Below are 72089 nucleotides of genomic sequence, written 5' to 3' on the forward strand. Positions count from 1 at the left end.
CTCATCATATACAAAAATCAACTAAAAATAAATTAAATATTTAAATGTAAGACCTCAAACTATGAAACTAGTAGAAGAAAACATATGTGAAATACTATATGTCATTAGTTTGGGCAAGGACTTTATAGAAAAGACATCGAAAGACATGCACAACAAAAGCAAAAATAAACAAATGGGATTACACCAAATAAAAATTTCTGCACTGCATAGGAAACAATCACTAGAGTGAACAGACAACCTAGAAAATGGGAGAAAATATCTGCAAATTATTCACTTGATAAGGGGTTAATATCCCAAATTTATAGAAAACTCAAACAAATCAACAGCAAAAATACAAATAATTGGATTAGAAAATAGTCAACAGAGCTGAATAGACATTTCTCCAAATAAGACATAAAAATCACCAACAGGTATATGAAAAAAATGCTCACCATCACTAATCATCAGAGACATGCAAGTCAAACCTGTCAGGCCTCTGGGCCCAAGCTAAGCCATCATATTCCCTGTGACCTGTATGTATGCATCCAGATGGCTGGTTCCTGCCTTAACTGATGACATTTCACCACAAAAGAAGTGAAAATGGCCTGTTCCTACCTTAACTGATGACATTATCTTGTGAAATTCCTTCCCCTGGCTCAAAAGCTCCCCTACTGAGCACCTTGTGACCCCCACTCCTGCACACCAGAGAACAACTCCCCTTTTTCCTTTACCTACCCAAATCCTATAAAATGGCCCCACCCCTATATTCCTTCACTGACTGTTTTCAGACTCAGCCCACCTGCACCCAGGTGAAATAAACAGCTTTATTGCTCACACAAATCCTGTTTGGTGGTCTCTTCACACGGATGCGAGTGAAATTTGCTACCATGACTCGGATCGGGGTACATCCCTTAGGAGATCAATCCCCTGTCCTCCTGCTCTTTGCTCCATGAGAAAGATCCACCTATAACCTCAGGTCCTCAGACCAAACGGCCCAAGAGACATCTCACCAATTTCAAATCCAGTAAGTGGCCACTTTTTACTCTCTTCTCCAACCTCCCTCACTATCCCTCAACCTCTTTCTCCTTTCAATCTTGGCGCCACACTTCAATCTCTCTCTTCTGTTAATTTCAATTCATTTCATTTTCTGGTAGAGACAAAGGAGACACGTTTTATCCGTGGACCCAAAACTCTGGTGCCGATCACAGACTAGGGAAGCCAGCCTTCCCTTGGTGTTTAATCATTGCAGGGACACCTCTCTGATTATTAACCCAGGTTTCAGGGGTGTCAGACCACACAGTGATGCCTGCCTTGGTCCTTCACCCTTAGCGGCAAGTCCCGCTTTTCTGGGGGAGGTGCAAGAACCCCAATCCCTTCTCTCCGTGTCTCTACCCCTTTTCCACTTTTCTGGGGGAGAGGAAAGAACCCCTCAACCCCTTCTCCTTCACCCTTAGTGGCAAGTCCTGCCTTTCTAGAGGAGAGGCAGGAACCCCAACCTTTTATCTCTGCACCCCGATCCCTTATTTCCACACCCCGACCTCTTATCTCTGTGCCCCAGCCCCTTATTTCCATGCCCCAACCCCTTCTCTGCTTTTCTGGAGGGCAAGAACCCCCCACCCCTTCTCCGTGTCTCTACTCTCTTTTCTCTAGGCTTGCCTCCTTCACTATGGGCAAGCTTCCACCTTCCATTTCTCCTTCTTCTCCCTTAGCCTGTGTTCTTAAGAATTTAAAACCTCTTCAACTCTCACCTGACCTAAAATCTAAGCATCTTGCATCTTATTTTCTTCTGCAATGCCGCTTGACCCCAATACAAACTCAACAGTAGTTCCAAATAGCTGGAAAACAGCACTTTCAATTTTTCCATCCTACAAGATCTAAAGAATTCTTGTCGTAAAATAGGCAAATGGTCTGGGGTGCCTGATGTCCAGGCATTCTTTTACACATCAGTCCCTTTCTAGTCTCTGTTCCCAATGCAACTCATCCCAAATCTTCCTTCTTTCCCTCCCACCTGTCCCCTCAGTCCCAACCCCAAGCGTTGCTGAGTCTTTCTAATCTTCCTTTTCTACAGACCCATCTGACCTGTCCCCTCCTCGCCAGGCTGAGCTAGGTCCCAATTCTTCCTCAGCCTCTGCTCCTCCACCCTATAATCCTTTTATCACCTCCCCTCCTCACACCTGGTCTGGCTTTCAGTTTCGTTCTGTGACTAGCCCTCCCCCACCTGCCCGGCAATTTACTCTTAAAAAGGTGGCTGGAGCTAAAGGCATAGTCAAGGTTAATGCTCCTTTTTCTTTATCCCAAATCTGATAGTGTTTAGGCTCTTTTTCATCAAATATAAAACTCCAGCCCAGTTCATGGCTCATTTGGCAGCAACCCTGAGATATTTACAGCCCTAGACCCTAAAAGTTCTAAAGGCCGTCTTATTCTCAATATACATTTTATTACCCAATCTGCTCCCAACATTAAATAAAACTCCAAAAATTAAATTCCGGCCCTGAAACCCCACAACAGGACTTGATTAACCTCCCCTTCAAGGTGTACAATAATAGAGTAGAGGCAGCCAAGTAGCAACATATTTCTGAGTTGCAATTCCTTGCCTCCACTGTGAGACAAACCCCAGCCACATCTCCAGCACACAAGATCTTCCAAACGCCTAAACTGCAGTGGCCATGCATTCCTCCAGAACCGCCTCCCCTAGGAGCTTGCTGTAAGTGCCAGAAATCTGGCCACCAGGCCAAGGAATGCCCGCAGCCCAGGATTCCTCCTAAGCCATGTCCCGTCTGTGCAGGACCCCACTGGAAATCGGACTGTCCAACTCACCTGGCAGCCACTCCCAGAGCCCCTGGAACTCTGGCTCAAGGCTCTGACTCCTTCCCAGATCTTCTTGGCTTAGCAGCTGAAGACACGCTGCCCGATCACCTCGGAAGCCCCATAGACCATCACAGACGCCGAGATTTAGGTAACTCTCACAGTGGAAGGTAAGTCCATCCTCTTCTTAATATGGAGGCTACCCACTCCGCATTACCTTCTTTTCAAGGGCCTGTTTCCCTTGCCTCCATAACTGCTGTGGGTATTGACAGCCAGGCTTCTAAACCTCTTAAAACTCCCCAACTATGGTGCCAACTTAGACAATAGTCTTTTAAACACTCCTTTTTAGTTATCCCCATCTGCCCAGTTCCCTTATTAGGCTGAGACACTTTAACTAAATTATCTGCTTCCCTGACTATTCCTGGACTACAGCTACATCTCATTGCCGCCCTTCTTCCCAATCCAAAGCCTCCTTTGCATCCTCCTCTTGTATCCCCCCACCTTAACCCACAATTATAAGATACCTGTACTCCCGGCCGGGCGCGGTGGCTCACGCTTGTAATCCCAGCACTTTGGGAGGCCGAGGCGGGCGGATCACGAGGTCAGGAGATCGAGACCGCGGTGAAACCCCGTCTCTACTAAAAATACAAAAAATTAGCCGGGCGTGGTGGCGGGCGCCTGTAGTCCCAGCTACTCGGAGAGGCTGAGGCAGGAGAATGGCGTGAACCCGGGAGGCGGAGCTTGCAGTGAGCCGAGACTGCGCCACTGCACTCCAGCCTGGGCGACAGAGCGAGACTCTGTCTCAAAAAAAAAAAAAAAAAAAAAGATACCTCTACTCCCTCCTTGGCAACCGATCATGCACCCCTTACCATCTCATTAAAACCTTATCACCCCTACCCTGCTCAATGCCAGTATCCCATCCCACAGCATGCTTTTAAAGGATTAAAGCCTGTTATCACTCGCCTGCTACAGCATGGCCTTTTAAAGCCTATAAACTCTCCTTACAATTCCCCCATTTCACCTGTCCTAAAACCAGACAAGCCTTACACGTTAGTTCAGGATCTATGCCTTATCAACCAAATTGTTTTGCCTATCCATCCCATGGTGCCAAACCCATATACCCTCCTATCCTCAATACCTCCCTCCCAACCCATTATTCTGTTTTCGATCTCAAACATGCTTTCTATACTATTCCTTTTCACCCTTCATCCCAGCCTCTCTTCACTTTCACTTGGACTGACCCTGATACCCATCAGGCTCAGCAAATTACCCAGGCTGTACTGCCGCAAAGCTTCACAGACAGCCTCCATTACTTCAGTCAAGCCCAAATTTCTTCCTTATCCATTACCCGTCTCAGCATAATTCTCATAAAAACACATGTGCTCTCCCTGCCAATCATGTCTGACCAATCTCTCAAACCCCAAACCCTTTTACAAGACAACAACTCCTTTCCTTCCTAGGCATGGTTAGATATTTCGCCTTTAGATACCTAGTTTTGCCATCCTAACAAAACCATTACATAAACTCACAAAAGGAAACCTAGCTGACCCCATAAATCCTAAATCCTTTCCCCACTCCTCTTTCCATTCCTTGAAGACAGCTTTAGAGACTGCCCCCACCCTAGCTCTCCCTGAGTCATCCTAACGCTTTTCATTACACATAGCTGAAGTGCAGGGCTGTGCAGTCAGAATTCTTTCACAAGGACCAGGATCACGTCCTGTAGCCTTTTTGTCCAAACAACTTGACCTTACTGTTTTAGGCTGGCCATCATGTCTCCGTGCAGCGGCTGCTGCCACACTAATACTTTTAGAGGCCCTTAAAATCACAAACTATGCTCAACTCACTCTCTACAGCTCTCATAATTTCCAAAATCTATTTTCTTTCTCACATCTGATGCATATACGTTCTGCTTCCCAGCTACTTCAGCTGTACTCACTCTTTGTTGAGTCTCCCACAATTACCATTGCTCCTGGCCTGACTTCAATCCGGCCACCCGCATTACTCCTGATACCACACCTGACCCTCATGACTGCATCTCTCTGATCCACCTGACGTTCATCCCATTTCCCCAATTTCCTTCTTCCCTGTTTCTCACCCTGATCACACTTGGTTTATTGATGGCAGTTCCACCAGACCTAATCGCTACACACCAGCAAAGGCAGGCTATGCTATAGTACAAGCCACTAACCCGCCTCTTAGAACCTCTCATTTCCTTTCCATTGTGGAAATCTATCCTCAAGGAAATAACTTCTCAGTGTTCCATCTGCTATTCTTCTCCTCAAGGATTATTCAGGCCCCCTCCCTTCCCTACACATCAAGCTCAAGGATTTGTTCCTGCCCAGGACTGGCAAATTTGCTATTCTACTACTTCTCAGGGATTATTCAGGCCCCCTCCCTTCCCTACACATCAAGTTCAAGGATTTGCTCCCCGCCCAGGACTGGCAAATTAGCTTTACTCAACATGCCCGAGTCAGGAAACTAAAATAACTCTTGGTCTAGGTAGACACTTTCACTAGATAGGTAGAGGCCTTTCCCATTGGGTCTAAGAAGGCCACCACGGTCATTTCTTCCCTTCTGTCAGACATAATTCCTGTTTGGCCTTCCCACCTCTATACAGTCCCATAGCAGACCGGCCTTTATTAGTCAAATCAGCCAAGCATTTTTTCAGGCTCTTGGTATTCAGTGAAAGCTTTATATCCCTTACAGTCCTCAGTCTTCAGGAAAAGTAGAACAGACTAATAGTCTTTTAAAAACACACCTCACCAAGCTCAGCCACCAACTTAAAAAGGACTGGACAATACTTTTACCACTTCCCCTTCTCAGAATTCAGGCCTGTGCTCAGAATGCTACAGGGTACAGCCCATTTGACCTCCTGCGTGGACGCTCTTTTTTATTAAGCCCCAGTCACATTCCAGACACCAGACCAACTTAGACTGTGCCCCAAAAACTTGTCATCCCTAATATCTTCTGTCTATTCATACTCCTATTCACCATTCTCAACTACTAACACATGCCCTGCTCTTGTTTACACTGCCAGTTTACACTGTTTCTCCAAGCCAGCACAGCTGATATCTCCTGGTGCTATCCTCAAACCGCCACTCTTAACTCTTAAAGTAAATAAGTAATCTTTGCAGGCAAGGCTATGCTGAACCTCCTTAGACACTCTGTAATTAAATGTCCTAGGTCCTCCAAATTCTTAGTCCTTTAATACCTGTTTTTCACCTTCTCTTATTCCATTTAGTTTTTCAATTCATACAAAACTGTATCCAGGCCGTCGCCAATAATTCTAAATGACAAATGTTTCTTCTAACAGTCCCACAATATCACCCCTTACCACAAAATCTTCCTTCAGCTTAATCTCTCCCACTCTAGGTTCCCACACCACCCCTAATCCCGCTTGAAGCAGCCCTGAGAAACATCGTCCATTATCTCTCCATACCAGCCCCCCAAAATTTTCACTGTCCCAACACTTTACCACTAATTCGTTTTAATTTTCTTATTAGTATTATAAAAAGACAGGAATGTCAGGCCTCTGAGCCCAAGCTAAGCCATCATATCCCCTGTGACCTGCACGTACACATCCAGATGGCTTGTTCCTGCCTTAACTGATAACATTCCACCATAAAAGAAGTGAAAATGGCCTGTTCCTACCTTAACTGATGACATTATCTTGTGAAATTCCTTCTCCTGGCTCATCCTGGCTCAAAAGCTCCCCTACTGAGCACCTTGTGACCCCCACGCCTGCCTGCCAGAGAACAGCCCCCCTTTTTCCTTTACCTACCCAAATCCTATAAAATGGCTCCACCCCATCTCCCTTCACTGACTCTCTTCTCAGACTCAGCCCGCCTGCACCCAGGTGAAATAAACAGCTTTATTGCTCACACAAAGCCTGTTTAGTGGTCTCTTCACACAGATGCAAGTGAAAAAACCCACAGTGAGATATCATCTCACCGTGCTTAGAATGCCTTTTATGAAAAAGTCAAAAAATAACAAACGCTGGCAAGGATGTGAAGAAAGGGGAATGTTCATACACTGTTGGTGGAAATGTAAATTAGAGCAATTGTTATGGAAAACAATGTAACTTCCAACAACATTAAAAAGAGACTTACCACATAATCCAGCAATCCCACTACTGGGTGTATATTCAAAGAAAATTTAATCAGTATCTCAAAGAGATTTCTGCACTCTCATGTTTATTACAGCACTATTCACAATAGCCTAGAATCAACCTAAGTGTCCATCAATGAATGAATGGATAAAGAAAATGTGGCATATATGCTGTATTTGGCCATTCTTGCATTGCTATAAAGAAATACCTGAGATTGGATAATTTATAAGAAAAGAGACTTAATTGGCTCCTGGTTCTGTGGTCTGTACAGGAAGCATAGTGCCAACATCTGCTTTTGGGGCCTAAGGAAGCTTGAGAACTTGTTCACTATCATGAGGATAGCACCAAGCCATGAGGGATCCACCTCCATGACCCAAACACCTCCTACCAGGCCCCATCTCTAACAGTGGGGATTACAATATAGCATGAGATATGGGTCAGGACAAATATCCAAACTATATCATATGCACATTTGGCCATAAAAAAGGATAAAATCATGTCATTTGTGACAACATGAATGAGCATAGAGGACATTGTGGTAAGTGAAATCAGCCAACCACAGAAAGACAAATATCACATGATCTCATTCATATGTGAAATCTAAAAACACTGATCTAATAGAAAGTAGAAGAGTTGTTACCAGACTGGGAAAGATAGGGAGGAGAGGTTTTAACAATGTGTCATGTATCAAAATACCACATTTTACCCCATGAACATGTGAAATTATCATGTATCCACTTAATAAAAAAAAGAAAATGGAAGAGTCAAGGTACTGGGGCACTCGAAGAGATAGAAGAGAAGATGAATTGGCAGTAAAGAGAGAGTCTGAAAGAGCAGGTCACAGAGTGGAACATTAAAGTTTATAACATTAGAAATCAATTTTTAAGTTATTGAAAAGTTAAATTTATAGCCATGAAAGTGAGTAGCTCAATTGAAGTGAAAGTAAAAGTCAATGAAAGATTAAATTCGAAAATATATTGCTTGGCATTTAGTAGTTACTTCAGAAATATTAATAAATCTTAAGAAAATTAAGAACACCAAAGAATTCATAGTGGGTTATTATCATAATATGAATTTATGTGGTAATCTTTTATTCTTTCTAGTGAAGGGAGTAATTCAACAGTCTTGATTATAGGTTAGAAAATGATTTCTCCAGGTGTGACCTACTGACCACATTCATTGTATTTGAATTGCTTGAGCAACTTGTTTCAGGAGAAAATGGAAAGATTTTAAGATGAACCAAGGAAATTACCACTGAGTGTCTTCAAGAAATCTCAGCCTTGTCTAGAATAACCTGGGTTATCTGTTTCTATGGGGTCTCTTTCCCTTTAGTTTTCTTTGTTATTTGCAGTCCTGTTAGTCCTAGATTACTGAGAGTAATGCAAATATTCTTGTCTATAGACATGCAAACGATTGATTTTGGTGGAAGTATAATTAATTTTCCTTTTTCCACCTTCCATCAAGAAGTCAGTTTTGAACCTATCAAGCAAATTTATTTCAGAGTTCCTTAGTGCCTAGATATGTGTGGCTCTTTTAATTTTCCATAAAACTCATTGTAGCATCTTACTGACTCCCTCATTAAATAAATGAGTTAAACAAAAATCTTAGACAAATGTTCATTTTATATTTGTAAGTCATAATTTACCCTACTTGAAGCAATTTTCCTTTAACATTCCTAAAAATACAGATTCCTATGCCCCATGCTAGACCTATTGAATCAAAATCTCAGGCCTAAGGCACAAGAATTTGCATTGTTCGTGAGATTTTCAAGTGATATTTAGGCATACTACATTGTATTAACCATTACCATTCTAATTCTTTAAACTTGAATCATTGTGTTTATAATTCCATCTGCATCAAAGTAAACTTTTGGTTAGCACAAACGGTAGAAACCCCCTTATTCAATAAGATTGGGACCAGTAATAAGATTAATAACAAATTTAAGTTAGATGGAGGAATCATAAGAAGTATTAGATGTAAGTCCTTAAAACAACTTTAATTTAAAAGACATGTGTAAATAAATTTGCCAGTATTTTGATGACAAGGTCAAAGCCTTGCACGTATTCACTGAGCGGAGTTTCTTGTGGAAACTGTGCCGATGATATGTTGTCATTCATTTCTTGTTCACTTTCTGTGCAGACAACTGGAGTAAAGCAATCTGAAATCCTAGATTACACAATTTTTCCCATTTGTTTCTAGTTGTCTTGCCAACAGTTAAGCTGGCAGCAACAGTTTGAGTGTCTCATTTTCCCAAGACATTTAGTTTATTTCTCAGAGAAACAACAACACTACTCTTGTTATACTCATTTTCTCAGTTTACATAATATTTATTTAGTTTTTATTTTATTTTATTTTATTTCTGAGACGGAGTCTCGCTCTGCCACCCAGGCTGGAGTGCAGTGGTATGATCTCTGCTCACTGCAAGCTCCACTTCCTGGGTTCACCTCATTCTCCTGCCTCAGCCTCCAAAGTAGGTGGGAGTACAGGGGCCCACCACCACGTCCTGCTAATTTTTTTGTATTTTCAGTAGAGACGGGGTTTCACCATGTTAGCCAGGATGGTCTCGATCTCTTGACCTAGTTATCCGCCCGCCTCGGCCTACCAATATAATATTTAATTAAGTTGCATAACTACAAGAGCAAGAACAAATGGTGTGAACATATTTAGGAATGAACACAGCTTCCTCTTAGAAACTATACAATTTCTGTGATGGAAGGAGAAATGTACAGGCATTAAAAGTAGCTCAAAGGCTTTCAGTTTGCAGTGGACATCAGTCAATAAGTTGTACAGGGGTACCAGAAAGTGCTGATTGCAAATCAGTTAAGTGGAGGTCCGTTAAGGCAGCATCCACTGTATCTTAATTTGTAAAGTGAATGTTTTAAAACTGGGTTCACTTTTGCTATAAAGGACCACATGATAAATATTTTAGGCTTTGCAAACCATACGGTCTCTATAGCAACCATTCAACTCTACCATTGTAGCAGGAAAGAACCACAGATCCATGGATGTGCTCCAATAAAACTTTATTTATTAAAACAGGCAGCTGGTCTGAGTGCCATGTATATATCTTGCTGTTTCCATACAATTTCCTAACTTAGTAGGTCCCTGCCTTTTTAACAATCAAGGATTACTTTTAATCCTCACCTCTGATTTTATGTTTCAAAAGCCTTAAGAAAAACCCACAAAATATATTTATTTTGTAATTTTGGGGGTTCTTATTTTATTAATAATTAATCAATGATATATAAAGGCTACCCATTAGGTCAGTATGAAATAATCAGCATTACTAACTCTAATGACTTAGGTCTGGATAGAAATAAAAAGTATTCAACTATATATATAACTTAAAACCTGTATAGCTTTTTCTGGTGTAAATATATAACTTTTCAAGATTTTTCAAGTATTAAATACAACTTTTGGGAATCCCCACACCTGGCTCCCTATGATGACATTCAAGAATTCTTTAGGATTCTGGGAATCTTAGAATGAAAGTCATTGTTCTCTAGGAATGAATGAATGAATGAATGAATGAAAAAGAAAAAGAAGAAAAAAGAGCCTGTCTACTAATTGTAAATTAATCATCAATGAACGTTTATTTTATTAATAAATTTGCCAACTTTGGGTTGCCAAATCTAACAAGATACCAACATGGCGTTCATGGTGATCACACCTCTAGTCAAATTTTATTTTAGTTTATTGATTATACTATTAATATCACCCTGAAATACTCAAAACTTCTGTCTTAATTCTGTGAATAATTCACTTATTAATCACCCGCTACACTACTTAATGAATGGAATGGTGCTTGGAATAAAGATAATTACAGGGCTAAAAGGTTTTTCTCTGAAGGCAGGGCATAGGATTTTGTTGTATGACTGGAATAAAACAATATTAATCAATATTTTCTGCAACCAGTGGCTTTTGACTTAGTCGTCTATTAATATCTATCAATCACTAACCTCAGTCCTATTTCCTCCATTCTTTTTCTATCATAAAACTTGTCCATTTTTTTCCATTAGATCTATGTTTTTCTTCTTTTCTTTTCATCCAAAACGGACATCAACTTAGTACAGATAGTGCAATTGATCCGAACCCTACAGAACTCACTGTTTCCATTTACATAACTTACATAACTGTCAAGCTGAAATCACTGTCAAATTTTTTAATTCAAAATTTTAATTTAATTTAATCACATTTATTTATTCATTTATTAATTTATTTTGAAAATAATTTTAACTTGTATTTTATATGCAGGGGTACATGTGCCAGTTTGTTACATGGGTATATCTCATAATGCTGTGTTTTGGGGTATGAATGATCCCATCATCCAGATGCTGATTTGATATGGTTTGACTCTGTGTCCCCAACCAAATTGTAATTCCCAATGTAGGGGGAATGACCTGGTGGGTGGTGATTAGCTCATGAGGGCAGATTTCCACCTTGCTGTTCTTAGATGTTGAGTTCTCATGAGATCTGATGGTTTAAACATATGGCACATCCCCCTTGTCTCACCTGCTCTCCTTCCACCATGGTAGAATGTGCCTTGCTTCCTCCTTCAACTTCTGCCATGATTGTAAGTTTCCTGAAGCCTCCCAGCCATGCTTCCTGTACAGCCTGTGGAGCTGTGAGTCAGTTAAACCTCTTTTCTTTATAAATTACCCAGTCTCAGGTAGTTCTATATAGCAGTGTGAGAACAGATTAATACATGAACATAGTACCCAATAGTTCATCAAACCTTGCCTTCCTGCTTCTCCCCTCTAGTAGTCCCAGTGTCTATTCTTTCCATCTTTATGTCCATGAGTACCCAGTGTTTAGCTTCCACTTATAAGTCAGATCATGTGGTATTTCGTTTTATGTTCCTGCATTAATTCACTTAGGATAATGGCCTCCAGCTGCATCCACGTTGCTTCAAAGGACATGATTTTGTTATTTTTATGGCTGCGTAGTATTCAACGGTGTATGAAATGGCTTGGAAGGTGGCCCCCATAAATCTCATGGTGAAATGTAATCCTCAGTGTTGGAGGTGGGGCCTGGTAGGAGGTGTTTGGGTCATGGGGGTGGATCTCTCATGGCCTGATGCCACCATTGTGACGGTGAATTCTTTCAAGATCCTGTTGTGTTAAGGGTGTGTGGTACTTACCGCCACTCCCATTTTCTCTTGCTCCTGCTCTGACCATGTGATGTGCCTACTCCATCTTTGCCTTCCATCATGAGTAAAAACTCCCTGGAGCCTCCACAGGCGCCATGCAGATGCCACCACCATGCTTCCTGTACAGCCTGCAGAGCTGTGAGCCAATTAAATCTCTTTTCCTTATAAATTACCCAGCCTCAGGTATTTCTTCATAGCAATGCAAGAATAGCCTAATAATACAGTGTAGGGGTACCACATCTTATTGATCCAATCCACTGTTGATGGGCACCTAGGCTGACTCCATATCTTTGCTATTGTGAATAGTGCTGTGATGAACATGGAACTGCATGTGTCTTTTTGGTAGAATAATTGATTTTCTTTGGGTTATATACCAGTAATGGAATTGTTGGCTTGAATGGTAATTCTATTTTTCAATTCTTTGAGAAATTTCCAAACTACTTTCAACAGTGGCTGAGCTAATTTACATTTGCACCAATTATGTGTAAATGTTCCTTTTTCTCCACAGCCTCCCAAGATTTGTAGTTTTTTAATTTTTTAATAGTAGCTATTCTGACTGGTGTAAGATGGTATCTCGTTTTGGTTTTGATTTGCATTTCTCTGATGATTAGTGATGTTAAGCCTCATCTTTGCCACAATAAAACTGGGAAAATACAGTGTTACCTGTCAAAACAAATTGTTTTACTTTGCTTTAAAAATAATCGAGAAGTATATTTCTTCCAGCACAATTAAGAAGTAAACATTTAGAAATGTACAGAACCTTGCTGTTAAGTCTTCACACAAATATACCAGTCGAACCCAAAGGCCACCTTAAAGTTTCATGTGAAATGAAAGACAATTTTTAAGAGGTTAAGGGCTAGTAAATTGTTAGTCCTGAAGTTAAATTAGCTCAAATAAATGCAAAGACTTTCCTTTAATTAAAGCCTTTTAAATGAACACTTAAAATCATAGTTGGTTTCTCCCTCAAATCTTGTCCAAAGCCACTGTTTACAACTCAGTGTATCAAACAAGCTTTCAGACATGATTATGAAGCTCCCTCAACTTACAGTGTGCTATTTGCAACCTTAGATGGCTATCATTCTGGCTTTTCTACCTTTTAGCAACAATAAGCACACCCCTCCCATTTCTCCCCCACCCTGACTTACCCCTCTTTTCATTTAATATATAATTTTTCTCAGAGTGTTCTTACACATCTGTAACTGTAAATATGACAAAAGCACACAGTATAGTACATGTGTCACATGTATAAATGCTGTATCTAGTCATACAATTTTGCCTTTAAAAAAGAAATATTTTATTTTCAAAAAGCAAAGACTCTAGGAACCTTTTCTAGCTGCCAGTCAAAAAAACATAAATTCCTGGTTAGTTTCCCAAATTTGACTGACCATAGAACCACTTGTGATATTTGTCAAACACATGTATTCTGAGTCCCATACATGATCTCCTGAATCAGAATCTCCAGGTGAGAGGCCCGGGAATACACATTTTAAACAAACGTCTGCAGTTATTATTATGATTAGTAAAACTTGAAAAAAATTTCACTAGGAAGTTTATGACTGAATAACCCCACAAACATAGGAAAGTTACTGGAAAAAAATATGAGCAGAATTTCAGAATTCTGCCTTCGCTGAAAGCGTTTGTTCCCTCCTCTTCTTTTTTATTTTTATTTTTGCTGTTGGGGAGAGCCACAAGTTTATTATTAATGTAAGTTTTGGTTAAGACAAGTCAAAAAGAAAAATCTTGGTCAGAGTTACTCAGGTAAGCTGCTCTCATGGTAAAAAGATGGTGCAAAGGCAATCGGCAACTTGGTAATGGCATCTCTCAATATGCTTAGCGCTTGAGTCTCCTGCTCCAATCTGGACTGGCTGCACATGTCCGGTTCACTGCTGTCATCTCAAGATATCCCTTTACCAGCTACCTGGGAACTCCCTTAACCTGTTTACTACATCGAATCTCCTGTTCCCTGTGTCTTATATCTTCGTATGTCTTGATTTACTCTACATATTTTGGCGAGCACCTCCTCCAGTAACTTCTTGGGAAACTGTGCTTGGGGATTCATCAAGACATGACTACTTATGTAACTCCCCAAAACCACAAACACCTGGGAGGGGTTGAAAATGATTTTAATGAAGAAGAAAAGCTGATGTTTAATTTCAAAACTGACAGTGAGAATAGAAGGGAGAGGCATGAATTTATCTTGATTCTAACACAAAGCATTGTATTTGAGTCTACAAACGAAATTGGTTTCTTTTTTATTTTTTGTAAGTTTTTGCCAAACTCTGTGCATATACAGAGGTTGGGCAAGAAAGAAAGAAATCCAGAAATATGGCATATGCCATCCCTTATTTATTTCCCCATGTGACTGGCCAACAGCTTCTTCACCTAGTCCCTGCTTCAAGCTGACTTTCTACTTCTCTATCAGAAATGGAGCTTCCCCAAAGACTGCCTCAATGTCAGTTACCACAAGGCCTTTTTTCTATCTTTTGCTCCTAAACTTCTACAATATTAAATGATATTATCCTTTCTGGAAACTCTCCTTCGCTTTGATTTCTATAACGTCACTCTAACTGTTTCATTTCTTCTTTTATAGACTCTCTTTCTCTTCTCTATCCCTTTACTGTAGACATGTTGTACGGCTTTGTTCTTAACCTTCTGATCTCTCCACATTCATTCCTTCAGAGCATGTATCCATTTTCTTGGTGTCGACCTTCCTATCTGATTATTACCATCAAGTAACGATGTTGGTGATGAGCATAGCTAACATCTCCTAGACATTTTCCATTTAGGTTATAATAAGCACCCTATATAATTTGTACCATTTAATTCTTCAACCCTAAATGATACTATTACTAACCACATTGTAAGAGATGAGGAAACAGATTTTCATCACAACCCTGGAAAGCCAACGTGAGAAGCCTCTGTGTGTCTCCTTTGTTAATGACTTCGGGCATCATGGCATGTGGATTGCCATGGAATGGGGATTAGGAAGCACAGCACTGTGAAAACACCGGAAAATACTTTATGATAGTGGGTAAGGACGCTCATCTCCGCACATTGTGACGGTTTTGTTTCTGAGTCAGGTTTGAGATCGGCCAATCCTAAGTCGATGATGCCACCAGGGATCAGGAATTTAATATCTTCGTGGATGCTTGGAACCCAACTGGTCTCTGTTTTCTACTTTAGGGAAAGAGCCACATCTTGAGTGTGGTGGTTTTGGTGTCACATACGCGATTAATAATACCCACCGCTGCAGAGGAATCACCGTGGACTACTCCTCGTTTCATCCCATGCTCTTGCAATTGATGCCTCTCAACTGTTTACTGATTTTATTCAAATTCCTCAGCAACCACAGGACCCCGACTTGCCTTCTCTATCCTGGTTCCCTCACTCTGCTTTACAGGCCTTGCCTGCTTGCTGCTCCTCACACCAGCGCTGCACGGCTCCCTCCATGCCTCCGCCCTGTTTCCTTCATCAGACAGGACTAGCTTCCTCTATCTCTGTCTGGCAAAATGCTGCCCAGCGTTCAAGACCCTCCTCAGATTCCGCCTCCACCATTAGGCTTCTCCTGACCCCTGAGCCTGTAACACGCGCCACCATAACTCTCCACCTCAGCCCACATTCCCACAGCACTCGCGATGTCCGCGGCCCTCAACATGGCGCTTCATTCTATTTTAGGGTATTTCCTGCTTGCTTCCTGCACACACAGTCGCACGAGGCACAGCCCCGAGTGACCCGCGCACGAGTGGCGCGCGCTTCCAGCCGCGCCGCCGCAGGCCAGCGAGGGCAGCCGGAGCCGCTTCCCGCCCCCGCGGGGACCGTCGCCAGCCCGCAGCCCTAGCGGGAGGCGGTTCCACAGCGCGCCCGGAAGCCCCGCCACCGGCAGCACTGACGCCTCCGGAGGGCTTTCCTCCCCTCCGGGAGGTGCGAATCCTTAGGGGCTCCTCGAGAGGGCTCCAGGGAGCCGCTGCGCGCGGACACCTTTCGGCCCTCTGTGGCCGCCGTAGCTCCGTGGCAGAAACCCGGAAGTGGAACTCTCAGCCATTCAGCCTTTGGGTGAAGACGGAGGCGGGTTCTGGAGAGAAGTACGCTGTCAGGGAGTGTTTGCTTCGCCTCCACTTCTGTTCCTTCCCGCCCTGATGCTGCTCCGGGTAACATACTCGGCCTAAACCGGCTTCAGCCTCTCCACGCAGAAGTATCCCGGAGCCATGGCCGAGTACTCCTATGTGAAGTCTACCAAGCTCGTGCTCAAGGGAACCAAGGCGAAGAGGTGGGTCCTGCAGCTCGGGCGGGAGCCTCCTCCGTTCTTTTCGGACGCACTCCACCCCTGCGAGTCTGGTGGAAGCTGTGGCGCGGAGAGCCGGCTTCGTGGCCTCCCAGGCTTCGCCCTGGCCTCTGTCCGGGCTGAACGGAGGCCGGACCGCGGTTCCTGGCGCCTGTGCAGAGAGGGGCAGCCTCCCGCGTGGACGACCCTGGAAACAGGGTAGACGGGCGGGTGACCGGTGACCCCGTACCCACGAGTTTGGGTCCCCTGAGGCATCTCTCCAGGCCTCTGCCTGGTGGGTCTGCGTTAGTCTGATCTCGTAGTTCATGATAATAACTTCCTTTATTAGAGATTATTCTTTTCTGCATTGTCTCTTCCTAGAAAATTTATTGATTAATTTTTTCTAACCTCATATGTAGAGTGAAACCAGGATGAATCACACAGTGGTTGAGGTGTATATGGACTTTGATAGGGATATGGACTCGAACCTGCACTCTGTCACTTACTGATTTTGTAATTTGTGGCAAGTTGGTTAATATGTCTGAACTTCCATTTACTCATTAAGAGATCAAATATCTTTGAATCTCCGTTTACACATTTATACTTTCAGACGATTTTTTATACTTTTAGAAGACTGTGAGAATTAAATGAGAGACCATATATGCAGTAAATAAATTGAGCCAAATGTGAGGAGGAGGTCGTAGTGGTAATTTATTAGTTCTTTAGGAAAAAAATACCTGTGCATTCACATCCCCGCTTTTTTAACTGGCAGATTTGCCCGAGGGTGACCGTACATACAGATGTTGAGCATTTCCTCCTGGTCTCCATGATAAATAGAGGTTTTGGTATTTTTAGGCGAGATGGAAAGAAAGTATCAAGGAGTGAGCTGAAGCCACTGGCCTTGAGAACCCTGTCTAGGAGTCTAGCCTCATGAAGATGCCAGAATAAATGACAGGTTTATCCTGAATAAATGTGAGATTTTTACTCTGTGAATTTCCTGTGAGGAGAGGAGAGTTATCTTCTGAAAACTTTATGATGAAAATGCAGACAAGAGTGTCTTAAGATTATCGTACTAGTCATAATTAATGCTTATATAGCACTTTCAATGTACCAAGAAATTGTTGTAGGCGCTTCGCACGTTAACTTTTTTCAAATCGCTCTTGTTTTTTTCCTTTTTTTATTGAGCTGTAATTCATAATTATAAAATTCACCCTTTTGTACAGTCAGTGGCTTTTAGTATACGTTCAAGAGATTCACCACTGTCTAGTTGCTCAGCATTTTCATAATCTCAGAAGGAAACGTCCCCCTACCCATTAAGGCAGTCACATCCCATCCTCCCCCTCTGCTAGTCCTTGGCAACCACTAATCCGCTGTCTATGTGAAATCACCTATTCTGAATATTTCTTAAGAAAGAAATCATGCAACATGTGGCCTTTTGTATCTGGCTTCTTTCTCTTATAACATTCTTGAGGTTCATCATTGTTGTAGCACTTGTTCCTTTTATGGCTGCGTAGTATTCCATTGTATGGATGTAACATTTTTTTCATCCATTCATCAGTTGATGAACATTTGGGTTGTTTCCCCTTTTTGGCTATTGTGACTAATGCTAGTGTGAATATTCTTATGTAAGTATTTTTGTGGGCGTATGTTTTCATTTCCCTTGGGTATACATACTTAGGAGTAAAATTGCTGGGTCATGTGGTAACTCTTTAACTTTTTGAGGAACCCCATACTGTTTCCTGTAGATGCTGCACCATTTTACGTTTCCACCAGCAATGTGCGAAGGTACACATTACCTCTTAAACCTCACAATAGCCTTAAGAGTTAGGTTAAGTTATTATCCTAATTTTTTAAGTGGGGAAACTGACTCACAGAGAGATTAAGTACATTTTCCAAAAATCACAGAGCTAAGAAGCAAAAGAATCAGGATTTAAATTCTGGCAGTGTGGCTCTACAATCTGCTTTGAACTCTAACATAATATGTACAAAGCCTGAAGCAACTTCTCAGTACTGTATTTAAGAGGGCATAGCAATGTAAGTCTTCCTAAATCAGTAATTTATAAACGAAACAGCTTAAAAGACTTCCAAGCTTCAATCTTACGATATTTATCATACAAATTAATATACCTAAACTCATCTATATAAATTATGTGCTGTAGTAAGAAGAAAAAGAGCAAAGAGAAGAAGAGAAAAAGAGAAGAAGACAAAGCAACCCAGCTTGATATTGTTGGTGAGTCACTTTTCAGTGCTCTCTTCTGAAAAAAGTTAACGTTTCTTGAGATCTCATTGAAAATATTTTCCTAGTTAGAAATTTATGATATATTCATATTCATCTTAAAGTGCTTAAATATTACCTACAGTTATAAATTCCATTTATTCTTTAGCACAGTCGATGCTACTGATGCCTTTACTTCATTATCAGGAGAGAAAAATTATAACTCTGACTTAGTAGGCACCATTAGACTGCTTAATAGCAGGAGATTCTGATACATAATTTTAAAGTCTTAATGTAAATGTTATTCAACCAAATATATTTTACAAGTTATTTTGTTTGCACATGTATGCATTTTAATCGTAGAAGTCAGTTTTCTCTTTCTTTTTTTATTTATTTTATTTTTTTATTTTTTATTAATTTTTTTGCACACAAAGCAATAAACATTTTCTAAAAATACATATAAACAAAAAGATGCATATCAAACATATTAGGAAGATTGCACATGGGAAGATGGGGAATAGAAATGGAGGGTGGGAATTAAAGAAAATAAATGAGAGAGGGACTTTGTATGGATCAATGATAATAACTCAATCCTCTATTTGACAAAGAAGAAGGAGAAGGAAGAGGAAGAAAAAGCCAGTGGGATAAAGGATCAGAAAGCGAGGAAAATAGAAAAAATTAGAGTATGACTCCAGGGTAGACCTGTTTTGTTGTTGCTGGGTTGGTTGTTTGGTTTGTCTGTTGTATTTTTCATATGTTTCGCCATGTTGGCCAGGCTGGTCTCGAACTCCTAGCCTTAAGTGATTAACCTGCCTCGGCCTCCCAGAGTGCTGGGACTACAGGTGTGAGCCAGTACATCCAGCCCCCACATTGCGTCTGGCCTCCGTGGTAGACCTCCCAGACAGGGCGGCTGGGCAGAGGTGCTCCCCACATCCCAGATGGGGCGGCTGGGCAGAGGCGCTCCTCACTTCCCAAACGGGGTGGCCAGGCAGAGGCGCTCCTCACATCCCAGATGATGGGCAGCCAGGCAGAGGTGCTCCTCACTTCCCAGACAGGGCAGCCGGGCAGAGGGGCTCCTCACTTCCCAGACGGGGCGGCTGGGCAGAGGCGCTCCTCACTTCCCAGATGGGGTGGCCAGGCAGAAGCGCTCCTCACTTCCCAGACGGGACGGCCGGGCAGAGGCACTCCTCACATCCCAGATGATGGGCGGCCCGGCAGAGACGCTCCCCACCTCCCAGATGGGGTAGCGGCATGACAGAGGCTGCAATCCCAGCACCCTGGGAGGCCAAGGCAGGCGGCTAAGGCAGGTGGCTGGAAGGCGGAGGCTGCAGCGAGGCAAGACCACACCCCACACCACCGCACACCAGTCCAGGCAACACCGAGCACCGAGTGAGCAAGACTCCATCTGCAGTCCCAGCACCTCGGGAGGCTGAGGCGGGCAGACCACTCGAGGTCAGGAGCTGGAGACCAGCCTGGCCAACATGGCGAAACCGCGCCTCCAGTCAAAGAAGAAAAACCAGGCAGGGGTGGTGGTGCGCGCCTGCAATCCCAGGCATCCCGCAGGGCGAGGCAGGAGAATGATGGGAGCCAGAGGCAGGGAGTCTGCAGCGCGTGGACTATACTCCACCAGCCTGGGCAATAGAGGGAAGAAAGAGACAGAGAGAGAGAGAGAAAGAAAGAAAAAGGAAGGAAGGAAAAGAAAGAAAGAAAGAGAGAGAAAGAAAGAAAGGTCGGTTGTCTCTTAAAGGAAGTATCTTCACAGGAAAAATCATTATTTTGTGAACTCTGAAATGAATGAAAATCTTAAATACAACATCAGGGTAGCCTGTAAATGATACTAGAAATAAACTGACCTAAACACACTTAACCAGCCTATTTTCCGTTTTGTTCTTTCCATACATTTTTTTTTCTCTTTTAAAACTTGGCAAGTTGCATTTCAAATCTTCATAAATTATTGTAACTTAAAAAATATATAAAATATGGAATGCTATAAAGCTAATGTTCTGGAAGAATCATTGCTTTCAAAATGGCAAATGAACAATTCTAAAGTTAGGGTAGATATCTAGGGTAGATATGTAGATGTGGAATTGCTGTGTCAAAGGATAGGTGAATGTTTAACCATATAAGAAACTGCCAAAAATTTTCTAAAGTGGTTGTGCCATTTTACCCTCCCACCAAGAATGAATTAGTGCTCCAGTTACATCCTTGCCAAGAGTTGATGGTGTTATCAGTCTTTTCTCCCAGTCTGAGTTTTACCTTTTCAGTTTCTTAATGGTGGTTTTTGGATGAGCAGCTTTTTTTTTTTTTTTTTTTTTTGAGGCAGAGTCTCACTCTGTCTCCCAGGCTAGAGTGCAGTGGCGCGATCTCGGTTCACTGCAAGCTCCACCTCCCAGGTTCACGCCATTCTCCTGCCTCAGCCTCCCGAGTAGCTGGGATTGCAGGTGCCTGCCACCACGCCTGGCTAATTTTTTGTGTTTTTAGTAGCAACGGGGTTTCACCGTGTCAGCCAGGATGGTCAGAAGCTTTTAATTTTTATAAAGCTTAGTTTATTTTTTGTTCTTTTATGGTTACTGCCTTATCTCTTTGATCTAAGAGATCTTTGCTTACCCCAAAGTCAGGAAAATATTCTACATTGTCTTTTAGAGGCATCATAGTTTTAGTTTTTACATTAAATCTGTCATTCATCTCAAATTTTGGCATGATGTTGTGAGTTCGGTTTCAAGATTTACTTTTTTTTTTTTGACATCTTGATAGCCAGTTGTGCCAGCACCACTGGTGTTTCCTTTTTCCATTAATCCACTTTGGTATCTTCATAATAAATCAATTAACTGTCTATATATGGGTCTATTTCTGGACTCTGTCTGTTTTTCTGTTGGTATATTTCTCTTGATTGCTATAATTTCATGAAGTCTTGAGATCAGGTAGTGTGAGTCCTCCAACTTTGTACTTATTAACTATTTATTAATTTCTACAGTGAAGCTTGTTGGATTTTCTCAAGAACTGTATTGGGTCCAGATCATTTGAGAGAGAATCAACATCTTAATCTCGGGCCTCAATATTTCGTAATTTTCAATGTAGCAGTCTTGCATGCCTGTTTAAACATTTATTCTTAAGTATTTTATAATTTTACACTACTGTCAATAGAACCTTTGAATTTGATTTTCCAGTTGTTTGCTGTCAGTACGTAGATATGCAATTGATTTTTGTGTAGTGACTTTGTAGTCTGATGAGTCTGTTTCACTTATTCCTTCTAGTGGTTTGCTTATATAGAAAACTAAGAAATTTGCAATTGTGTTTCCTGCGACTATCATTTTACTTCTTTCTTTCTAATCCTTGTGTCTTGTCTTTCTTTTTATTGGTTTATTATACTGTCCAGGACTTCCATAGTGTTGAACAGAAGTCGTGAGAATGGGCATAATTGCATTGTTCCCAAGCTTAGACAGAAAGCTTTCAGTAGTCCACCAATATGGTATGATGTCTATAGGATCTGCAGAGAAAACATTTATCAAAATGAGGACATTCCTTTTAAACTTTGTTTCTTGGGAGTTTTTATTTTAGTGGTGTTTAATGCTGTCAGATGCCTCTTTCTGTATCTGTTGAGATGATTATACAGCTTTCTTCATTCTGCCAATGAATTACATTGGTTTCATTTTCAACTTTTAAAGTAACTTTATATCCCTGAGATAAAGCCCACTTAGTTGTGGTGCATTGTCCTTTGGGATATTGCTAGATTTGACTTCTAGGTGTTTGTGTTTCTTTTTTTTTAAGATTTCTATATTGATGTTGATGGGAGATATTGGACTTTTGTATCCTTTTCTTGTGATGTCTTTATTTGATTTTGGTGTCAAGGTGATATTGCGTGTCATAAAATTAGATGGAAAGTGCTGTCTCCTTTCCTATTTTTGGAAATAGCTGTGTGAGATGGGTATGATTTGTTCTTTATATATTTGATAGAATTCACCAGTGAAGTCACCTGAACCTAGAGGGTTTTGTTTGGTTTGGTTTTAGATTTTTTGTGGGAAAATTAAAAATTTTTAAGAGATATTTTCAGATTTTTTTGTTGTGTCAGTTTTGGTAACTTGTGTCGTTTAAGAAAATTTCATTTCATCTAAGTTGTTGGATTTATTGGAATAAAATTGTTCAGAATATTCCTTTCTTTAATATGCTTTTAATGTCCATAGAATCTAATCTGTATTGCAGTCTCTTCATATCGGTAATTTGTGTTTTTGCTATTATTTCCTGGATCAGTCAGTCTAGCTGGAGGTTTCTCAATTCTTTATAAGACCCAGAATCTAATCTGTATTGCAGTCTCTTCATATTGGTAATTTGTGTTTTTGCTGTTTTTTTCCTGGATCAGTCAGTCTAGCTGGAGGTTTCTCAATTCTTTATAAGATCATTTATTTTAGATCATTAATGATCTTTTAGTACAGGTGTATTCAATCTTTTAGCTTCCCTGGGCCACGATGGAAGGAGAAGAATTGTCTTGGGCCACACAGAAAATACACTAACGATAAGCTGATGAGCCAAAAAAAAAAAAAAAAGCAAAAAAATCTCATAATGTTTCAAGAAAGTTTATGAATTTGTGTTGGGCTGTATTCACAGCTGGCCTGGACCACATGCAGCTCTCAGGTTGGACAAGCCTGTTTCAGTATTACTGATTTTCTCTTTTTTTTATTTTCTATTTTATTTATTTTCAGTCTTTTTTTTTTTCCTCCCTTTAACTTATTTTAAGTTCACTTTGCTCTTGTTTTATAGCTTCGTAAGAAGGGAGTTAGACCTCTTCATTCCACTTTAGTTTCAGTTATAGTCAACACATTTTGTTTTCATTTTCATTCCATTCAAAATATTATCTAGTTTTTCTTGTGATTTTTCTTTTTGTGGACGCATGAGTTATTTAGAAGTGTATTGTTTTTAATTTCTACTAAATAGAGATATTATAGGTATGTTATTGTTGCTGATTTCTAATTCATTTATAGTATAGTTGGAGAACATACTTTCTTAGTGAATTTCCATGTACACTTGAAAAGAATGTGTATTCTGCGGATGTTGGTTCAGGTTTTTTTTTTTTTTTTTTGGAGATGGAGTCTCGCTGTTGCCCAACAGGCTGGAGTGCAGTGGTGTGATCTCAGCTCACTGCAACCTCCGCCTCCCAGGTTCAACTGAATCTCCTGCCTCAGCCTCTGCAGTAACTGGAATTACAGGCACCTGCCAACACACCTGGCTAATTTTTTAAATATTTTTAGTAGAGACAAGGTTTCACCATGTTGGCCAAGCTGGTCTCAAACTCCTGACCTCAAGTAATCCGACCGCCTCAGTCTCCCAAATTGGTGGGATTCCAGGGGTGAGCCGTGGTGCCCAGCCAGTTCAGTGTTCCTTAGATGTCTGTTAGGTCAACTGGTAGAACTTGTGACTGTGCATATCTTCTGTGTCCTTACTGATTTTTTACTAATCCTACAGTGTATTGAGAGTTATGTTAAAATCTCCAGCTGTAATTCTAGATCTGTCTACTGGAGCAGTTTTTGCTTAAAGTATTTTGAAGCTCTCATAAGATGTGTAGACATTTAGGATTGTTAAGTCTTCCTTATAAGTTCAGTCTTTCATTTTCATAATATTTTAACCTTATTTCTGTTAAATGTCTTGATGCCTAGTTAAATTATTTGACCACCCTTTTGCTCCTGTCAAGCCTGGGCCTTTGTTCGTTTGTGCTTATTTGTTAGGGTTTTGCCCGTAGACTTAGACAGTGACTCTTACTCTAGGAAAGGTTCATCGTCATGGGCCTCAGCCACATGTTCTAGGCATACTTGGTGAGTTCTCTCCACTCTGCTGTGTCCCAAATTTGTGTGATCACTGGCATCTCCAGTCAGCCCTCAGCAGTGCCAGCCACTCTGCAGAGGCCTTGTGGAGCCTGCCTACTGCTTGCACTCCCCCCAGCCCTTGGCCACAGACCTGCAGAGAACTTTTGCATACTCTTTTGAGGCCTCACCTGTGTGTAGTTCCCTCTTCTCCAGTACTTATTCTCTAAACTCCCAACATAGTAGCACTGCAAGACTCTCAGCTTAGTGTCATTGCCTCATTTCTGGAGGTCTCTGCCTCTCTCCGTGTGGTCAAGAAACTGCCATTGGGCAGAAAACAGAAGTGTGTGTGAGATCTGCCTTCTGTATTTTCCTTTTCTCAAATATCACAGTCCTGTTCTGCCCGTGTTCCAATCCCCAAAAACAGTTTTCTCAAATACTGTATCCAGTTTCAGTTTTCTGGCTGGTCATTGTGGGAGGGCAAGTCCATCTTGGCTGGAAGAGGAAGTCCTTCTGCGTCTTTTTCTCTTTGTCCTTCCACCTTCTTTTGCATTGTGGATTTTCTAAACTTGCCGTATAAGTAAGCATGTGCCTATTTGTGAAGGGAAAGGAAAAAAACCTTTTAATTTTTTAAAGCTGTTCTGTTAGGATCTGAAGGGATTGGTAAATAGGATGAAAGAAATTCTGTCTTTCACATGGAGAAAACCAAGTGTGACATTAATAAACACGAGCATGTCTGTAAGCAAAGAGTTTCACTGAGCTCTGCTAGATTAAGAAGCAGTTGGACTTATAACATCGTAGTTTGCAAAACACATATATTTTATTTACCCAGGAACTAAAGCTAAGTAAGCTATGGGTTAATAGAAGGTCTGTGAAGGGTACTTAGACTACAGTAAGATTGGGGAAGAAAATTCCATTTCCAAATCTAAGATATATCATTCCTTTGTGCCAAGTACATAATGAAGGTAGAGATATAAGGGGGCCCTTAGCACGGAAGCACTGGGTTAGTCAGAAGGTGAGGTGAGCTGTCACACAGCCTTGATGCTAGAATGAGGGTGCCCTGGTAGTATCTTATCAGCACGACACTGGTGCATCGGGCTTTTTTTTTTTGAGACAGGCTCTTGCTTTGTTGCTCAGGCTGGAGTGCAGTGAGGTGATCATGGCTCAGTGCACCCTCGACCTCGTAGGCTCAAGCAATCCTCTCACCTCAGACTCCCGAGTAGCTGGGACCACAGGTTCCTACCACCATACCCAGGTAATTTCTTAATTTTTTTGTAGAGATAGGTGTCTCCTTTTGTTGCCTAGGCTGATTTTGAACTCCTGGGCTTAATTGATTCTCCTGCTTCCGCCTCTCAAAGTGCTGGGATTACAGGCATGCCAGACATATGTAAACATTCTAAACTGTGTGAAAATATGTGAAAATCTTTGTCATGCATTGTGAAACAACACAGCAGGAATATTTGACCATCTGCCTAAGGTTTAAAAGGAAATAACTTTAAGCATGTGTCTAAATAGCAAGTAATATTTTGGAGCGGATTCTCTTAAATTCAGCTTCGGCATCTGCAGCATATACACAGCTTGAGCTGTAACCTGACGTAGAAACAGGCAACTTCGGTGCCCGTGTTCTTAGGATCCACTGCTTTTTCACAGCTAAAACCCCAGAGTGGCACCGTTAAGTATTAGTCGTTAAACATATAAGCATACCTCCAAAGGCTGAATGGAGGCCACTTGCAGAAAATAGGCAGAATGCTCACATTTAATTCTTGATGATACTATATTTAGCTTTCTTGTTCTTTGAAATCTCATTGAGAAAAAATACTGGCATCTGCCCAAAGTAATTTCTTTTTCAGTTGACAATATTATAAGTAATGTTATTGTATCATTTCCCTACTTGGACAGAGTGTGAAAATTTTGAGGAGCTTGTCTGCCAGAAATTTCTTCTTCATTTGCAAAACATTAATGAGATATTATATTTAAATGATTTTATTTAATATTAAGTGTACTTGGTCAATGTGTCATAGAACATACAAAATAAATCTAATTTAAAATCATTAACTATTACATTTATAAGAAAGACTTGCTAATCATAACTGTTGATAATGATTCTGAATAAAGCATTATTTATTTTCCTGAAAACGATTGTAGCTATAACTCAAGCATCTAAATTGCCATTAATTTTATTGCTTTTTAATTGTCTTTAGCTGAAATTTTAATTTTGATTTCCTATTTCTCCATTGTTTTTGTTTGTGTGTGGAAGTAAAATATACAGAATATAGAATTTGCCAGTTTTTCTATTTTTAAGTGTAAACTTCAGTGGTATTTAAATACATGCACCATTTTACTTTCCCACCAGCATTGCACAGGGTTTCAGTTTCTCCACATCCTGCCCAACATTTGTTTTTCTGGTTTTCTTGGTTTCTGTTTTTTGTTTGTTTGTTTGTTTTGATAATAGCTATTCAAATGGGTGTGAAGTGGTATTGCATTTTGGTTTGGATTTACATTTCCCTAGTGACTAGTGGTGTTGAGTGTCTTTTCAAGTGCTTATTGGCCATTTGTATATCATCTTTGGAGCAATGTTCATGTACGTCCTTTGCCCAGTTTTGAATTGTGGTATTTGTCTTTTTGGAGTTCTCTATATAGTCTGGATATTAATTCCTTATAATGTATGTAGTTTACAAATATTTTCTCCATTCTCTGGTTGCCTTTTACTCTGTTGACGGCAGTCCTTGATGCACAAAAGTTTTTAATTCTGATGAAGTCCGCTTTGTCTATGTTTTCTTTTGTTGCCTGTGCCTTTGATGTTCTATACAAGAAATCATTGCCAAATTCATTGTCATGAAGCTTTTCCCATTTTCTTCTAAAGGTTTTCTAACTTTAGCTCTTACATTTAGATCTTTGGTCTATTTTAAGTTACTTTTTTGTATTTGGTGTTAGGTAAGGGTCCAACCTCATTTTAGCTAAAATTTTATGTATTTTAAAATTTATTATGGAAATCATGAAATGTTTAGTTGAATAGAAAATTTTGTGCAGTGGAATTAACTGAATCCTTAAAACCTTTTTATTATGGAAATATCCAAACTATTCCATACATAGAAGAATATAATGAGTCCCCCATGTGCCCAGGCCCCAGCATTAATTATCAATATTTTGCCAATCTCGTTTGATTTACACACACACCCACACACACATTTTTTCCTCGAAAATTTTAAGTAAAATCACAGATACTATGTCATTTTACCCATAAGCACATAAATGTACATTTCTTAATGTGGTATGTCTTTTTGTCATCACCTGTTTTCTTCTTTATTTTTATACATTATACTATGTCATTATCAGACCTTTTAAAATTAACAAGAATTCCTTAATATGTCGTATCCAGTTAATGATTGACTCATTTCTACTCTAGCTAAAGTACAATTTAGGAGGAGGTTTGAGGACATTTTTTAACATTAAGATATAAACTTTTATAACAACTGCTTAAATAATTGTTCCTAGCGTCTAACATTTCTATTGGCAAATTGGAAATTAGTATACATAGACACAGATTCTGCTCATTTTACTTTCAATCTAAAATCATAGTTAAGATTACTGGCCAGGCGTGGTAGCTCACACCTGTAATCCCAGCACTTAGGGAGGCAGAGGCGGGTGGATCACGAGGTCAAGAGTTTGAGACCAGCCTGGCCAATGTGGTGAAACCCCGTCTCTACTAAAAATACAAAAAAAATTATTCAGGCATGGTGGCAGGCTCCTGTAACCCCAGCTACTTGGGAAGCTGAGGCAGAGAATTGTTTGAACCCGGGAGGCAGAGGTCGCAGTGAGCCGAGATCGCATCACTGCACTCCAGCCTGGGTGACAGAGCGACTCTCTGTCTCAAAAAAGAAAAGATTGCTAGGCTAGAAAGTCTTCCTGTAGGGGCATTTTTAAGAAACATTATAGGCATTGCCTCTGGAAAGCAGGCATGAATAGATGGCTAGGGTCCATCATGAGAGAGACCGTTCTCTATATATCACTTTGTACCTTCACATGTTGCCTTTTTTTTTGTTTTGGTCCTTTTTTGAGACAGGACCTTGCTGTGTCACTCAAGCTAGAGTGCGGTGGCATGATCATAGCTCACTATAACCTTGAACTCCTGGGCTCAAGTGATCCTCTTTCCCCAGCTCCCCGAGTAGCTGGGATTACAGGCATGCACCCCCATGCGTGGATGTACGTTGCTATTTTGTGTTTTAAAAACCTAATCCTGACTGTGCTGGTAGTCGCATGAATCTGTGCACATACATGCAACAAGTACATGTAAAACTGGTGAAATCTGAATAAGGTCCATGGATTATATCAATGTCAGTTTCCTGCTTCTGACAGTGTATGATACTTATGCAAGATGTCATCATTGAGACAAAGTGAGTAAAGGATATGTGAGATCTTTGTATTATTTCTTACAACTGCAAAATAAAAAGTTTTTTAAACTATATTATAATAACAAAAAAGAACTGTTTCAAATCTAAAATATAAAGTTGAAATATTGATTTTATTTTTTTGGAATCTGGTGGACAGTAAAAAACTTTGGTGAAATTTCAGGAGCCATAGCCATTGAAATAGATGAGGAAACCTATATACATGCACTCGACAATGGTCTTTTTACCCTGGGAGCTCCACACAAAGAAGGTTTGTGTCTGGAAGGGAAGAGGCTGCCACAGGTGTAGATTTTAGGACATTCATTCACTTAGGCCAAACTCTAACTAGTCTCAAACATTTTCCAAAGGAATGGAACCATTGCATTTGACTCTTCCTTTTTTTTTAATTCCTTAATATTTACCAGACATTGGCAAGTCCCTCTTCCTAATATAAGCATTTGAAAACATTCCGTATAGTTCCAGAAGAGTATCTTCGGAAATCAAAACAAGATGAATAATTAAAATAGTAAGTGGAAAGAAAAAAGAAAACCTATTTGAGTCAAAATGTTTGAATTTCTTTTTTATTCAGACCTATTGCCAAAACTAACCTGGGTGCGTTTAACAATTTGAAGTTTCCTCATTTTCTTTAGCCCATTAGAGGAAGCACTAATGAGATATGAAGTAATTAGAAGATAAAAAGCAGTATCGTTTGGTCAGCAAAGCCATCCCTTGAATAAATGAAAGCATTTAGCTTTTTAAATAAGTGCTTATTTATGACTATATTTTAAAACATAAAGAGAAGCTATCTCGAAAGTTATTAAATAAGCATTATATCACCCTGTCTTACTCAGTATATAAAGTTAGCACTGTAGTTAAAAGAAGATAAAATAGACCTTGATTCCAAAGATACAGTATTACAGTGACATCAGTATATCTGAATATTCTTATATTTAATTGCAGAAGAAAATAGCCACATTTTTTAAAGCAAAATAATGTCTTTATATTTATAGCGAATGTCAAATTTATTTTCAAATGTTTTTTCTCCAATAGTTGATGAGGGCCCTAGTCCTCCAGAGCAGTTTGCGGCTATCAAATGATCTGATTCCAGGTGAGCTTATGTTGTAATATAATTAGTAACCAGTTATTTTAAAAATTTAATTATATACATTAAAAATTTTAGTATCTGTCTTAAGCCCACAGGGTAATTTTGATATAAAAAACAAAATAGCTTTTTTGAAAAATAGATTTTGTGATCTACTTTTAGTGGGTTTCCTATCAATATATAATGCTAGGCTGGAAAAAAATTATGTAAGTTAAAAAGTGAAGATTAATAATTTCACACACCGAATAAGATAGATTAAAAAATAAATCAAATAGTACAAAACCTGGTTCACTGTTGCTATGATATTTAAACTCACTGTTTGGAAGTCCAAAGGCAAACAGGAAGACTAAAAAAAGGAATATTGTTGAAACCAGCAGAGAATGTTACAGAATCATAACGACCAAAAGAATATTTTTACTCACTATCTTTACAGTCATTTTATAAAGTAACCTTTTTTATTCTCACCTTGTGCAAAAGTATAGAATGATTATTTGGGTAGAAGGCACTAAAGTGAATTTACATGTTTTAGTAATTGGTTACATCAATATGATAATGATTTCTGTTATATAATCATTAATGTCTAAAGGAGTAAAAGTCAATTCTGGCATCCCAGGAGATTCTCGGTAAGGTAAAAGATTAGAAATCATAATTTTAAAAAATCACATTTAGATGATTATTGCTGTACTTTCTTTGAAAGTCTGACAAGTATGGTGAAAGACAAAGAATAAAAGCAGAGGAAGAAAAAATTCAATAGTTTTAAACTGCTTTACAATTATAAACAAAAAAGGATTATAAAGATAATTAACTGACAAATGAGGAAAATATTTGCAACAATCTTAATAGGCAGTGAGTTCTTACTCTTCATATGTATCTTATATAGAATTCATAGCACTGAAGACCCCAGTAGAAAAATTGCGATCAGATCTCAATAGAAAAATGGACAAGGGACATTACCAGATAATCTAAAAACTAAAAAGGAAGGGAAAAGAAAAACAATTGTTATTCTAGTTGACTACTAAAATGCAAATTTATAGGATACTGTTTTTTCCATATCAGGTTTTCAAGTATTTTTTTTAAAGTCATAATATTTAAAAAATCCGTGATACAAAACATAATCTGTTAATTTGAGGTAAGAATGTAAATGGAAGCAGCATTTTCTGGAAAACAGTTTGATGACATAAGAATTTTATACCCTTCGATCTAATTATTTCTAGGAATATTTTCTAAGGATAAAGCAGTTTTATGTCAGAATAGATGTACATAGAACTATTTATAATAAGAGAAAAAGTTTTAGTAATTTATTATTGAAGTTTATAACTAAAGAGGTATAATTGAAGAATGATGAATTTTAAAAATATTTGTTATGTAATATATAAGGTACAATGTTTATATTAAAAAAGCACAATACAAAACTAAATTTAAAACTGCACTGTCCAACATGGCAGCAACTAGTGACATGTAGCATTTTTTTTTTTAAAGGCACAGAGTCTCACTCTGTCACCCAGGCTGGAGTGCAGTGGTGTGACTGTATCTCACTATAACCTCAAATTTCTAGGCTCAAGCAATCCTCCTGCGTCAGCCTCCCAAGTAGCTGGTATTACATGTGCACGCCACCATGCCCAGCTAATTTTTTAGATTTTTTGTTGAGATGGGGTCTCACTGTGTTGTCCAGGCTGATCTTGAACTTTTTGCCTCAAGCAATTATCCCATTGCCTTCCCAAAGCACAGAGATTAGAGGAGTGAATCACCACTGAGTCACATGCAGCTTTTGAACACTTGGAATATGTCCAGTCTGAAATTTTAGATATGTACACACCCACACACATACACGTGTCCTGTTTTGATGTTCTATAATTAATTTTCTCTCAGTTTTTAACTTTTATCTATCTTATTAATGTACAGAATTGCCCTGAAATCTGGCTATGGAAAATATCTTGGTATAAATTCAGATGGATTTGTTGTTGGGCGTTCAGATGCAATTGGACCAAGAGAACAATGGGAACCAGTCTTTCAAAATGTAAGTGCTGTTATTGTTCATAAAAACTTCCTGTCAGTTTAACAGAAAGTCTGTAACAATCATAATATATTTAAAAAGAAAAAGTAGTATGCAATACTGTAATACATTAAATTGGAATAAATCAATAAGAACATAGAGCCTTAAAGAGATCTCAAAATAGAGTGCAACAAAAATAGCATTAGTACTTTTGCCCACAATTATTTCTGTATACCCTTAGTGCCTAGATATGGATCTCATTTCCATTAAAGAGCCAGTCAATTTTAGGTTTCAGAGTAGGAAAACAGAATAGTCCCTAAGTATCTTCTTTGTAGCAGAAATCATGGATGCTTTCAGAAACATTCGATACTGTCAGCGAACAGTAGAGCTTGCTAAGACCAAGTTGTGACAATTTGTGCATAAAATAAATAATAATAGTTCATTGAAGTAAATTCTCTCTAAAAGACTTTCAGTTCATAAGCCTAAAATAGTGTACGAAAAGATAGTTTTAATATAAGAAGAAAAAAATACATACTAATTCTTAATTTTAGTAAGTAGACAGTTGTAGTATATGGATGTTTTGTTAAATCTTTGTTGATACAGAATACATAATTTCCTTTTTCTGTTTGTGTGAGAAGTAAAGATTGAACAAAAATATTTGAGTGCTAAACAGTCTTTAAAAAGTAGATAACTATATCAAAAACAGTAAGGACCAACGGGCAGCTTGCAGAACAAGCAAATAGAAGATAAGCTCAGCCTGAGTAGCAGCTTTGGTAGTGTACACTAATGAATTGAAAATAGGAATTCAGAGTGTTTTCTAAGATGACAGATTAAACAAACATCCCCCCAGAAAGAGGTAATCACTTAGACTGATTTCTTCACCCCCTAGGATAAAATCTTAAGTCAGTGACTTGAAAACAATTTTGACCCAACCCATTGAGAAATGCATTTTTACATTGCAGCCCAGCACACACACATGTATAACTGAAGCAAGAGTTATGCTTACCAATACTTATCCCTGTGTTGTGCATCTTGATATTTCTTATTCTCTTTTACCCCTTCCTCTGTGTGTCTGTGTGTATTCCTTCCCCCACCCCCCATACCATTCAGGAAACACTACATTGAAACACTACATTGATTTCATGACCCGCTAATGTGTTGCAACCCCTTTGAGATGATCCTACTAGTTCTGATGAGATACTTGTAATAAAAATTACACCAGTAGAAAAGGCCAATATATCCTAAGGCCTTAGATGATGACTTAGGTAGCACTAATAATACAACACTTTAGGAAAGTTCATTTCATTTTATTTTTAGGAAGGACACTGAGTTTCAAAAATTTAAATTTAAATGATAGGGTCTTAAAACTCTATTGCAAAATGGACTCAGCTGAATAATCTGTGGCACAGGTTTAAATCGTCTTGGACCACCCTGCCATGTTCCAGGGCTCACCAGGAGCCATCCAGATGAGAGACCACCCAGCCCTTGTGACCTTGAATAAGGAATTAAATCCATGTTATCAGCACTTTTTTAACTGGATGTGATATAAGGTTAACATATTTTGTAATCATTATATTTATAAATATTTTGTCTAAATGTTATGATATTCCAAGTTTTCCAAAAGAATCAACCAAATACAAGTTATAAACATTATATTTGTTAAGGGAGTTAAGCTAACCAAATTTATAACCCAGATTTAGATACACAAGAAAATCAGTCTTTAAAGTTTTGTTTAATAGAAACCAGTGTAATATATCAAACATTAAAAAACTAAAAATGTATATGAATATTTTTACACACAAAAGTCCCTCAGACACTGATTCTTAAATTCAAAACACCAAAGGCATTGTATATACCTTTTCATGTTTTCTAATTGTGAAGAAAATAAATTTTACTTAAAATGCTAATATTTGAATAAAGTCCTACTAGGAAGATACACTACAAATGTTTATTGTGGTAATCTTTGAATAGTAAAATGATAGGTGATTTTGGTTTCCTTTTCTATATGTTTTTATATTATATTTTTCACGTTTTTCTCTAAGTCCTTTCCTTTGATTTTTAAATCAGGGAGAAAAGATTCATCCAGTCTAAACACTTAATATTTCTTCTATAAGAAGTATCCTCATGGCTATTTTGTTATTTTGTTTCACTTAGGGGAAAATGGCTTTATTGGCTTCAAATAGCTGCTTTATTAGATGCAATGAAGCAGGAGACATAGAAGCAAAAAGTAAAACAGCAGGAGAAGAAATGATCAAGGTAATGATATTTTATACAGATAACTCCATTCACACATGCGATGTGACTGTATCTCTTTAAAATGTTAAATGGTCATTTATTGTCACTTTAAAGATTTAGTTAATAGCTTTTTCTAATGTGGTGTTTCAAATAGACTCATTTTTAATTATAAATCCCGTAGTTGATGGCTCGTTTATACAATGTGGCAGAGAAATGAGTGCATCTAGGCGCTACCTTGCCATTATCTCCATGGATTAGTATCTTTTTCTGGTAGTTCCACATGCGCTCTTTAGGCTTTCATGTTCTTGTTTTCTTGTATTTTAAAATCTAATTTTTAAAATAGATAACATGTACACGTGGTCCAACGTTTTCAAATAAAAACATGTGAAGACATATGCCTGCCATGCGTCTTACTCACCTGTGTCCCAGCTCCTGTTCCCCTTTCCCTTTCTTTTTATAGCCTCCTAAAATTTCTTTATAAACATATGAATATATTTATAATTTTCAACTGTTTCACACTAAAGGTAGCCTCCTCTGTAGTCTTCTAGACTTTGATTTTTCTTAAAATCATATCTTGGAGAGTTTTCTACTATTAGTTTAAATGTAGAAAGTTTTTTCTTTTTCTTTCTTTTCCTCTCTTTCTCTTTTTTGACAGCCACATAATATTCCATTTTAGGGATGTACCTTAATTTATTTAGTCTCTTATAGATGGAAATTTAGGCTGTTGCCAGTCTTTTGCTCTTATAAACAGTGCTGCAGTTCATAACATTGAATATGCATCAATTTGTAGGTGTGCGGGTGGACCTGAAGATAAATTTCCAGAAGGAGAATTACCATGTCAGGGGTATATGCATTTGTATTTATGTAATGCTTGAGCTTCTGTGATGATAGTCACTTTATGAAACATAAAAAATCATAGCAGAACTTCTGGGGCCTTAGCCCTCACATTTTAAAAATATTTTTATTAATAGTACCAGTCTTCTTTGCATTAGGAGAAACATTAATCACATAAAACATGATTTTTATTTTATTTTTAAAATTTGTGTGTGTCACTAAGCTGGAAATAAAAGTTCCTTATTCCAGGCCAAATTCCCTCATCTGTAGTCAGATGCATTATCCATTTCACCAGTGGCCTGTGCCCTCCCTAATCCTACTCTTTGTTTTACATCATTGTAAAAGTTACACAGACATCTTCATATCAAGGTGAAATTCTAAATAATACTGTTAATATAACCTAGATAAATCAAGTAGTTAATTGGAATTTGATGAAAACATTTAAGGCTTTTTTAGACTCACAAAAGCCACTGATCTTTAATTATAAACATATACCAAGATGTGTCTGAAGAATAAATCCCCCCTTATTGACACATGGTTTTTCTGTTTCTTGGCATTCTGTCCCAGTACTGAGCATCCTGAACCTTGCTTTGTCTGTCTCTGTTGGGAATCACAGGTTGCATCCAGTCTGATCCAGATTTGCTCTGTAAGACATTGTGGGGGCTGGAGTGGAAGGCCCTAAGAGGGGGGCAAATGCCTTTTCTAAAATGCCTTTCATTCTTATTAGAGCATAAAAATTTATGTTACATTTTTCTCTACTACCAGTGCAATTTAAAACATCTATGAAATCTCTGTACGTGCTTCATGTTAGATTTCCGGTCATATGTTTGATTTTCTTTCTAGAATAGTCTTGATTTCAAATAATTTCAAATCTAAAGCTCAAGCAATTTCAATCTAAAATGTAGGTATTTTCTTACAGAGAAGGGAAATGTTATATTTTTTCATTGCATGCACCCAGCACATGTGTTGTAGTCTTGAATTCCCATAATGCCCCTGTGAGGTGGATGTGAGCTCAGCGTTACAGACAAGAAGACAGCCTCTGACCCTCCTTACATCCTCGTGGTTTTTGTCAGTCAGTTCTTGGAAATCACAGTGATTTCAAGGTGTGGTAAGACAGGATGTGTACCCAGGCCCAGCTGACTCCAGAGGCCAATCTCAATATTTCATAACACATTGCTTCTCAGGAAACAGGTCATTGGGGAAATGCAGATGGGTTTGTGACTTACATTTAATTTTATTTATATTTTGTTGTATCATGTTTAAATTATTTTGCATCTGGATATCACCACAAAAGTGTTATTGAAGGCAACACTTGCAAATATATGTGCAGTGCTTTGCACTTATACAAAGATACAAAGATACTTACACAAAGATTGCGTTTTTCACTATTTAAAGCAATTTTCAGAGGAAATACAAAGTTTTCTGGGTCCCTTTGGCTAGTCTAGTACCTGGAAGCTCTGAACAGTGATTATTTAGGACTCTTTTCCTTTACCATTTAATTGCAGGCTCTCCTAATCTCTGTCAGCCCTTCACCTTTATGACCTTGCCTTATCTACCAGAACACAGCTCCCTCTTACTAAAGGTAGCCTTGTGTTACCTCTGTCAGCCCCTCACCTTTATGGCCAGAACACAGATCCCTCTTACTAAAGGTAACATTGTGTTACAGGCCCTAGCACGGAATGTTTTCAGGTCTGGGACCCCTTTAATCAAAACTGTCACAAAGATGTCATTGGCACAAACACGTTATTTATCGTCACTTTCTAAGCAGCCCTGGAACTGGACTCTGGCCACAGAGATCCCTTAGGAGACATGAGTCCTTACCATTGCCAATTGCCTGTTCTGTGGGTGATCCTAATTGTTGAATGCAGATCAATTAACTTATGACATGTGATAATAAACATCTATCCAAACTTAGGAGGATATAAGAAGCTAGTAAAAGAGGTGGGTTCCAATTAATTAAAAACAAGTTGTGTAATGCTAAAAGTTTTAATACTTTGGTAATAGTCTGTGCAACATAAAATAGCTATTAAGCTTTCAGTCTGATCAAATGAACACTTGTCTACTAGGGATAATTTGGTCCTAGTGTATTCACTTGGAGGACAAAATTAAATTAATTAATGATTGCTTTGTTGCCAAGCAGGATCTGATGTGTAAAATGTTTCTGAAATAATTTTGTCTGTAGTGTTTCTGACACAAGGGCTTCGGAGGAAGCATGTGATAGCACTTACTCATATAGATTATATGTATGAAGTAAAAACACATAGCCAGAACCTTTTTCTGAATATAGTTGCTCAGTTAATTTTTTCTTCTGCATAAGAAATCATCTCGAATGTTCTTATGTGATACGTAAAGTGGGGAAGATGGAAGATAAACATATAACCCATTGGATTCTCTTTTCCAATATCTAGATTAGATCCTGTGCTGAAAGAGAAACCAAGAAAAAAGATGACATTCCAGAAGAAGACAAAGGAACTGTAAAACAATGTGAAATCAATTACATGTATGTATTCTTTTCCTTTTAGACCTACAGATTTGACAGTGAAGTGCTTCTCAAAGTGCTTTCAAAATAAATTACCTAATTAGATGGGGATGGTGGTACATGCCTATAGGCCCAGCTACTCGGGAGGCTGAGACAGGAGGATTGAGCCCATGAGTTCAAGGCTGCAGTGAGCTCTGATCACCACTGCATTCCAGCCTGGGTGGCAGAGCAAGACCCTGTCTGAAAAAATAAAACTGACAAGAAGATACAACACAATGTGGCCTCTAGGACAGAGCACAGAGTTAAATGCTTTTCTTTTCTTGAGGCTTCAGTTTTCCTAATCGTCCTACCAGCTCTCAAAGCTAGTCACTCGGGTTAGTCAATCTCTCCATTCATAGAATGGGTGTGATGCCAGTCAAAGGCTGTGCTATGGCCAAGACACAGGGGACTCCAGCCAGTATGCCCTAATAGAAGTGGGGCCTTGTGCTACCCAGCCAATGAGTGGACCTCCTCGTGAGAGGTCACGAAGGTCATCTTTGTTGAAGAGCTCCAGCTTATTAAAAGAAAATACAATTAGACCTTTTTTTTTTTCTCCCCCAAGACGGAGTCTTGCTCTGTCCCCAAGACTGGAGTGCAGTGGCGTGATCTCGGCTCATCGCAACCTCTGCCTCCCAGGTTCATGTGATTCTCCTGCCTCAGCCTCCCGAGTAGCTGGGACTACAAGCACGTGCCACTATGCTTGGCTAATTTTTGTATTTTTGGTAGAGACGGGGTTTCACCATGTTGGCCAGGCTGTTCTCGAACTCCTGACCTTGAGTGATGCGCCTGCCTTGGCCTCCCAAAGTGCTGAGATTGCAGGCATGAGCCACTGCGCCTGGCCTAAAATTAGACTTATTTAATAAGTGAAAAATTAACAGTATTTAAAAATTTAATAGTAAATATGTATAATCAGAGTTTCAGGCATTTTTCAATGAAGACATTTTCTTTGCAGAAAGAAATTTCAGAGCTTCCAAGACCACAAACTTAAAATAAGTAAAGAAGACAGTGAAATTCTTCAAAAGGCTCGGAAAGATGGATTTTTGCATGAGATGCTTCTGAATAGGTCGCTATTTATTTACTTATTTCCACTATTTTCAGTAGCCAATAGAAATGGCATGTAGAAAACCTACATTCTCTTAAATTACTGTAGTTTTCACATTTTTGTCTTTATTTCTAATTTATGAGTGTGGCAGTATTACCTAGAGAGGACATCATAACTTTGGGAAAAGACTGTCAAGAAAGAATATCTAAAAATTATAACCGATTCTAAGTATATAAGTTAAGAAATTCAGATTTGACTTTATCTACTTCATAAATTTATCATTATCTTTTTATAACTATTAGAACCAGAGTTAGAAAGAAGCAGTTTGGCTAATATAAAAATTATGTGGATTCTGTTAGAGTAGTTCAGGTTCCTTAAAATAAGAATAGATCAACCAAAAAACTAAGTATAAAAGCTAAACAAGTGAAATTGAAGCAGTTTTATTGTAAGATTTGGAAGGGTGCAGGGTGTTTATCATAGCACATTGTTAATATTTATTACTCTTCCTAGGTAGATAAGTAATGTCCTAGATTTAGACATAGAAAAACAGGTAGAGACGTTTAGCTGTGGGTGTACAAGTATAAATCAATTAAGTGCCAGATTTTGATAATCACCAGCCGCTCATTCAAGTCCTATGTTGCAAAGTTACTCTTTTTTGTTTGTTTTTGTTTTTTGTATTTTGTTTTTTATTTTTTGAGATGGCGTCTCGCTCTGTCACCCAGGCTGGAGTGCAGTGACGCAATCTCGGCTCAGTGAAAGCTCCACCTCCCGGGTTCACGCCATTCTCCTGCCTCAGCCTCTCCCAGTAGCTGGGACTACAGGCGCCCGCCACCACGCCCGGCTAATTTTCTTTTTTTTTTCGTATTTTTAATAGAGACGGGGTTTCACCGTGGTCTCGATCTCCTGACCTCGTGATCCGCCCGCCTTGGCCCCCCAAAGTACTGGGATTACAAGCATGAGCCTCTGCGCCCAGCCGCAAAGTTACTCTTACCCTTTTTTTTTACATTACTTGATAAAGACAATGTTTAATTACATATTTCCTGTTAACTAGCTGGTAGAGTTCATACTTAAAGTCAGTAAACAATGTTAAGAATTTTTTCCAGCTGAGCAAATGAATATGTATCTAGTTGTAAGAAATCAAGAAGAGGATATAAAATATAATCAGGATGTAAACTCTAAAACGGAATAAGCTCTATGTCTTCTAACTTTTATCACTTGTAATAATACAGCATTCTCATCCTGTTAAATGGAAATTTAGAGCACCTTTAAATTCCAGAATAATTAAAATTGCTATTTGGATTGAACCAGCCCTTAGGCAACATTTATTTAATATTAGGAAATCACTTTTATAAGATTAGAAACCATTTTTTATAGAAACCAAATTTAAAAGTATACATATTTTAATATAAGCGTTGCGGTAATAACCAAAATTGAACATGGTTTTAAAGCTTTTTCTATTTAGTAGCAGTTGAATATATATGGCATGTTTTACATAGATTAATTTTATTATTTTTCTTTGTTTAAACAGGAGAGCCAAATTGAAAGCCGACAGTTGCTGCAAGTGACTGGGATTTTTGTTTCTGCCTTATCTTTTTGTGTTTTTTTCTGTGTTTCATTTTTTGTCCTCACGATAGTTGGCTGAGAATGATGGTTTCCAGCTTCATCCATGTCCCTACAAACGACATGAACTCATTCATTTTTATGGCTACATAGTATTCCATGGTGTATATGTGCCATATTTTCTTAATCCAGTCTATCATTGATGGACACTTGGGTTGGTTCCAAGTCTTTGCTATTGTGACTAGTGCTGCAATAAACATACGTGTGCATGTGTCTTTATAGCTGCATGATTTATAATCCTTAGGGTATATACTCAGTAATGGGATGGCTGGGTCAAATGGTATTTCTAGTTCTAGATCCCTGAGGAATCACCACACTGACTTCCACAATTGTTGAACTAGTTTACAGTCCCACCAACAGTGTAAATGCGTTCCTATTTCTCCATATCTTCTCCAGCACCTGTTGTTTCCTGACTTTTTAATGATGGCCATTCTAACTGGTGTGAGATGGTGTCTCACTGTGGTTTTGATTTGCATTTCTCTGATGGCCAGTGATGATGAGCATTTTTTCACTTGCTTTTTGGCTGCCTAAATGTCTTCTTTTGAGAAGTGTCTGTTCATGTCCTTCGCCCACTTTTTGATGGGGTTGTTTGTTTTTTTCTTGTAAATTTGTTTGAGTTCATTGCAGATTCTGGATATTAGCCCTTTGTCAGATGAGTAGGTTGTGAAAATTTTCTCCCGTTTTATAGGTTGCCTGTTCACTCTGATGGTGGTTTCTTTTGCTGTGCAGAAGCTCTTTAGTTTAATTAGATCCCATTTGTCAATTTTGGCTTTTGTTGCCATTGCTTTGTTGTTTTAGACATGAAGTCCTTGCCCATGCCTATGTCCTGAATGGTATTGCCTAGGTTTTCTTTTAGGGTTTTTATGATTTTAGGTCTAACATGTAAGTCTTTAATCTATCTTGAATTAATTTTTGTATAAGGTGTAAGGAAGGGATCCAGTTTCAGCTTACTACATATGGCTAGCCAGTTTTCCCAGCACCATATATTAAATAAGGAATCCTTTCCCCATTTCTTGTTTTTGTCAGTTTTTCAAAGATCATATAGTTGTAGATATGTGGCATTATTTCTGAGGGCCCTATTCTGTTCCATTGATCTATGTCTCTGTTGTGGTACCAGTACCATGCTGTTTTGGTTACTGTAGACTTTTTTTTTTTTGAGACGGAGTCTCGCTCTGTCGCCCAGGCTGGAGTGCAGTGGCGCAATCTCGGCTCACTGCAAGCTCCGCCTCCCGGGTTCACGCCATTCTCCTGCCTCAGCCTCTCCAAGTAGCTGGGACTACAGGTGCCCACCACCACGCCCGGCTAATTTTTTTTTTTTTTGTATTTTTAGTAGAGACGGGGTTTCACCGTGGTCGCCTCCCAAAGTGCTGGGATTACAAGCGTGAGCCACCGCACCCAGCCACTGTAGACTTGTAGTATAGTTTGAAGTCAGGTAGGGTGATGCCTCCAGCTTTGTTCTTTCGGCTTAGGATTGACTTGGCGATGCGGGCTCTATTTTGGTTCCATATGAACTTTAAAGTAGTTTTTTCCAATTCTGTGAAGAAAGTCATTGGTAGCTTGATGGGGATGGCATTGAATCTATAAATTACCTTGGGCAGTATGGCCATTTTCATGATATTGATTCTTCCAACCCATGAACATGGAATGTTCTTCTATTTGTATCCTCTTTTATTTCATTAAGCAGTGGCTTGTAGTTCTCTTTGAAAAGGTCCTTCACATCCCTTGTAAGTTGGATTCCTAGGTATTTTATTCTCTTTGAAGCAATTGTGAATGGGAGTTCACTCATGATTTGGCTATCTGTTTGTCTGTGGTTGGTGTACAAGAATGCTTGTGATTTTTGTACATTGATTTTGTATCCTTAGACTTTGCTGAAGTTGCTAATCAGCTTAAGGAGATTTTGTGCTGAAACAATGGGGTTTTCTAGACATACAGTCATGTCATCTACAAACAGGGACAATTTGACTTCCTCTTTTCCTAACTGAATACCCTTTATTTCCTTCTCCTGCCTGATTGCCCTGGCCAGAACTTCCAGCACTATGTTGAATAGGAGTGGTGAGAGAGGGCTTCCCTGTCTTGTGCCAGCTTTCAAAGGGAATGCTTCCAGTTTTTGCCCATTCAGTATGATATTGGCTGTGTGTTTATCATAAATAGCTCTTATTATTTTGAGATACGTCCCATCGATACCTGATTTATTGAGAGTTTTTAGCATGAAGGGTTGTTGAATTTTGTCAAAGGCCTTTTCTGCATCTATTGAGATAATCATGTGGTTTTTGTCTTTGGTTCTGTTTATATGCTGGATTACATTTATTGATTTGCGTATGTTGAACCAGTCTTGCATCCCAGGGATGAAGCCCAGTTGATCATGGTGGATAAGCTTTTTGATATGCTGCAGTATTCGGTTAGCCAGTATTTTATTGAGGATTTTTGCATCAATATTCATCAAGGATATTGGTCTGAAATTCTTTTTTTTGGTTGTCTCTCTGCCAGGCTTTGGTATGAGGACCATGCTGGCCTCATACAATGTGTTAGGGAGGATTTCCTCTTTTTCTATTGATTGGAATAGTTTCAGAAGAAATGGTACCAGTTCCTCCTTGTACCTCTGGTAGAATTCAGCTGTGAATCCATGAGGTCCTGGACTCTTTTTGGTTGGTAAGCTATTGATTATTGCCACAATTTCAGAGCCTGTTATTGGCCTATTTAGAGATTCAACTTCTTCCTGGTTTAGTCTTGGGAGGGTGTATTTGTCAAGGAATTTATCCATTTCTTCTAGATTTTCTAGTTTATTTGTGTAGAGGTGTTTGTAGTATTCTCTGATGGTAGATTGTATTTCTGTGGGATCGGTGGTGATATCCCCTTTTTCATTTTGTATTGCCTCTATTTGATTCTTCTCTCTTTTCTTCTTTATTAGTCTTGCTAGTGGTCTATCAATTTTGTTGATCTTTTCAAAAAACCAGCTCCTAGATTCATTAATTTTTTGAAGGGTTTTTGTGTCTCTATTTCCTTCAGTTCTGCCTTTATTTTCGTTATTTCTAGCCTTCTGCTAGCTTTTGAATCTGTTTGCTCTTGCTTTTCTTTTCTTTTTTTTTTTTTTGAGATGGAGTCTCGCTCTGTTGCCCAGGCTGGAGTGCAGTGGCGCAATCTCGGCTCACTGCAAGCTCTGCCTCCTGGGTTCACGCCATTCTCCTGCCTCAGCCTCTCTGAGGAGCTGGGACTACAGGCACCCGCCACCACGCCTGAAAATTTTTTTTTGTATTTTTAGTAGAGACGGGGTTTCACTGTGGTCTGGATCTCCTGACCTCGTGATCCGCCCACCTCGGCCTCCCAAAGTGCTGGGATTACAGGCATGAGCCACCACGCCCGGCTGCTCTTGCTTTTCTAGTTCTTTTAATTGTGATGTTAGAGTGTCAGTTTTGGATCTTTCCTGCTTTCTCTTGTGGGCATTTAGTGCTATAAATTTCCCTCTACACACTGCTTTGAATGTGTCCCAGAGATTCTGGTATGTTGTGTCTTTTTTCTCGTTGGTTTCAAAGAACATCTTTATTTCTGCCTTAATTTCATTATGTACCCCGTAGTCATTCAGGTGCAGGTTGTTCAGTTTCCATGTAGTTGAGCAGTTTTGAGTGAGTTTCTTAATCCTGAGTTCTAGTTTGATTGCACTGTGGTCTGAGAGACAGTTTGTTATAATTTCTGTTCTTTTACATTTGCTGAGGAGAGCTTTACTTCCAACTATGTGGTCAATTTTGGAATAGGTGTGGTGTGGTGCTGAAAAAAATGTATATTCTGTTGATTTGGGGTGGAGAGTTCTGTAGATGTCTATTAGGTCCACTTTGTGCAGAGCTGAGTTCAATTCCTGGTATCCTTGTTAACCTTCTGTCTCCTTGATCTGTCTAATGTTGACAGTGGGGTGTTAAAATTTCCCACTATTATTGTGTGGGAGTTTAAGTCCCTTTGTAGGTCACTCAGGACTTGCTTTATGAATCTGGGTGCTCCTGTGTTGGGTGCATATATATTTAGGATAGTTAGCTCTTCTTTTTGAATTGATCCCTTTACCATTATGTAATGGCCTTCTTTGTCTCTTTTAATCTTTGTTGGTTTAAAGTCTATTTTATCAGAGACTAGGATTGCAACCCATGCCGTTTTTTGTTTTCCATTTGCTTGATAGATCTTCCTCCATCCCTTTATTTTGAGTCCATGTGTGTCCCTACACATGAGATGGGTTTCCTGAATACAGCACACTGATGGGTCTTGACTCCTTATCCAATTTGCCAGTCTATGTCTTTTAATTGGAGCATTTAGCCCATTTACATTTAAAGTTAATATTGTTATGTGTGAATTTGATCCTGTCATTATGATGTTAGTTGGTTATTTTGCTTGTTAGTTGATGCAGTTTCTTCCTAGCCTCGATGGCCTTTACAATTTAGCGCATTTTTGCAGTGGCTGGTACAGGTTGTTCCTTTCCATGTTTAGTGCTTCCTTCAGGAGCTCTTTAGGGCAGGCCTGGTGGTGACAAAATCACTCAGCATTTGCTTGTCTGTAAAGTATTTTATTTCTCCTTCACTTATGAAGCTTAGTTTGGCTGGATATGAAATTCTGGGTTGCAAATTCTTTTCTTTAAGAATGTTGAATATCGGCCCCCACTCTCTTCTGGCTTGTAGAGTTTCTGCTGAGAGATCAACTGTTAGTCTGATGGGCTTCCCTTTGTGGGTAACCCAACCTTTCTCTCTTGCCGCCCTTAACATTTTTTCCTTCATTTCAACTTTGGTGAATCTGACAATTATGTGTCTTGGAGTTGCTCTTCTCGAGGAGTATCTTTGTGGTGTTCTCTGTATTTCCTGAATCTGAATGTTGGCCTGCCTTGCTAGATTGGGGAAGTTCTCTTGGATAATATCTTGCAGAGTGTTTTCTAACTTGGTTCCATTCTCCCCGTCACTTTCATGTACACCAATCAGACGTAGGTTTGGTCTTTTCACATAGTCCCATATTTCTTGGATGCTTTGTTCATTTCTTTTTATTCTTTTTTCTCTAAACTTCCCTTCTCACTTCATTTCATTCATTTCATCTTCCATTGCTGATACCCTTTCTTCCAGTTGATCGCATCAGCTACTAAGGCTTCTGCAATCTTCGTGTAGTTCTCGAAACTTGGCTTTCAGCTCCATCAGCTCCTTTAAGCCCTTTTCTTGATTGGTTATTGTAGTTATCCATTCGTCTAATTTTTTTTCAAAGTTTTTAACTTCTTTGCTATTGTTTTGAATTTTCTCCCGTAGCTTGGAGTAGTTTGATCGTCTGAAGCCTTCTTCTCTCAACTCGTCAAAGTCATTCTCCATCCAGCTTTGTTCTGTTGCTGATGAGGAACTGCGTTCCTTTGGAGGAGGAAAGGTGCTCTGCTTTTTAGAGTTTCCAGTTTTTCTGCTCTGTTTTTTCCCCATCTTTGTGGTTTTATCTTCTTTTGGTCTTTGATGATGGTGATGTACAGATGGGTTCTTGGTGTGGGTGTCCTTTCTGTTTGTTAGTTTTCCTTCTACCACACAGGTCCCTCAGCTGCAGGTCTGTTGGAGTTTGCTAGAGGTCCACTCCAGACCCTGTTTGGCTGGGTGTCAGCAGCGGTGGCTGCCGAACAGCGGAATTTTTGTGAGACTGCAAATTCAGCTGTCTGATATTTCCTCTGGAAGTTTTGTCTCAGAGGAGTACCTGGCCGAGTGAGGTGTCAGTCTGTCCCTACTGGGGGGTGCCTCCCAGTTAGGCTGCTCAGGGGTCAGGGACCCACTATAGGAGGCAGTCTGCCCATTCTCAGATCTCCAGCTGCATGCTGGGAGAACCACTACTCTCTTCAAAGCTGTCAGACAGGGACATTTAAGTCTGCAGAGGTTCCTGCTGACTTTTTGTTTGTCTGTGCCCTGCCCCCAGTGGTGGAGCCTACAGAGGCAGGCAGGCCTCCTTGAGCTGTGGTGGGCTCCACCCAGTTTGAGCTTCCTGGCTGCTTTGTTTACCTAAGCAAGCCTGGGCAATGGCACGCACCCCTCCCCCAGCCTCACTGCCGCCTTGCAGTTTGATGTCAGACTGCTGTGCTAGCAATCAGATTCCGTGGGCATAGGACCCTCTGAGCCAGGTGCAGGACACAATCTCCTGGTGTGCTGTTTTCCAGGCCCGTTGGAAAACCACAGTATTAGGGTGGGACTGACCCGATTTTCCAGGTGCCGTCTGTTACCCCTTTCTTTGACTAGGAAAGGGAACTCCCTGATCCCTTGCACTTCCCAAGTAAGGCAATGCCTCACCCTGCTTCATCTTGTGCACAGTGCACTGCACTGACTGTCCTGCACCCACTGTTTGGCACTCCCTAGTGAGATGAACCTGGTACCTCAAATGGAAATGCAGAAATCACTGTCATCTGTGTCGCTCACGCTGGGAACTGTAGACCGGAGCTGTTCCTATTCGGCCATCTTGGCTCCACCCCCCTTAAATCCTTTATGAAAGCTGTAAGATCTGCTCCTGTGTGTTTGTATGTCTACATGTGTTACATGTATGTGATAATATTTTGTAAATAAAGGTCGTTCTTAAATCGTTAAATAGAAATGGCATTACAATTATCCATTAAAAATAATTAGATACTTGCTTTATTTAACTGTGAGCTTATGTCTTTTGTTGAGAGTTTCTAGATTCATGAATCTTGATAGTTGACCATGAAGAAGTATGGAGACACGTCCTCAGTGCCTAGACCAGCAGCTACAAGCCAGAATCAAGCAGTCAGCCCCTTCCTTCTGTGCTTTTCCTGTTTTGCCTCCTGGCTATTTTAGGCGGAGCTGGATCCTCCAGTTACAGCCTTCACAGCTCTGTCTTTAGTCCTAATAGATTCAGGCAGGCCTTGATCTTCATAGTTTTCCTGAGTGCCATGTGGCTACTTGGGACTTAGAATTACTGAGGGAAGACATTAGGGATGCTACCTGTGTTATAGTTTCAAAATTCTGTTCAGTAATTTAAAATCTTAAAGTCACGTTAAATAATACATAACCATAAAATATCTTGAGTCATTTGTAAGCTAAAATAGTGAAATATTAACCATTAAAAATTAGTTTAGGTCTATATACCATGACATGTTACTTGTATATGGTATAGAAAACCTAAATATCTTTAGTTCTGTTAATAAACAGTAATTTGAAGAACCATGTTTCTTAAAAGTTATAAAATGGTTTTTATCTAAAAATACTGATACAAGACAGTTGAAAATCACTTTTAGAGTTTTCACTGAAAACTGGGGTTCCTAAGACTTAATTACTAGATATGAGAGAAATAATTCTGCATACAGAGTGTATAAAAAGCAAGATATGCTTTTTTTTTCTTTTTTGAGAAAGAGTCTTTTTCTGTTGCCCAGGCTGGCATGCAGTGGTGTGATCTCAGCTCACTGCAACCTCTGCCTCCCTGATTCAAGCGATTCACCTGCCTCTGCCTCCCAAGTAGCTGGGATTACAACTGGCAACCACACCCAGCTAATTTTTGTATTTTTAGTAGATATGGAGTTTCGAGTTTCACCATGTTGGCCAGGCTGATCTCGAACCCCTGACCTCAAGTGATGCGCCTGCCTCGGCCTCCCAAAATGCTGGGATTACAGGTTTGTGAACATATGCTTTTGATGATAAAACTTATAAAGACATAAAAATGTGTTTTAATTTTTTTTTGGTGTGAAGTTAAAGATGTCAAATTGAGGAAGTAAAAAAAAACTAGATAAAAATAGATAAATATAGAAAGTTGGGGAAAATGCAAAGCATAGGTTCACAAAAATCTGGGATTAAAAGATGACAACATTTGATAAATCTATTTATAAAGTTTTATTAAATTAACTTTAGAGGCTGGGCATGGTGGCTCCCGCCTGTAAATAATAAAATTATCTTTCCAATTATGTCTAACTATGATAGTTTAAAGTCATTTCCACAGTAAATTCTTTAATTCTGAGGCAGTTTCTGACAACTTTACAATCTTGCAAAATCCGGGAAGATTGTATCTTTAAGGAAGTTCGTGAAAGGATGGAGAAGGCCTGAGAAGCACTCTTGAACACAGGGTTTTCAGAACTTTAGAATTCTATTACTTGAACTGGGTAAGAATTCCCAGAACTTTAATGAAGAGAGTGACTGGTTTATAAAACTGCTAACCCAAGCAGAATAAAAATCAATTGAATACCAAGAAAATACTTTGCCAGATTTTCATGCCAAATCGGCCAGTACTTAAATTGTCTAGATAAAAAATTTGAATGAACTGCATAGTCCAAGTCAAATTATCTATGATAATCCCTGATTAGTCAGTGCTATGCACCTAAGTTGAAGAAACAGTCCAATGTTAACCATGGAGAACCAGAATGTCTTCCTTGTCCTTCCTGAGTTCTGAAAGCTTTTCTTATTAAAAGTTCTGCGTTCTGATTCTTGGGTGTGAGAGTAAAGCAAGATGGCAGAAGAAGGCTCCACTGATTATCCCTCCTGCAAGGACACCAGATGAACAACTATCAATATCCACATAGAAAACACATTCATAAGAGCCAAAAATCAGGTGAGTACTCAGAGTACCTGGTTTTAACCTCATATCACTGAAAGAGGCACTGAAGAGAGAGAAATACAGTTCTGAAATCACCATTTCCTCATCCCCAGCAGTGATGGCATGCTGCAGAGGTCAACTCTGGGTTCTGCCGGAGGGAGAACACAGCAATTGTGAGGCACTGAACTCAGTGCTGTCCTGTTAAGGCAGAAAGGAAAACCAGACCAAACGCAGTTAATGCCCATCCACAGAGGGATCAATTTAACCAGCCTAGCCAGAGGAGAATCAGATTCCAGTGGTTGGAACTTGAGTGTTTGGAAACCTGGCAACTAAGGGCTCCCACACTCTGTGTGTCTAAGAAAACTTGAAAGGCAGCATAGGCCATCAGGACTGCAACTCTTAGGTGAGGCCTAGGGCTGAACTGGGCCCAGGGACAGTGGACTGGGGTGGGGAGGGCATGCAACATACTGAGACACCAGCTGGGGCAGCCAAAGCAGTTCTGGCATTATCACTCCCCAACACCAGACTGCACAGCTCATGGCTCCAAAAGGTACCCCATCCTTCTGCTTGAGGAGAGGAGGGAAAAGAATAGGGAGTACTTTGTCTTTCATCCTGGTCACCAGCTCAGCCACAGCAAGATAGTGCACTGGTCAGAATCCTGCAGCCTCCTTTCCAGTCTCTGGCTCCTAGACATTCCTAGACACACCCTGGGCCAGAAGGAAACCTGCCGCCTTGAAGAAAAGAACCATGTGCTGGCAGGATTTATTGCCTGCAAACTTGAAAACCTTTGGGCTCTGAATAACAAGAAGCCATACCCAGTACTACATCAAGGGCCTTGGATGATCCTCATAGGCTTACTAGATTTAGGCGAACCCAGCACACTACCAGCTGTGGTGGCTAAAAGGCAAAACTCCTTCTTGGGAAAAGTAGAGGGAAAATTAAAGGGGACTTTCTCTTGCCCCTTAGGTACCAGCAAGGCCAGAGGTGGGTAGAGCACCAAGCGAGCTTTCGGAATCCCTGATTCTAGGACTTGATTCTTGATTGGCATTTATGAAGCTGCCCAGGGCCAGTAGGGAGCCCATTGCCCTGAAAACGACAAGTCCCAGGCCAGGCAGCCTTCACCGCAAGCTCACAAGGGTCTTTGGGCCTTAAGGGAACATTGGTGGTAGCCTGGCAGTACTCATTGTGGCCTGAGGTGGTGGTGGCTACTCTGCCTTTAAGAAAGGAAGGTAGGAATAGGAAGGACTAGGTCTTGTGGTTTGAGTGCCAGATCAGCTGCAATGCAATTGAATGTCAAGTGGACTTCTAAAATTTTTGACTCCACTCCATGACTTCTGAATGGCATTTCTGGACCCAGCCAGGGGCTGAGGGCACTCACTGCCCTAAAGGAAAGAAGACAGGCCTGGCTGGCTTTGCCACCTACTAATTGTAGAGACCAAAGGCCTTGAATGAACATAGGCAGTCATCAGAAAGTGAATGCAGCAGGACTTGAGCAAGACCCCGTGCTGTGTTAGCTTCAGGTCTGATTCAGGGCAATCATAGCGGTGGTGGCCAGGGGTGCTTGTGTCTTTCTTCTCCCAGATTTAGGTGGCTTAGAACAGAGAGAAAGACTGTATCTTTGAGAGAAAATAACGGTAGAGAACAAGAGTCTCTGGTTAGTAATCCAGAAAATTCTCCTGGATCTTGTTGAAGGCTGTCAAGGTGGTACTTCTCTGAGTCTGGAAGAATTACAGCATTATTGGGTACAAGGTACCCATAAAGCAGATATGGCTTAGATCACAACACCCAAGTCTTTTCAAATATGGGAAAAGTCTTCCCAAGAAAGACAGCTACAAATAAGCCCAGAAAGTGAAGACTACAATAAATATTCACATTTTCTTTTTTAATTTTATTTTTTAAACCTCTCATATGGTGCTGCATGTTCAAGATTTTAATGTTCAGGCACTGAAGAACATCTGCTAGCATCAACACCATCCAGGAAAACATGACCTCACCAAGTGAACTAAATAAGGCACCGGGGACAAATCCTGGAGAAAAAGAGATATGTGACCTTTCAGACAGAGAATTCAACATGGCTGTATTAAAAAATAAACTGAAAGAAATTTAAGATAACAAAGTAAAGAAATTACAAATTTTATCAGCTAAACTCAACAAAGAGATTGAAATAGTTACAACAAATTAAGCAGAAATTCTGGAGCTGAAACATGCAATTGGCATGCTGAAGAATGCATTAGAGCCATTTAATAGCAGAATGGATCAAGCAGAAGAAATAGTGAACTTGAAGACAGGCTATTTGAAAATACATAGAAGAGACAAAAGAAAAAGAATAAAAACAACAAATCATGCCTACGGGATCTAGAAAAATAGCCTCACAAAGACAGATCTAAGTGTTATTGGTTTTAAAGAAGATGTAGAGAAAGAGGCAGGGGTAGAAAAATTTATTCAAAGGGATAATAAGAGAAAACGTTCCAAACCTAGAGAAAGATATCCATATCCAACTACAAAAATGTTATAGGACATTAAGCAGATTTAATCCAAAAAAGACTACTTCAAAGCATTCAATAGATCTTCCAAAAGTCAAAGATAAAGAAAAGTTCTAAAGGAAGAAAGAGAAAAGAAACAACATACCGGTGAGCTCCAACACCTCTGACAGCAGACTTTACAGTGGAAACCCTACCGGCCAGGAGAGAGAAGCAATAAATATTTAAAGTACTAAAGGAAAAAACCTTTTACCTTAGAATAGCATATACAGTGAAAATGTTCTTCAAATAAAAAGAAGAAATCCTGACTTTTCCAGACAAACAAAAGCTGAAGTATCTTATGAATACCATGTCTGTCCTAAAGGAATGCTAGAGATTACTTCAATCAGGAAGAAAAGGACATTAACGAGCAATATATGATCACCTGAAGGTAAAAAAAATCCTCACTGCTAATAGGATACAAAACAAAACAATATTATAACACTGTAGCTGTGTGCTGTGCAAACTACTCTTATTCAAAGTAGGAATACTAAATATTATCCAATTAAAAGTAATAACTACTACAACATTTCAAGACATAGCACAATAAAATATAAATAGAAACAACAAAAAGTTAAAAAGTGAAGGGATGAGCACACCCGTCCTGAGCCGGCCGCTGTGGTGGAAGCTCCGGAGCTGGGGAGCCGGGGAAGGCCAGGAGCCTGGGTGGAAGGGAGGCCGCCCCGAGAGCCAGAAGCCCGGGCAGGGGACGGAGGCCTCCAGCGCCCCCCAGCAACAGCAGGGCTGTGCCACGTTGGTCCTGCGCGAGGCCTGGCCGCCGGCGACGGCGGGACGCTCTGGGAGGCCAGCGGTTCTCGGGCCTGGAGGGAGACAACAGCCCTGGGCCATGACGAGCTGCTCTGGGGGTCCCAGATCCGAGCCCCGCTGCCCCCGGGGTGGCGGTGACGCCTGGAGTCGGGCGGGCGTGGCTGGGCCGGGCTCTTGGGGCAGCCAGGCAGCGCTGCGGGCGTCTAGGCCACACCACCCTGAACGCGCCCCATCTCCTCTGATCTCGTGAAGCTAAGCAGGGTCGGGCCTGGTTAGTACTTGGATGGATTCCGCCTGGGAATAGCGGGTACCATAAGCTTTTGGCTTCCCGCTCCCTCCCGCTTTCCCCCTTTTGTCTCCATGCTTCCCAACCGCCCCCCCACCCTCCACCTTGTACGTCCCTGTGCCCCAGCCGAAGCCCAGGGCCTCCCCCTGAAGATCCGCCACTGCAGCACCACAAGGCAGCAGCATCCCACCTCTTCCGACTCGCCGCAGCCCCACCAGGAGCCCGGCTGCAACCCAGGCGGGCGGGACCAACCCCAAGGGCGCAGGCGCGGGTTCCCTGAGGTCCCCGGTGTCTTTCACGCTCCCGGGACGCCCAGACAACTCAATCATTCATCCAGCGCCGCTGCAACGGTCCAAGCCCGGGGAAGGGACGGGCAGGGGCAGAGGGTCCCACAGACCCCAGCCAAGACCTCCGCTCCGGACCCCGTGGGCTGCTTTCCCCGGGGAAGGACATTGCCTTCACCAGCCACGAGGAAATCCCTCCCTGTGCACTTTGCCACCGATTTCGTGTAAACTCCAGTCCCGAGGACAAGAGAGAGGCCCAGGCCTGGCCCCGTGGACAGGCTCAGAGCCATATCTCTCGCCAGACGGTTGGGCGCACTCTACAAATCTGGGGGCCCACCGCACCGAGAAGACAGAAAGAAGCAAACGAAGGACCCTATGAAACACACCCCCAAAGCAACCAACCAATCCAAGAAAATAAAACACGTCTCAGGGCTCCGCTGGTTTTCCCGCGTTGGGGGCCCTGACCATCTGTTCTAGCCGGGCCTAAGCACCCTCCACCCCACCCAGGCCTGCTCAAAGGGGCCCTGTCTACCTGAGCAGAGCCTCCCTCTCCAAGGCTCTGTCACTCTCACTCTACAGCTCCCTCACTCTCCCTTTCTCTACTTCCCCCTCCACCTCGTGCTCTTCTGTCACGCTCTCTCTTTCCCTCTTTCCCTCTTTCCCTCTCTCTCTCTCCTCCCCCACTGTCTGTCTTTCTCTCTCCCTCTGGTTCTATCTCTCCATTCCTCCCTCCCTTGCTCTCCTTCTGTAGCAGGAGGAGCCACAGACGAAACCCCTCAGACACCGAGTTGTAGAAGGAAGGGCTTTATTCAGCTGGGATCATGGGTACACTCACGTCTCCAAAAACCGAGCTCCCCGACTGAGTAATTCCTGTTCCTCTTAAGGGCTTACAACTCTAAGGGGGTCTGCGTGAGAGGGTCGTGATCCATTGAGGAAGCAGAGGGTACTGACTGGGGGCTGCATGCGCGGTAATTAGATCAGAACAAAACAGGACAGGGATTTTCACAGTGCTTTTCTATACAATGTCTGTAATCTATACATAACATAACCGATTAGGTCAGGGGTAGATCTTTAACTACCAGGCCCAGGGTGTGGCACCGGGCTGTCTGCCTGTGCATTTCATTTCTGCCTTTTAGATTTTACTAAAAGGGGTGCGCCCATGTGTGTCTGTTTGGGAATGGGTTTGCTTGTGATTGTGGTGGGGTGTGTCTGGATGTCCGTCAGTACCGTTGTCCCAGGATCAGGCTGCCGACTCTATTGCCAGCGCACAGGTGTCACAGTTGCTGTGATAGTCTCAGTACGCAGATATTGGGCATAAGACAATATGAGGGGTGGTCTCCTCCCTTACTTCAAGCTATCTTTGTCTGTGTCTTTGTGTGTCCGTGTGTGTGTGCCTGTGTGTGTCTCCGTGTGTGTCCGTGTGTGTGCCTGCGTGCGTGCTCCGTGTGTATCTGTGTGTGTGTCCGGGTGGGTTTGCTCGTGGTTGTGGTGGGGTGTGTCTGGGTGTCCCATCAGCCCCTCTCTCCCGGGCTCAGGCTGCCAGGGCTCTAATGCCAGCGCGGGGCAAAGCAGGGCCTTGGCCAACGGGGCGGGTCCTCATTGGGACAAGTGACAATGGTGTGGGCGTTGTGAGAAAAAGGGCCCGCGGGGCTGAGCCAGCTGTTTGCCCCTGGGCAGCCCTGACGGCTCTGGGTATGTGGGGCAAGAGGGGGCCTTGCAGGAGGGGCGGCGAGGGGTCCAAAACGATTTTTCCGCGGCAAGGCGGAGGACTGGAGGGGATCCCAGGACCGTTGGCCCTGGGCCCTGACTCCTCAGAGCACACCCCGTCCTGAGCGGGCCTGATGTGTTGGGAGCTTGGGAACTCCCGAGCGGGGGAAGGCCTGCAGCGTCTGCGAAAAGGGAGGCCGCCTGGTGTGCCTGGAGCCTGGGCAGGGGACTGAGGCCTGTGGCTCTCCCGCGCTGCAGCAGGGCGGCGGTCCGGCGCGTGGTCTGGCCGCAGGCGAGGAGGGTGGCTCTGGGAGGCCAGCGGAAGGTGCAGCGCGGTGGCCGGCGGTGCTGGAGCCTTGATGGGGAAGGCAGCCCGGCTGCGGGGGAGCGGCTCTGGGGCCCCGGATCTGAGGTCCGCGGCCCCGGGGTGGCGGTGACTCCTGGAGTCGAGCAGGCGTGACTGGGACGGGCTCTTGTGGCAGCCAGGCGCCACTGCCGGCCTTTATGGCCACACCACCCTGAACGCACGGGATCTCGACTGATCTTGGAAGCTAAGCGGAGTCGGGCCTGGCTAGTACTTGGGATGCGAGACGCCCTGGGAATACTGGGTGCTGAAGGCTTTTGGCTCCCCGCTCCCTCCCTCTTCCCCCTTTTGTCGCCGTGCTTCCCAAACGCCCCTGACTCTACTCCCACTTTTCCGCACGCCTGCGCTCCACAACGCATGGGCTGTTTTCCACCGGGGAAGGACATCGCCTTCGTCAGCCACCAGGAAAACCGTCCCTGTGCACTTGGATTTTCATTGCCACCGACTTCGTGTAAAATCCAGTCTCGGGGACATGAGAGAGACCCAGGTGTTGTGTCCTGTGAGCACGCTCGGCGTTATGGCTCCCGCCAGATGGACAGGCGCACTCTACAAATCTCGGAACCTACCGCATCAAGAAGACAGAAAGGGGTAAACAAAGGAAGGACCCTAGGAAACGCGCCCCTAAAGTAACCAACCAATCCAAGAGTAAGCAGGTCTCAGGGCTCAGTCCTCTGCCTTGGACGGCCCTGCCCCCCTGTTCTGGCCCAGCCCAGGCACCCTCCACCCCACCCCGGCCTGCTCAAAGGGGCCCTGTCTACCAGAGCAGAGCCTCCCTCTCCAAGGCTCAATCGCACTCGCTTTCCAGCTCCCTCACTCTCTCTCTTTCTCTTCTTCCCCCTCCACCTCTCGCTCTTCTGTCACCTTCTCTCCATCTCTCCCCATCCTCTGTCTCTATCTCTGTCTCTTTCTCACCCTTTGTTTCTATCTCTCCATCCCTCTCTCCCTTGCTGTCCTTCAAGATGTCTGTGTCTTTGTGTGTGTGTGTGTCCGTGCGTGTCGGTGTGTGCGTGTGTGCCGGCGCTCGTGCGCGCGCCCGTGTGCATCCGTGTGTGTGCGGGGGGTGGGTTTGCTCGTGGTGGTGGTGGGGTGTGTCTGGGTGTCCGTCAGCCCCTCTTTCCCGGGATCAGGCTTCCGGGGCTGTAGTGCCAGCCCGGGACAAAGCAGGGCCTTCCTGCCCCGTTGGCCACGGGCCGGGTCTTCCTCGGGACAAGCGACAATGGTGTAGGCGTTGTGAGAAAAAGGGCCCCCGGGGCTGGGCCGGCTGTTCGCCCCTGGGCAGCCCTGGCTTCTCTGGGTGTGTGGGGCAAGAGGGAGCCTTCCAGGAGGGTCGGCGAGGAATCCAAAATAATTTTTCCGCGGCAAGGCGGAGGACCAGAGGGGATCCCAGGACCGTGGGCCCTGGGCTCTGACGCCTGGGGGCACACCCCGTCCTGAGCAGGCCCCAAGTGTTGAAAGCTCCGAAGCTCAAGAGCCAGAGGAAAGCCTGGAGCGTCAGCTAAAGGGAGGCGGCCTGGAGAGTCCAGAGCCCTGGCAGGGGATGGAGGCCTCTGGCACCTCTGCGGTCCCACGCGTGGTCTGGCCGCCGGCGACAGCGGGACGCTCTGGGAGGCCGGCGGAAAGCGCAGCGCGGCGAGTGGTGGTGCTTGGGCGTTTAGAGGGAGAGAGCAGCCCGGCCCCGGGCAAGGGGCTCCTGGACGCCTGATCCCAGCCTCGCGGCCCCGGGTTGGTGGTGACGCCTGGAATCAGGCGGGCAGAGCTGGACCGGGCTCTTGGACCAGCCAGGCGCCACTGCCATTGTCTACGGCCATACCACTCTGAACACGAGAGAAACCCAAGCCGCGGCCCGTGGGCACCCTCGGCGCCACTGCTCCCGCCACAGGGAGGGGCGCACTCGACAACTTTCAGGGCCCGCAGCACCAAGAGGACAGGGAGGAGCCAGCAAAGGAATGACGCTACGAAACGCACCCCCAAAGCAACCAATCAATCCAAGTAAAAACACGTCTCAGGGCTCCCTTGGTTTTCCCGCGTGGGCGGCCCTGCCCCCCTGTTCTAGCCCGGCCCAGGCACCCTCCACCCTACCCTGGCCAAAGGGGCCCCTGTCTACCAGAGCAGAGCCTCCCTCTCTAGCTCCCTCACCCTCTCCCTTTCTCTACTTCCCTCTCCACCTGTCTCTATCTCTTTCTCTCTTTCAGAAGAGTCTGTTCATATCCTTTGCCCACTTTTTGATGGGTTTGTTTTCCTTGTGAATTTGTTTAAATTCCTTCTAGATTCCAGATGTTAGATCTTTGTCAGATGGATAGATTGCAAAAACTTTCTCATTCTGTAGGCTGCCTGTTCAATCAAATAATAGCTTCTTTTGCTGCACAGAAGCTCTTTAGTTAGGTCTCATTTGTCAATTTTGGCTTCTGTTTCAATTGCTTTTGTTATTTTAGTCATGAAGTCTTTGCTCATGCCTATGTCTTGAAAGTTATTGCCTAGGTTTTCTTCTAGGGTTTTTATTGTTTAGGGTTTTACATTTAAGACTTTAATCCATCTTGAGATAATGTTTATATAAGGTGTAAGGAAGGGATCCAGTTTCTGTTTTTTGCATATGGCTAGCCAGTTTTTTCAGCACCATTTGTTAAATAGGAAATCTTTCCCCATTGTTTGTTTTTGTCAGGTTTGTCGAAGATCAGAAGGTTGTAGATTTGTGGTGTTATTTCTGAGGTCTCTGTTCTGTTCCATTAGTCTATATATCTGTTCTGGTACCACTACCGTGGTGTTTTGGTTACTGTAGCCTTGAAGTATAGTTTGAAGTCTGGTAGCATGATGCCTCTAGCTTTGTTGTTTTTGCTTAGGATTGTCTTGGGTGGACAGGCAAACAGGCTCGAATAGTTGGGGTCACATGCCCAGAGTATCACAGCTAATTAAGAAGTGAGCTGAGACTTGAATGCGCGTGCTCTTTCCCTTACCAGGATCTGTTGTGTCATGCATCTTAGCAGCTATTTAAGGATAGGAAGTAGAACATTTGGACTTCTTTTTAACAACTTATTAGGCACTTTCGTAATGCAGGAAAGACCCTCATGCCATCCCTGAGCCCCTCTCTCACCAGCTGCACCTCACTGCTGACCACATCGTGGGGTGGCCATTAGGAATCAGGTGGGCAGCGGGGGCTGGGAATACATAAGCAAGAATGATGTTGCCTAAATTTGCTCATCTTAGAAATGCTCCACAACCATTCTGTGTGAAGTCCTGATTTGGGTTGCTAGTTTAGACCCTGGAGGTAGCAGTGAGAAAATGTTTGGGCCACATCAGAATACCTATTCTCAGCTGGAGGAGATAGAGCAATTTCTTGATAATATCTAACCGTTTATATTTAACAGTGATAGCTGGAGGGCAGGGAGGGACACAGATGACACAATCTTAGAAGTTTAATTTGGTTATAAGGTTTTTTTGTTCTTGTTTTCTTTTGCTTTGTTTTTGGATACAAAGTTTTGCTCTGGTGCCCAGGCTGGAGGGCAGTGGCGCAATGATAACTCATGATTTGGTTGTAACAGTTCTTTAAAAAATATTTTTGGCTGAGTTTGGTAGCTCATACCTGTACTGTAAACAATTTGGGAGGCCAAGGTGGGATGATCGCTGCATCCTGAGTTCAAAACCAGCTTGGGCAACATAAGTAGGCTCAGCCTCTACAAAAAAATTTTAAAATTGAGTGGGTGTAGCATTGCATGCCTGTAGTCCTTAGCTATTTGAGAGGCTGATGTGAAAGGATCACTGGAGCCTAAGAATTTGAGGCTGCACTGACCCATGATTCAGTCACTGCACTGACAGAGATGCATGTGTGTGTATGTGTGTGTGTGTGTGTGTATAAACAATGTGGATGTGAAAAAAATTCCAGCACGGGAGAAAAGTGAAAGCCCATGGTGGGGGATGTGGAGAAAGGTGAGTGCGGCTCCAGCAACTCAGTGAAACTTGGTTTTCCATCTTGAGGAATTGCCCATCCACACTGAAACCATAGCCTAGCACATGCCAGTTATCACACTACACCTGCTGGGATATCACTATGTACCCTTTTTAAAAAAATAATGTCTTTCACCTAAGAGAGGCAGAAGAGAAAAGGAGGGTTTCACATCTAAAGCCTTCATTTTCTTTATGAAACAACACCCACTTGTCATTTGAGTTGTCCAAAGGCGACTGACAACACTAATACACTTAATAAATCAACCGGGAAAAATAGGCCTCTCGGGTGAGGAGGAGGCACAATAGCAACTAAACCCAATCCATTCTCAGCTTTACATGGTGCCTGTATCTCAAGAAGTGGTGTCAGCCATGTGAACCGCTTTCACTGGACAAGGCCAGAAGAAAGAATATTTAGTACAACACAACCGTGAGGTTGCAAATCAAACTGCTAGTGGGAGCATGCACGAGGCTTCAGTGGCCGAGACACTGGCGGCTACACTTGGGTGTCACTTAAAACTTCGAGGTGAAGGACATTATTTTCCAATTGGCTCAGGGAAACTAATAAACGTTAGAATTGAAATTTGTTTTTCTTTTCAAAATTTCTAGGACATAGAGGACTCTGTAAACACTCCAAAAGACATTCAGATACACATGCAGCTGAGGACCTGCCTGCTCTGCAGAGGGATGGCTGAGCAGCAGCCACCAGCTGTAATAGCTTTAAACTTCTCCTTTCACAGGGACAGGCCACTCCCACACACACCGGTTACTTCATACGCTCTGGCCCTCAGGTGAACCTGGGGGACTGCCTTCCTCCCATCTCAGTAGCTCCCCAAGAGAGTCCACCTCACTCTAAAACCTACCCTAGGATGGGGAGTTGCAGACTCTCCTCCATTCTCCCAGCGAAGTGTGACTTCCAGAGAGTGCTCCCCCATCCTCTTACCTCAACTGATGTGAAAAGGGCGGGTGCCTGGGCAGTTAGATGTTCAGTAACCTCACAGGTCCCGCATGCCCAGGGCCTGGCCCCACAGCCTGGCACCTCTCCCCTACCTGGCCTTCATGCCGGCCTTTTCTCTTCTGTCACCAATGTCAGGTGATGTTCACCTGTGCCACACTGTCATGAGACTGGTAAGTGATGGGTGGGGTAAACCCCAGCTGAATGCCTGTGACTCTACCCTCTTACCTTTCACTCAAGTGACATTATAAGCATAATTTTACATTTGATTTAATTTATGCATAACCTTTTCTTATAACATTTCTGACAACAGCCCTCTCAACAGTCCTCACAAAGGAGACTGGGTTACAGAACACACGGGCGAGGCTGGGGTGGCAGGTTTCACTGTATTCCAATGTGAAATGAAGATGTGATGGTTTAAAACCAAGACAAAGTTGTTTATTAGCTGTGGGGTTGCTACACTTGCTAGCTCATGCTCACTTCCTTTGAAACAAGGTATCAAGAAGGAAAAAAAGAAGAAAAGAAGCAAGGTATCTGGAGAGACTATATTCATAAGGAGCTCTTCGCAAAACCCCAGGCAGAAACCTCAGTCAGACACAGCTCCCTCAGGCTGACAGGGTGGAAACCTCCTCCTCCATGTTGCGCTCTGCCAGCAGGTAAGGGAAGGAGCACAGACAGGGGGTACAGGAAGCCACCTGGGGCCATAGGGATCCCCAAACTCCCCAGAGCTATTCTCTGTAGAAAGGGCTGTGTGGCAAGGACCAGGTATGGGGCTGGGTTCCACAGACAGGTGACAACCACTTCTGTATCTCTAAATTTCCCCCAGGATCCATGATCCAGCCCTGCTTTCCCCCAGGCTCTTCACCCACCCTACCCCCACTGTGTGTTAGGCAGCTCGGGTTAAAATGGGAGAAAAATACATTCAGATTGTAGCCTCCAAGTATTCCCGTCTGGGCTGCGGAGAGTAGCGAAGGAAGTCGGGGCCTGTGGCGGTGGCTTTTGCTGTGCCTGAGGGCAGGAAGGCCAGGGCTGGGCACATGGATATCTCCGGGACCACCACTGCTGACTCCCTCCCCCTCACCTGGAGCTACAACCAGGCCAGGCTATCACGATTAATAAAACCACTGCAGCTCTCATCCTGTCATAAAACTAACGTGCACCCAACCCCAGCCCTACACAGATCCCTGGCTTCCTATCCCAGAACATAGAAAAGCCTTTTACCTTTTCTAATTAAAACATGGACTTTAAGCCAGGTCGGGCCTGGGGATAGTGGCAGCAAAAGCAACAGCCAGATGTATACACTCCAGATGTATACACTCAAGGGCACGGGCACGTTCCACACTTGCTGGAGAATCAGAGGCCTGAGAGGCACCTGCTTCCCAGCTGCTAACTGATGCCCACACACCCCATTCATTTGTCTTCATGTAGGCCTCTGCATCTTATATATGTTCAGCCAGTGCAAACACATCTTCTGGGGGGCATCATTAATTGCAGCACTAGCCGCACTTCTTGTGGGAGGGAGTCAGGAGGAATCTGGTCAGCTCCTAATCCCCAAGGGCAAAGGAGCTGCCCCCTTTTCAGCACTCACATCCAGCAGCGCCATCTCAGGATGGTTTTTCAAACACAAGCAGCATGAGGTAGCAAGCATGGTGTGACAGGCTCAGGGCCACAGGCAGCTGGCTGCTAGAGAAGTAGCACAGGGCAGGCACATCTGTGGGTGGCGCCATGACAAGCCAAGGCAGCCGCAGCCCCTACCCCCAACAGCCCCAGCCCAGATGGCATTCAAATCTTCCCAGGTAGTACTGGGGTTCCCGATGCCCATCACTCCCCCGCTTATTAGCACTGCCTTGTGTTGGTTACTCAGGGACTAAGGAGAGGGGGTGAGGGGTGTAGATCCAGGGTGGGGACCACCTCGAAGCCAGAGTCCACCTGACTGCAGGCCACCAAGCAAGCCCAAGCAGCTCAGCTCTAGACACTCAGCCTCAACACCTCTGGCTACATTTTCTATGTATACATTATACAAAGGTAGAAAAAGAGGTCAGTATTAGCTGTTGTGACATAAAAGTCTATGCCCCATTAAGACCTTCTTAAAATGCTGTTGCCTTAAGCCCTCTTTCTTCTCTTGAAATTTAAACAAATACACGCATATAAGCTGAAACTACTATAAATGAAATATTAGGATTTTTTAAACCCATAAACAAACACTAAAACAGTCACTGTTTGAATGCAGAGAAAGTGGGAGTCTAAAGCAGCTGAAATGAAAACAGCCTCACCAAGTCAAGGCCAGGCCCACAATGCAGACCCCGCACTTTGCGGGACAAAGGAATCCATCGTCAGGACGTCACATCAGGGACGCATCTTTTCTCTGGGGTTTCGCTTTGGTCTTCGACGTGGAAATGAACGGGAGCCACACACCTGCGTGTGTGGGACTGTCAGGGCAACGGCGACACCCACAGGCATTGGGTGTCTTCACGGAGAGGGGGCCTGGAAAACTCAAGGGTCTCACGGAGGTTCAGTTCCGCACTCCGCTCCACCCTTCCAGGCTGGTTTCTCCCTGCCGAAGACGCGTGGGAGCCCGGCTAGCGGCTTCCAGTCCCCGCGGGACACCTGGAGAGGTCCAGAGAGCCAGCCCCCGCCCGAAACACACCCCGCTCACCCCTTCCCCCCTCCCCCTTCCGCTTCCTCCCTCTGGCCTCCGGCCCCACCCCTCCCACCCACCCACCGTCGCCCCCCTCACCCAATCACCCCCCCAAACCGCACCACAACGCCCCAGGCATCAGCGCCCTGGGGCCCCTCGGAGGGCGGGGGCCGGCTGTCCCAGGGCTCAGCGGCAGGCAAGAAAGGGTGGAGCCTGCCTGCCTGCCTGCCTGCCTGCCTGCCTGTGGGCCTTCATAAGAGCCGCCGGCTGTCTGCGCCGGCCTCCCGGCTGGACCTGAACGCAGCGCGGGGCTCCCCGCGATGGCTCTCCCGACACCTTCGGACGGCACCCTCACCGCGGAAGCCCGAGGACGAGGACGGCGGAGGAGACTCGTCTGGACCCCGAGCCAAAGCGAGGCCCTGCGAGCCTGCTTTCGGCGGAACCCGTACCCGGGCATCGCCAGCAGAGAACGGCTGGCCCAGGCCATCGGCGTTCCGGAGCCCAGGGTCCAGATCTGGTTTCAGAACGAGAGGTCACGCCAGCTGAGGCAGCACCGGCGGGAATCTCGGCCCTGGCCGGGGAGACGCGGCCCGCCAGAAGGCAGGCGAAAGCGGACCTCCGTCACCCCGTCCCAGACGGCCCTGCTGCTCCGAGCCTTTGAGGAGGATCGCTTTCCAGACATCGCCACCAGGGAACGACTGGCCAGAGAGACGGGCCTCCCGGAGTCCAGGATTCACGTCTGGTTTCAGAACCGAAGGGCCAGGCACCCGGGACAGGGTGGCAGGGAGCCGGCGCACGCCGGCGGCCCGCGCAACGCGGCCCCCGGCGGGTGTCACCCTGCTCCCCGGTCGGTCGCCCCGGCGGGCGGGGATTTTGCCTACGCCGCCCCGGCTCCCCGGGAAGGGGCGCTCTCCCACCCTCAGACGCCTCGGTGGCCTCCGCAACCCCCGAGCAAAGGCCCGGGGGTCCGGGACCCGCAGCGCGACGGCCTGCCGGGCCCTTGCGCGGTGGGACAGCCGGGGCCCGCTCAAGCTGGGCCGCAGGGCCAAGGTGTGCTCGCGCCACCCGCGTCCCAGGGCGGTCCGTGGCGGGGCTGGGGCCGGGGGCCCCAGGTCGCCCGGGCGGCGTGGGAACCCCGAGCCGGGCCAGCTCCACCTGCCCAGCCCGCGCCCCCGGAGGGCTCCGCGCGGCCGGAGCAGACGCAAGCCCTCCCGGCGCCCTCCCCACCGCCCCAGGAGCCCGGGCGCCCGTCCGCACTCCCCTCCGGCCTGCTGCTGGATGAGCTGCTGGCGTGCCCAGAGTTCCTGCAGCAGGCGCACCCTTTCCTAGAAACCGAGGCCCCGGGGGAGCTGCAGGACTCGGAAGGGCCCGACGAGCTGGAACCACCCCTCAGCGAGGAAGAATACCGGGCTCTGCTGGAGGAGCTTTAGGACGCGGGACGGGGACGGGGTCGCGGTCGGGGTCGGGGCAGGGCGGTGTCCTCTCTTTCGCGGGGAACCCCTGGCCGGGCACGGAGGGGCGTGTCTTCCCTCCGGGCTGACCCGCCTGGGATTCCTGCTTTCTAGGTCTGGGCCCGGTGAGAGACTCCGCACGACGGAGAACTGCCATTCTTTCCTGGGCGTCCCGGGGATCCCGGAGCCGGCTCAGGTACCAGCAGGTGGGCCGTCTACCGCGCACGCGCGTGTCTGCGGGCAGCCGCCTGGCCTCCTCTGGGAGCGGCCCGGGCAGAGCTCTCTTGCCTTCCCACCACCCCACCCCCGCCCGACCACCATCTACCCGCCGCCCCCACCCCCGGCAATATGCGTCCTCCCCCGGGCTGGGTGGAGAACCCCGTCCCGCGAAACACCGGGCCCGGGCGGCGTCCGGGCCTTCTCTCCCTCCCGGGGCTCACCCACCCTGCGCCTCCGCTCCGCCGTCGCTCTCGCACCCGTGCCTCTGCGGCCTCCCAGGAGCTGCCACCATGGAGCGCCTGGCGGCTAAACGCAGACCCCAGACCCCAGGCACACCGGGGATGCTGACCCTTCCAGGCGGGAGGGAAGGCAGGCACAGATGGAGAGAGGAACGGGGGACCCAGAGGGAAGGAAGGAGGGGTGGAGGGACCTTGGACGGGAGGGAGGGAGGGAGGGAGGGAGGGAGGGACTGAGGGACACACAGAGGGAGGCCGTGAGAACGGAGGGAACGACGGAGGGACCCAGGGACAGAGGGAGGACGGGAGGGGCAAGGGACAGAGGGAGGGAGGAAAGCAGGGAGAAGAAGCGGCCTCTGACCTCCTGGAGCAAAGGGACCCCCGCGCTCCGGGAAAACGGTAAGCGCCCGGCGCGGGCTGAGGGCTGGGCGGCGGCCGGCGGGGCACTCGTTCGCCCCGGTTCGGTCGCCCATGGAATGGTCGGTCCCCTCACAGAGAAGAGACGGGTACTCGGGTTGCCGTCGGGTTTTCACCCACGTGGTTTACAGACCACACATCCCCAGGCCCAGCCCCGCAGCGGAGCGCCGGGCCCACAGCCCCGAACGCCAACCACAGAGGAGCCACACTCAGGACGACTGAAACGTGATTTCGGATTCCACGTCGCTTGGCCCTCTGCGAGGGGGCCCGTTGCTCACGTCTCTCCGGCCCCCCCGAGAGGCTGACCGTGTTGACGGTCTGCTTCCGGAGCCCTGCGGGCACCCAGAAACATCCAGGGAAGGGTGGAAGGCCGGCATCCCGTCTTCGGCCTCCTTGCCGTCCTCCGAACCGGCCACACTGCAGACTCCCCACGGGAATCCACCGTCAGGCCATCACGCCGGGGATGAATCCCGTGTGTGGGGTTTCGCTCTGGTCTTCCACGGGGGCCACACACCTGCGTGTGTGGGACTGTCAGGGCAACGGCGACACCCACAGGCATTGGGTGTCTTCACGGAGAGGGGGCCTGGAAAACTCAAGGGTCACACGGAGGTTCAGTTCCGCACTCCGCTCCACCCTTCCGGGCTGGTTTCTCCCTGCCGAAGACGCGTGGGAGCCCGGCTAGCGGCTTCCAGTCCCCGCGGGACTCCTGGAGAGGTCCGGAGAGCCAGCCCCCGCCCGAAACACACCCCGCTCACCCCTTCCCCCCTCCCCCTTCCGCTTCCTCCCTCTGGCCTCCGGCCCCACCCCTCCCACCCACCCACCGTCGCCCCCCTCACCCAATCCCCCCCCCAAACCGCACCACCACGCCCCAGGCATCAGCGCCCTGGGGCCCCTCCGAGGGCGAGGGCCGGCTGTCCCAGGGCTCAGCGGCAGGCAAGAAAGGGTGGAGCCTGCCTGCCTGCCTGCCTCTGGGCCTTCATAAGAGCCGCCGGCTGTCTGCGCCGGCCTCCTGGCTGGACCTGAACGCAGCGCGCGGCTCCCCGCGATGGCTCTCCCGACACCTTCGGACGGCACCCTCACCGCGGAAGCCCGAGGACGAGGACGGCGGAGGAGACTCGTCTGGACCCCGAGCCAAAGCGAGGCCCTGCGTGCCTGCTTTCAGCGGAACCCGTACCCGGGCATCACCAGCAGAGAACGGCTGGCCCAGGCCATCGGCGTTCCGGAGCCCAGGGTCCAGATCTGGTTTCAGAACGAGAGGTCACGCCAGCTGAGGCAGCACCGGCGGGAATCTCGGCCCTGGCCGGGGAGACACGGCCCGCCAGAAGGCAGGCGAAAGCGGACCTCCGTCACCCCGTCCCAGACGGCCCTGCTGCTCCGAGCCTTTGAGGAGGATCGCTTTCCAGACATCGCCACCAGGGAACGACTGGCCAGAGAGACGGGCCTCCCGGAGTCCAGGATTCACGTCTGGTTTCAGAACCGAAGGGCCAGGCACCCGGGACAGGGTGGCAGGGAGCCGGCGCACGCCGGCGGCCCGCACAACGCGGCCCCCGGCGGGTGTCACCCTGCTCCCCGGTCGGTCGCCCCGGCGGGCGGGGATTTTGCCTACGCCGCCCCGGCTCCCCGGGAAGGGGCGCTCTCCCACCCTCAGACGCCTCGGTGGCCTCCGCAACCCCCGAGCAAAGGCCCGGGGGTCCGGGACCCGCAGCGCGACGGCCTGCCGGGCCCTTGCGCGGTGGGACAGCCGGGGCCCGCTCAAGCTGGGCCGCAGGGCCAAGGTGTGCTCGCGCCACCCGCGTCCCAGGGCGGTCCCTGGCGGGGCTGGGGCCGGCGGCCCCAGGTCGCCCGGGCGGCGTGGGAACCCCGAGCCGGGCCAGCTCCACCTGCCCAGCCCGCGCCCCCGGAGGGCTCCGCGCGGCCGGAGCAGACGCAAGCCCTCCCGGCGCCCTCCCCACCGCCCCAGGAGCCCGGGCGCCCGTCCGCACTCCCCTCCGGCCTGCTGCTGGATGAGCTGCTGGCGTGCCCAGAGTTCCTGCAGCAGGCGCACCCTTTCCTAGAAACCGAGGCCCCGGGGGAGCTGCAGGACTCGGAAGGGCCCGACGAGCTGGAACCACCCCTCAGCGAGGAAGAATACCGGGCTCTGCTGGAGGAGCTTTAGGACGCGGGCCTGGGACGGGGCCAGGGTCGGGGTCGGGGCAGGGTGGTGTCCTCTCTTTCGCGGGGAACCCCTGGCCGGGCACGGAGGGGCGTGTCTTCCCTCCGGGCTGACCCGCCTGGGATTCCTGCCTTCTAGGTCTGGGCCCGGTGAGAGACTCCGCACTACGGAGAACTGCCATTCTTTCCTGGGCGTCCCGGGGATCCCGGAGCCGGCTCAGGTACCAGCAGGTGGGCCGTCTACCGCGCACGCGCGTGTCTGCGGGCAGCCGCCTGGCCTCCTCTGGGAGCGGCCCGGGCAGAGCTCTCTTGCCTTCCCACCACCCCACCCCCGCCCGACCACCATCTAACCGCCGCCCCCACCCCCGGCAATATGCGTCCTCCCCCGGGCTGGGTGGAGAACCCCGTCCCGCGAAACACCGGGCCCGGGCGGCGTCCGGGCCTTCTCTCCCTCCCGGGGCTCACCCACCCTGCACCTCCGCTCCACCGTCGCTCTCGCACCCGTGCCTCTGCGGCCTCCCAGGAGCTGCCACCATGGAGCGCCTGGCGGCTAAACGCAGACCCCAGACCCCAGGCACACCGGGGATGCTGACCCTTCCAGGCGGGAGGGAAGGCAGGCACAGACGGAGAGAGGAACGGGGGACCCAGAGGGAAGGAAGGAGGGGTGGAGGGACCTTGGACGGGAGGGAGGTTAGGGCTAGGGCTAGGGCTAAGGGTTAGGGCTAGGGCTAGGGCTAGGGCTAGGGCTAGGGCTAGGGCTAGGGTTAGGGTTAGGGGTTAGGGTTAGGGTTAGGGTTAGGGTTAGGGTTAGGGTTAGGGTTAGGGTTCGGGTTAGGGTTAGGGTTAGGGTTCGGGTTCGGGTTCGGGTTCGGGTTAGGGTTAGGGTTCGGGTTCGGGTTCGGGTTCGGGTTAGGGTTCGGGTTCGGGTTAGGGTTAGGGTTAGGGTTCGGGTTAGGGTTAGGGTTAGGGTTCCTCTCTTTCGCGGGGAACTCCTGGCCGGGCACGGAGGGGCGTGTCTTCCCTCCGGGCTGACCCGCCTGGGATTCCTGCCTTCTAGGTCTGGGCCCGGTGAGAGACTCCGCACTACGGAGAACTGCCATTCTTTCCTGGGCGTCCCGGGGATCCCGGAGCCGGCTCAGGTACCAGCAGGTGGGCCGTCTACCGCGCACGCGCGTGTCTGCAGGCAGCCGCCTGGCCTCCTCTGTGAGCGGCCCGGGCAGAGCTCTCTTGCCCGGGCCCTCCCCACCGCCCCAGGAGCCCGGGCGCCCGTCCGCACTCCCCTCCGGCCTGCTGCTGGATGAGCTGCTGGCGTGCCCAGAGTTCCTGCAGCAGGCGCACCCTTTCCTAGAAACCGAGGCCCCGGGGGAGCTGCAGGACTCGGAAGGGCCCGACGAGCTGGAACCACCCCTCAGCGAGGAAGAATACCGGGCTCTGCTGGAGGAGCTTTAGGACGCGGGACGGGGACGGGGTCGCGGTCGGGGTCGGGGCAGGGCGGTGTCCTCTCTTTCGCGGGGAACCCCTGGCCGGGCACGGAGGGGCGTGTCTTCCCTGCGGGCTGACCCGCCTGGGATTCCTGCCTTCTAGGTCCGGGCCCGGTGAGAGACTCCGCACGACGCAGAACTGCCATTCTTTCCTGGGCGTCCCGGGGATCCCGGAGCCGGCTCAGGTACCAGCAAGTGGGCCGTCCACCGCGCATGCGCGTGTCTGCGGGCAGCCGCCTGGCCTCCTCTGGGAGCAGCCCGGGCAGAGCTCTCTTGCCTTCCCACCACCCCCGCCCGACCACCATCTACACGCCGCCCCCACCCCCGGCAATATGCGTCCTCCCCCGGGCTGGGTGGAGAACCCCGTCCCGCGAAACACCGGGCCCGGGCGGCGTCCGGTCCTTCTCTCCCTCCCGGGGCTCACCCACCCTGCGCCTCCGCTCCGCCGTCGCTCTCGCACCCGTGCCTCTGCGGCCTCCCAGGAGCTGCCACCATGGAGCGCCTGGCGGCTAAACGCAGACCCCAGACCCCAGGCACACCGGGGATGCTGACCCTTCCAGGCGGGAGGGAAGGGAGGCACAGATGGAGAGAGGAACGGGGGACCCAGAGGGACGGAAAGAGGGGCGCAGGGGCCTTGGACGGGAGGGAGGGAGGGAGGGAGGGAGGGACACACAGAGGGAGGCCGTGAGGAACGGAGGGAACGACAGAGGGACCCAGGGAGAGAGTGAGGACGGGAGGGGCAAGGGACAGAGGGAGGAAGGCAGGGAGAAGAAGCGGCCTCCGACCTCCTGGAGCAAAGGGACCCCCGCACTCCGGGAAAAGGGCAAGCGCCCAGCGCGTGCTGAGGGCTGGGCGGAGGCCGGCGGGGCACTCGTTCGCCCCGGTTCGGTCGCCCATGGAATGTGCGCTCTCCTCACAGAGAAAAGACGGGCACTCGGGTTGCCGTCGGGTTTTCACTCACGTGGTTTACAGACCACACATCCCCAGGCCGAGCCCCGCAGCGGAGCGCCGGGCCGACAGCCCTGAACGCCGATCACAGGGGAGCCACACTCAGGACGACTGAAGCGTGATTTCGGATTCCACGTCGCTTGGCCCTCTGCGAGGGGGCCCGTTGCTCACGTCTCTCCGGCCCCCCCGAGAGGCTGACCATGTTGACGCTCTGCTTCCGGAGCCCTGCGGGCACCCAGAAACATCCAGGGAAGGGTCGAAGGCCAGCATCCCGTCTTCGGCCTCCTTGCCGTCCTCCGAACCGGCCACACTGCAGACTCCCCACGGGAATCCACCGTCAGGCCATCACGCCGGGGATGAATCCCGTGTGTGGGGTTTCGCTCTGGTCTTCCACGGGGGCCACACACCTGCGTGTGTGGGACAGTCAGGGCAACGGCGACACCCACAGGCATTGGGTGTCTTCACGGAGAGGGGGCCTGGAAAACTCAAGGGTCTCACGGAGGTTCAGTTCCGCACTCCGCTCCACCCTTCCGGGCTGGTTTCTCCCTGCCGAAGACGCGTGGGAGCCCGGCTAGCGGCTTCCAGTCCCCGCGGGACACCTGGAGAGGTCCAGAGAGCCAGCCCCCACCCGAAACACACCCCGCTCACCCCTTCCCCCCTCCCCCTTCCGCTTCCTCCCTCTGGCCTCCGGCCCCACCCCTCCCATCCACCCACCGTCGCCCCCCTCACCCAATCACCCCCCCAAACCGCACCACCACGCCCCAGGCATCAGCGCCCTGGGGCCCCTCGGAGGGCGGGGGCCGGCTGTCCCAGGGCTCAGCGGCAGGCAAGAAAGGGTGGAGCCTGCCTGCCTGCCTGCCTGCCTGCCTGTGGGCCTTCATAAGAGCCGCCGGCTGTCTGCGCCGGCCTCCCGGCTGGACCTGAACGCAGCGCGGGGCTCCCCGCGATGGCTCTCCCGACACCTTCGGACGGCACCCTCACCGCGGAAGCCCGAGGACGAGGACGGCGGAGGAGACTCGTCTGGACCCCGAGCCAAAGCGAGGCCCTGCGAGCCTGCTTTCGGCGGAACCCGTACCCGGGCATCGCCAGCAGAGAACGGCTGGCCCAGGCCATCGGCGTTCCGGAGCCCAGGGTCCAGATCTGGTTTCAGAACGAGAGGTCACGCCAGCTGAGGCAGCACCGGCGGGAATCTCGGCCCTGGCCGGGGAGACGCGGCCCGCCAGAAGGCAGGCGAAAGCGGACCTCCGTCACCCCGTCCCAGACGGCCCTGCTGCTCCGAGCCTTTGAGGAGGATCGCTTTCCAGACATCGCCACCAGGGAACGACTGGCCAGAGAGACGGGCCTCCCGGAGTCCAGGATTCACGTCTGGTTTCAGAACCGAAGGGCCAGGCACCCGGGACAGGGTGGCAGGGAGCCGGCGCACGCCGGCGGCCCGCGCAACGCGGCCCCCGGCGGGTGTCACCCTGCTCCCCGGTCGGTCGCCCCGGCGGGCGGGGATTTTGCCTACGCCGCCCCGGCTCCCCGGGAAGGGGCGCTCTCCCACCCTCAGACGCCTCGGTGGCCTCCGCAACCCCCGAGCAAAGGCCCGGGGGTCCGGGACCCGCAGCGCGACGGCCTGCCGGGCCCTTGCGCGGTGGGACAGCCGGGGCCCGCTCAAGCTGGGCCGCAGGGCCAAGGTGTGCTCGCGCCACCCGCGTCCCAGGGCGGTCCGTGGCGGGGCTGGGGCCGGGGGCCCCAGGTCGCCCGGGCGGCGTGGGAACCCCGAGCCGGGCCAGCTCCACCTGCCCAGCCCGCGCCCCCGGAGGGCTCCGCGCGGCCGGAGCAGACGCAAGCCCTCCCGGCGCCCTCCCCACCGCCCCAGGAGCCCGGGCGCCCGTCCGCACTCCCCTCCGGCCTGCTGCTGGATGAGCTGCTGGCGTGCCCAGAGTTCCTGCAGCAGGCGCACCCTTTCCTAGAAACCGAGGCCCCGGGGGAGCTGCAGGACTCGGAAGGGCCCGACGAGCTGGAACCACCCCTCAGCGAGGAAGAATACCGGGCTCTGCTGGAGGAGCTTTAGGACGCGGGACGGGGACGGGGTCGCGGTCGGGGTCGGGGCAGGGCGGTGTCCTCTCTTTCGCGGGGAACCCCTGGCCGGGCACGGAGGGGCGTGTCTTCCCTCCGGGCTGACCCGCCTGGGATTCCTGCTTTCTAGGTCTGGGCCCAGTGAGAGACTCCGCACTACGGAGAACTGCCATTCTTTCCTGGGCGTCCCGGGGATCCCGGAGCTGGCTCAGGTACCAGCAGGTGGGCCGTCTACCGCGCACGCGCGTGTCTGCGGGCAGCCGCGTGGCCTCCTCTGGGAGCAGCCCGGGCAGAGCTCTCTTGCCTTCCCACCACCCCACCCCCGCCCGACCACCATCTAACCGCCGCCCCCACCCCCGGCAATATGCGTCCTCCCCCGGGCTGGGTGGAGAACCCCGTCCCGCGAAACACCGGGCCCGGGCGGCGTCCGGGCCTTCTCTCCCTCCCGGGGCTCACCCACCCTGCACCTCCGCTCCACCGTCGCTCTCGCACCCGTGCCTCTGCGGCCTCCCAGGAGCTGCCACCATGGAGCGCCTGGCGGCTAAACGCAGACCCCAGACCCCAGGCACACCGGGGATGCTGACCCTTCCAGGCGGGAGGGAAGGCAGGCACAGACGGAGAGAGGAACGGGGGACCCAGAGGGAAGGAAGGAGGGGTGGAGGGACCTTGGACGGGAGGGAGGTTAGGGCTAGGGCTAGGGCTAGGGCTAGGGCTAGGGCTAGGGCTAGGGTTAGGGTTAGGGGTTAGGGTTAGGGTTAGGGTTAGGGTTAGGGTTAGGGTTAGGGTTTGGGTTAGGGTTAGGGTTAGGGTTCGGGTTCGGGTTCGGGTTCGGGTTAGGGTTAGGGTTCGGGTTCGGGTTCGGGTTCGGGTTAGGGTTCGGGTTCGGGTTAGGGTTAGGGTTAGGGTTCGGGTTAGGGTTAGGGTTAGGGTTCCTCTCTGTCGCGGGGAACTCCTGGCCGGGCACGGAGGGGCGTGTCTTCCCTCCGGGCTGACCCGCCTGGGATTCCTGCCTTCTAGGTCTGGGCCCGGTGAGAGACTCCGCACGACGGAGAACTGCCATTCTTTCCTGGGCGTCCCGGGGATCCCGGAGCCGGCTCAGGTACCAGCAGG

The 72089-nt window shown here is 46.1% G+C and overlaps 1 pseudogene; it reads left to right on the forward strand.

Moving 5' to 3' along the window:
- Nucleotides 1-16081: 16081 nt before the first annotated feature.
- On the forward strand, nucleotides 16082-46605 carry LOC134736088 (protein FRG1-like; annotated as a pseudogene).
- Nucleotides 46606-72089: the final 25484 nt, after the last annotated feature.

This window comes from Symphalangus syndactylus, chromosome Y, assembly GCF_028878055.3.
Source record: "Symphalangus syndactylus isolate Jambi chromosome Y, NHGRI_mSymSyn1-v2.1_pri, whole genome shotgun sequence".
Lineage (NCBI taxonomy): Eukaryota > Metazoa > Chordata > Mammalia > Primates > Hylobatidae > Symphalangus > Symphalangus syndactylus.